Here is a 70371-nt window from a genome sequence, read left to right as displayed (position 1 = left end):
TATAGGATTTTCCAGGGTGTAGAGCCGAGTCTCCAATTCAGAAAGCCTGGCCTCCAGAGCTACAAACAGACTAAATTTATTACAAGTACCGTTACTGCTAAAGGAGGCCGAGGAGTAACTAAACATGTGACACCCAGAGCAGGAAAGTGCAGGCAGGATAGGAGAAAAAGCCATTAATGTGAATACAGGTGATTCAGTGAAGAGTGTGCTCTAGATAAAGTAGGTGAAGATTACACTAAAATATGTTGTTATCCAGATAGATCGAGCTATACAGATTTAACAGCTAACAGACAGCAAAACACGACTATGCTCCGAAACAGGAACAGGAAGTGATACAATACTGCAGTGAGAGCCAACACCAAGGGACAGCGCCATACTTACAAAGGTTTCTAAAAGCTGTGTTAGAATTCAGGAAAAACTAGAAGATTGCACCAAAAAATAAAACTATGTAAATTATGACAAAAGACATCATGTCTTAACACAACAAGTCAGTTTAACTTCTGTGATATTGATCTGGTCAGTTAAGTAGCAGAGGGATAGTTATCTCCGCCGTGAATCGCCACCTTATCGTGGTGGAGAGGTTTGTGTGTGCCAGTGATCCCAGGAGCTATGTTGCTCGGGGGCTTGTCCTCCTGGTAGGGTCTCCCTTGGCAAACTGGTTCTGGGTGAGGGTCCAGACAAAGAGTGGTTCAGAAGACCCCTATGATTGTAACAGCAAGGGAACAGTTTACCCTGCCTGGGATAGGGTTACCGGGGCCCCACCCTGGAGCCAGGCCTCGGGAGGGAGCTCGAGGGAGAGCGTCTGGTGGCCGGGCATTAGCCCATGGTGCTCGGCCGGGCGCAGCCCGAAGAGGTTACATGGGCCCGCCCTCCTGTAGGCCCACCACCCGCAGGCGTTGCAGGGGTCGGGTGCAATGTTTGTCAGGCGGTGACCAAGGGCGGAGGCCCTGGCGGACCGATCCCCGGCTATCGAGACTGGCTATTGGGACATGGAATGTCACCACTCTGGTGGGGATGGAGCCTGAGCTAGTGCGCGAGGTTGAGAGATACCAGCTAGATATAGTTGGGCTCACCTCAACGCATGGCCTGGGCTCTGGAACCAGTCTCCTGGAGAAGGGCTGGACTCTGTTCCAGTCTGGAGTTGCCCTTGGTGAGAGGCAGCGAGCTGGGGTGGGTATTCTTGTATCCCCCCGGCTTGCTGCCTGTACGTCGGAGTTTCCACCGGTGGACAAGAGGGTAGTTTCCCTGCGCCTTCGGGCTGGGGAACGGGTCCTGACTGTTGTTTGCGCTTATGCGCCGAATGACAGTTCAGAGTACCCACCCTTTTTGGAGTCGCTGGGCGGGGTGCTGGAGAGTGCTCCATCTGGTGACTCCATAGTCTTGCTGGGAGACTTCAATGCTCATGTGGGTAATGACAGTGAGACCTGGAGGGGCGTGATTGGGAGGAACGGCCTGCCCGATCTGAACCTGAATGGTGTTTTGTTGTTGGACTTCTGTGCAAACCACAGTTTGTCCATAACGAACACCATGTTCGAACATAAGGATGTCCATAAGTGCACATGGCACCAGGACACCCTAGGTCACAGGTCGATGATCGATTTTGTAATCGTATCATCAGATCTGCAGCCGTGTGTTCTGGACACTCTGGTGAAGAGAGAAGCTGAGCTGTCAACTGATCACCACCTGGTGGTGAGTTGGATCAGGGGGCGGGGGAAGATGCTGGACAGACCTGGCGCACCTAAACGTATTGTGAGGGTGCGCTGGGAACGTCTGACAGAAGCCCCAGTCCGGGAGATCTTCAACTTCAACTTCGACAATATTCCGAGGGAGGCTGAGGACATTGAGTCCGAATGGACCATGTTCCGCACCTCCATTGTTGAGGCTGCTGCTCAGAGCTGTGGCTGCAAGGTGGTTGGTGCCTGTCGTGGCGGTAACCCCCGAACCAGATGGTGGTCACCGGAGGTGAAGGGAGCCATCAAGCTGAAGAAAGAGTCCTATCGGGCTTGGTTAGCCTGTGGGACTCTGGAGGCAGCTGACAGGTATCGGCAGGCCAAGCGGAATGCAGCTCGGGCAGTGGCCGAAGCAAAAACTCGGGTGTGGGAGGAGTTCGGTGAGGCTATGGAAAAAGACTTTCAGAAGGCATCGAAGCAATTCTGGCAAACTGTCAGGCGACTCAGGAGGGGAAAGCAGTGCTCCACTCACACAGTTTATAGTGCGGGAGGGGTGCTGCTGACTTCAACTGAGGCTATAGTCGGATGGTGGAAGGAATACTTTGAGGACCTCCTGAATCCCACTGACACGCCTTCTGTAGTGGAAGCAGAGTCTGGGGACGAGGGAGATGACTTGAACATCACTGGGGGTGAGGTCACTGAGGTAGTTAAACAACTCCTTGGTGGCAGGGCTCCTGGGGTGGACGAGATTCACCCTGAGTTCCTGAAGGCTCTGGATGTTGTAGGGCTGTCTTTGTTGACACGCCTCTGCAACTTCGCGTGGAGATCTGGGGCAGTGCCATTGGATTTGCAGACCGGGGTGGTGGTCCCCATCTTTAAGAAGGGAGACCGGAGGGTGTGCTCCAACTTTTGGGGGATCACACTCCTCAGCCTCCCTGATAAGGTCTATGCCAGGGTGCTGGAAAGGAGGGTCCGTCTGTTAGTCGAACCTCAGATTCAGGAGGAACAATGCGGTTTTCGTCCTGGTCGTGGAACGCTGGACCAGCTCTTTATCCTCTCAAGGATATTCGAGTGTGCGTGGGAGTTTGCCCAACCAGTCTACATGTGCTTTGTGGACTTGGAGAAGGCATTCGACCATGTCCCTCGGGGTATCCTGCAGGAGGTCCTGCGGGAGTATGGGGTGTCTGGCCTGTTGTTGCGGACCATTCGAGCTCTGTACAACCGCAGTGAAAGCTTGGTCCGTATAGCCGGTAATAAGTCGGATTCGTTTCCTGTGGGTGTTGGACTCCGTCAGGGCTGCCCTTTGTCACAGATTCTGATCATAATTTTTATGGACAGAATTTCTAGGCGTAGCCAGGTGGCGGAAGGCTTCTTCCTTGGTGGCCTCAGATTCTCATCTCTGCTCTTTGCAGATGATGCGGTCCTGCTGCCTTCATCAGGGGGTGGCCTCCAGCTCACAGTGGAACGGTTCGCACCCGAGTGTGAAGCGGCCGGCATGAGAATCAGCACCTCTAAGTCTGAGGCCATGGTCCTCAGCCGGAAAAGGGTGGAGTGCCCTCTCCGGCTCAGTAACGAGTTCTTGCCCCAAGTGGAGGAGTTCAAGTATCTCGGGGTCTTGTTCACGAGTGATGGGAGAAGGGAACGGGAGATCGACAGACGGATCGGGGCTGCTTCTGCAGTGATGCGGACGCAGCACCGGTCTGTCATGGTGAAGAGGGAGCTTAGTGTAAAAACAAAGCTCTCGATTTACCGGTCGATCTACGTTCCTACCCTCACCTATGGTCACGAGCTTTGGGTAAGATCGCAAATACAAGCGGCAGAAATGAGTTTCCTTTGAAGGGTGGCTGGCCTCTCCCTTAGAGATAAGGTGAGGAGTGCGGCCATCTGGGAGGGGCTCAGAGTAGAGCCGCTGCTCCTCCACATCGAAAGGAGCCAGTTGAGGTGGCTCGGGCATCTGATTAGGATGCCTCCCGGCCGCCTCTTGGGTGAGGTGTTTCGGGCATGTCCCACCGGGAGGAGGCCCAGTGGTAGACCCAGGACATGCTGGAGAGATTATATCTCTTGGCTGGCCTGGGAACGCCTTGGGGTCCCCCCGGATGAGCTGGAGGAGGTGGCTGGGGAGAGGGAAGCCTGGGCTTCTCTGCTTAGGCTCCTGCCCCCGCGACCCGGCCCCGGATAAGCGGAAGAGAATGGATGGATGGATGGGATAGTTAATCAGTTTCAGCTGCTTTGGTATTAATGAAAGTAACAACAGCTGCTCTAGAGGGTCAACAATGAGACAGCCCCCAAAACAGGAATGGTTTTACAGGTGGAGGCCACTGACATTTTTCCCTCCTCATCTTTTTCTGTTTATTTACTAATTTTGCATTTGGCTGGGGTCAGTGACACTGCCAGTAGCACGAGGCGATACCTGGACCCTACAGAGGTTGTACAGGTAGTCCAATCCGTCTCCCAGCACAGTCTCAAGAGCATGAAGGAGATTCCAGGAGACAGGCAGTTACTCGTGGAGAGCTGGACAGGGCCGTAGAAGGTCCTTAACCCATGAGCAGGACCTCAAGAGACTTCATGAGGGTGGCCTGAGGGCCCGACATCCTCTACTGGGCTCTTTGCTCACTGCCCAGCACCGTGGAGAGTGAATGGCATTTGCCGTAGCATATCAGAATTGGCAGGTGCACCACTGGTGCCCTGTGCTTGTTACAGATGAAAACATGTTCCCCCTGAGCACATGTGACAGATGTGAAAGGGTCTGGAAAAGCTGTGGAAAACGTCATGCTGCCTGTAACAGTGTTCAGCATGACTGATTTGGTGGTGGATCAGTGATGGTTGGGGGAGGAATATCCATGGAGGGATGGACAGACCTCTATACATTTGTAGGGATACTTTTCCAAGATGGCGCTGGTGAGGTCAGCAGCCGTCGTACCTGCTCCTACGCTTTGTTTGTATATATTAGGTTTAGCTCTAATTTTTGACTTTATAATTCCGCCTGCTCTGTGTCATATCACGTATGACAGACAGACTCTTTTTAATATCAGAATACAGCACTCTGGCTGTATTCTGACACCTTTTTCTCCCGACCCGACTTGGCCTCAGGACATACTGCGTTTCCAGTGGGCCAGCTCAAACAAAGGACCCAGGTCACGGACAAGGCCCCGAGGGAAAAGAGCCGGCGTAAGAGAGAGGCTGAGGCACAGAGCGCACCAAACGCCACTGCCGAGCATCCTGTTGGCTAATGTCCAGTCACTGGATAACAAGCTGGACGAACTCAGGGCCAGGATACAGTTTCAGAGGGACATAAGGGACTGCAACATCATCTGTCTCACGGAGACATGGCTGACTCCCCTCATACCGGACCACGCCGTACAGCCGTCGGAGTTCTTCAGTGTTCATCGCACGGACAGAACGAGTGAGTCTGGAAAATCAAGAGGAGGAGGTGTGTGCCTAATGATCAGGGTTATAATAGTTTTGGATTTTACATTATAGTTTAGTTTTAGTTAGTTTTTACTTTTTTTTCTCTAATTCAGTTAGTTTTAATTAGTTTTCAGAGTGGTTTTGCTCGTTTTTATTAGTTTTTATTTTTGGTTTTATGCTTAGTTTTAGTTAGTTTCAGTATTAGTTTTAGTATTTTCATACTTAATCAGGTACCCTTTAAAGATACCCTTTAAAGAAATATATTCAGCAACCAACTGTTCACAGACAGCAGAACTACATGCTAAATGTGTGTAATATTAAGGACACACATGAACATCAACAGGGAGAAACTGCTAACAATATGAACTCCAAAACTCGATAAATAAAAAAACTACAATAAACTCCCAATAAAGTTCAGCCTCAGTGCAGCAGATTAACAACAGCTACATGTGGTGTTTGACAAAAACAAACTCCTTGAAGGAGTCAAAGCTCAAATCCAGCTGCATCCTGATGTTCTCTCCACCTGATGCTGCTTCTGTTTTGGAGCTAGCTTGGTTAGATGCTCGCTGATTAGACTTGCAGGGTCTTTGCGGCCTATGTAGCCTACGGAAGTGTCCGACCTCATGTCCGCATTTATGCATGTATAGCTGGATTGCGTGTGTTAATTACCTTGTGGTTGTGTGCTGGGGGTTTTTTGGTCCTCGCTCTTTGTGCTGTTTTTAGGGTGCAAACATATTTGTTCCTGTTTTTTCACTTTCTTCGTTCCTTCCATTCCCATAGTTTCAGCAGCTCCCTCCAGGAATTTGCTGACATTTGTGAGTCCTTATATCGATGCTTTGATTATTAGTCCTGATTGTTATTATCTGACTGATAAAGTAGCCGGAAACGCACAAGGACTAAACACAACATTGTGGCTGCGTTGACCCGACGAGTAGTCACGTTTCTCTGGAGGTGCAGGCCGGGTTGCCTTGTAGGATGAGAGCGGTTTCCGTAGCTGCCTTGTGTGCGCTTCTCAGGTCTACTTTGATGTTGGTGTTTTTTTTCCTGACTAAGAAGTGTTCCGTACATCATCCACAACATCATCCACAACATCATCCACAACAAGACACTCGCTGCTATCTGTGCTATCATAGTAAAAAAAAAAAAAAAAAAACACCACATGGGACTCTCTGAGGAGCAGCGCGGTGTGCGCACACACACACATGCGCACACATTTGCCCGACGGCGTTCCGAGCTTAAACTCGGAGAGAGGAAAAAAATGATTTCATATCAATCCACAAGACTTTTGAAAAAATAACAATATCTATAATTTCAGTTAGTTTTAGTTAGTTTTGTAAACTCACAATTCAGTTTTAGTTAGTTGTCGTTTCTTCCTTTTAATTTTAGTTTTTATTTATTTCAGTTAACGACAATGTTTTTTCAATTTCAGTTTTCGTTATTTCGTTCGTTTTCGTTAACTATAATAACCCTGCTAATGATTAATAACAACTGGTGTGACAGTAGGAATGTTGTCCTTCTGAAACAATCATGTTCACCTAACCTGGAGCTCCTAACCCTGAAATGCCGTCCCCACTACCTGCCCCGCGAGTTTACGTCGGTCATCTTCAGCGCCGTCTATATTCCACCTCAGGCGGACACAAACACTGCACTATCCGAGCTACATGAGGCTATTTCCACCTATCAGGCTAACCAGCGTGATGCGGCTCTCATCGTAGCCGGGGACTTTAACAGTGCAAACTTGAAAAAGCTGATACCGGAATTGATTCAACACATCGACTGCCCCACCAGAGGAGAGAGGACCCTAGACCACTGCTATTCTCCATTCAAAGATGGCTACAAAGCAAAGCCTCTTCCGCCTTTTGGGAAGTCTGACCACACCTCTGTACTTCTCATGCCGAAATACAAACAACGGCTCAGGCAGGAACCCCCTGCTGTGAGAGAAGTGACACGGTGGTCTGATCAAACAGAGGCCGCTCTGCAGGGTGCGTTGGATTCAACCGACTGGGACATGTTTCGCAGCAGCGCGGGCGGAGACATCGAGGAGTTTACGGAAACTGTTGTGGGATTTATTGGGAAAGTTGTTGAAGACACTTCACTTAGGAGGACCATCAGGACTTTTCCCAACCAGAAGCCGTGGGTGGATAAATCTGTCCGCGACGCCCTGAGGTCCCGCACCGTTGCCTACAACTCCGGCCTCGCCTCTGGGAACATGGAGGACTACAAGGTTGCATCATACAACGTCCGCAGAGCGGTGAAAGAGGCAAAACATCGCTACGGCCGCAGACTGGAACAGCAACTACAACAGTCTGACTCCAGGGGACTGTGGCAGGGACTACGCACCATCACGGACTACAAAGCACCACACACACACCCGGTGAGTGCCGACGCTTCTCTGGCTGATGAACTCAACATCTTCTTTGCGCGCTTTGAGTCGGGAAGCCGACAGCCCGCTGCGCTCCCGGCCGGAGGGGCGGAGACACTCACTGTGACGGAGCGCGACGTGAGGAGGGCGTTTAGACGTGTAAACACCAGGAAAGCGGCTGGACCAGACGGTATTAGTGGACGTGTCCTTAAGACCTGCGCTGACCAGCTGGCACCTGTGTTTACAGTGATATTCAACCTCTCACTGAAACTGTGTGTGATTCCCACCTGCTTTAAAAAGTCCATCATAGTCCCTGTCCCAAAGAAACCACACCCCAGCAGCCCCAATGACTTCAGGCCCATAGCACTCACCTCTGTGGTGATGAAGTGTTTTGAGAGACTCATTAAGACATTCATCACCTCCTCACTGCCCACCACCCTCGACCCACTACAGTTTGCATACCGGCCAGACAGATCCACAGATGACGCCATATCCTTCCTCCTCCACAAGACCCTTTCACACATAGACACTGGTAAGGGGAACTATGTGAGAGTGCTGTTTGTAGATTACAGCTCAGCATTCAACACCATAGTTCCCTCCAGGCTGGTCTCTAAGCTGCTGGACCTGGGCCTGGGCCCATCCCTGTGCAGGTGGGTTCACAGCTTCCTGACCAGCAGACCACAGGTGGTACGAGTGGGTCACCTCACCTCATCCTCCCTCACCCTCAACACTGGATCCCCCCAAGGCTGTGTGCTCAGCCCTCTGCTGTACTCACTGTACACCCATGACTGCGAGGCCACGTCAGAGGCCAACGTCATCATCAAGTTTGCTGACGACACTGCTGTTGTGGGACTAATCTCTCACAATGAGGAGACAGCCTACAGGAGAGAGGTCTCCCGCCTGGAGAACTGGTGCCAGGAGAACTACCTCCTGCTCAACGTCAGCAAAACAAAGGAACTGATCGTGGACTTCAGCAGGAAGCAGCAGAGGGACTACCATCCACTTGTCATCAGTGGTGCTGAGGTGGAAAGAGTGGACACCTTCAAATACCTGGGAGTGACCATCTCACAGGACCTGTCCTGGACTCATCACATAAACATCACTGTGAAGAAGGCCAGACAGCGTCTCTACCTCCTCAGGCGGCTGAGAGACTTCAAGCTCCCACTCAAGGTGCTCAGGAACTTTTACACCTGCACCATCGAGAGCATCATGCGTGGGAGCATCACCACCTGGATGGGAAACTGCACCAAGCAGGACTTCATGGCCCTAAAAAGGGTGGTTCGTTCAGCTGAACGGACCATCAGAACCACCCTCCCCAACCTGCAGGACATTTACACCAAGCAGTGCAGGCTGAGGGCCATGAAGATCCTAAAACAGCCCAGCCACCCTGGACACTCTCTCTTCTCCCTGCTCCCATCAGGCCGGCGTTACCGCTGCCTGAGGGCTAAGACTGAAAGGTTGAAGAAGAGTTTTTACCCACAAGCCATCCGTCTGCTCAACTCTGAGCCCTAACTGGACCATTATTGCACAGTGTAAATATTATAATTTAAAAAGTGTGTATAGTGTATAGTATATAGAGTATAGTGTATAGTGTGAATTACTTTTTTTTATTTTTATTCTTCTTATTTATATGTGTGTGTTTATTAGGTTGCAGGTACAAAATACATTTCACTGTGCATTGTACTGTGTATAACTGTGCATGTGACAAATAAACACTATCTTATCTTATCTTACAGGCTAGCCAATGTCACTCTGACTGCCATTTGGTATTCGGATGAAATCCTTAGATCTATCATGAGACCCTTAGCTGGTGGAGTGGGTCCTGGGTTCCTCCTGGTGAACAACAATGCCTGGCCTCATGTGGTGAGAGCATGCAGGCATTTCCTGGAGGATGAAAGAACTGATACCCTGACCTAACTTTGGACATTATGCTTTTGGCCATCTGATGCCGCCAAGTTGCACCTCAGACTGTCAGGAACTCAGTGATGCCCTGGTCCAGATCTGGGAGGAGATCCCAGAGGACACCATCCATCATCTCATTAGGAGCATGACCCACATTGTCAGGCATGCATACAAGCACGTGGGAGCCATACAAACTACAGAGTACCATTTTAAGTTGCTGCAATTAAATTTTGACAAAACTGACGAGCTTGCCAAATTATTTTTTTCACTTTGATTTTCAGGATGTCTTTGAATTCAGCCCTCTGTTGTTAATGTTCATTTCCACCAAATATGTGCCGTCCTTTTGTTCCTAATATATTACCCAGTCCATGTTCTTTTTTCCAATTGAGAGCTGATGTGGTTTCAAAGTGTTCCTTTCATTTTTTTAAAGCAATATATATGAAGACATCTGTAGGAAAAAGGAGCATTCATATAAATACATCAGTTTTGAGTCACTTAGTTATCACTGCCTTATGGCACAGTGCTCCATCATGCTGGAAAAGGTATCGTTCTTCACCAAACCTTGGATTGGTTGGGAGAAGTTGCTCTCAGAGGATGTTTTGGTGCCTTTCCTTATTCATGACTGTGTTCCTTGGCAAAATTGTGAGTGACCCCACTTCCCTTGGATGAGAAGTATCCCCACATATTAATGGTCTCCAAGTGCTTTACTGTTGGCATGACACAGGACTGATGGCAGCACTCACTTTTTCATCTCTGGGCAATAATTTTTCCAGATGCCCCAGACAATTGGAAAGCAAGTTTTTTAGGATTAAGTTCATTTTCATTGCAAAAATTAATTACAACTCATCTGATCACTCTTCACAACATCCTGGAGTATATGCAAAATGCCATAATAAAAACTGAAGCAGCAAACTTCGTGAAAACCAACACTTGTGTCATTCTCAAAAGATTTGGCCACGACTGTAGATTATTGTAAAAAATTTTCCTGCAAAAGACAATTATAGTAATGTTAACATAGAGCTCATTAACCTGCAACAGGAAAAAAAAATCATATGATGCAGACTAGAAATGACAAATGCTAAGACCCTATGCAGGAAGAGTGCAAAATGTAACAATAGGCAAAAAGTGTCTTCCATTACAAAGTTGTTAGCTAGTTAGCACAGGTTACCACAGCCAATTAGGGACAGGCCTCAAAGAATTTTTCGAGTAAATAATAAACATCTTTACTTTTATGACCCTGGCCTCACTCTGGCACCAACATTCGGTTTTCATACTACACCACTAGGTGGGGCTCTCTGCTATATTTTGTTGGCACTGTGTGGCTTCAACCCAGTTCACAGTAATACTGGTAAAACTAGGAAATTAATAATAATAATTTAAAAAAATAAGTGGGTGAATGACGAATGCTATAATTTTGATCCCCACTGATTTGTTATAGCATTAACAAGAACTGCTGTGGTGCACATTTAGAACACTTTGTTAAAAATGGCTCATATAACAGCATCTACCTTAATGTCAGTCATATGGAAGAATGACGTGGTACAAAAGGAAATAATACTTGAGTTTAATACTTGACTCGAGGTTCATGCCCTCATAACTCAGTGTGTCTGAAAACATCACATCTCAAGTGTTACTTTGTTACTTAAAAGATACATTTGGCAGCAATTTTCTCCTCCGTTGTAGTGGACATCGGGTCTTTCTTGGTAACTGTATGATGTAATGTAATAATGTTGTTTTTCTTTTCATGTAGATTTCTGCTAAAAGATTTATTTTTATTTCATGAACATCTAAACAGAAGAAGGAAACACATCCGAACACTAAAGCATTGTTTTAACTTCTCTTTATCGTTTTTAACTAACATCTCATAGTTGAGCTTTTTAATTATAAAAGGAAGGTGAAAACTCTGAGGAGGACATCTGACGTTTTGAGTAGCCTGAGCTGGGGATAAATGACAACACCTGAAGTCTGTTATGGATAATAAGTAAGCTAGGGCTCTGAAGCCATGGGAAGGGAAGCATCTGCTCATCTACACAAGCCCAGTCACGGCAAATCGATGCAGCTTTGTTGAGGTCTCTCCTTTCAGAGGACATTATTCATGTTCCACTTATCAAAGGCATCAGTCTCGTTTTTTACAAATCTTGTAGAATCTGTCTCGACTTATTGAACAACCAGGACCCAGTATATCAGGATTCTTGGGTATCCACGTCATGCCACGTACACAGATATGCTGAATGATGTTTTCAGTTTTAAGAGTGCCTTCGGAGATGCGCGCCTCCCTGTAGTTTGTGTGCTTTGATAATTTCATAAACCTGGTTGCCAAACTACTGTTTGATGTAATCAGAGGGCTTCCACTCTTTGTGGTTGTGGCCAGTGTTGTTCTGCTTTCTTGTGAGAAACTCTTTCAAACCAATTTCAACAAAAGAATGGAGAGGGGTGCAGTTTATTAATCATATTAATCAAAATAGTTTAAGAAATCAAACTTTTAGCTGATTCTGTACTCTACGTTTGTGTGTTTGTGATAGTTATACGTCTGACTCTCCTTCTACAATTCTGAGTAAAATCCTTTCTGTCTCATTCACAAATGGGAGTTAGCAAGTCCTGCTGTCCATTACAAAGGACACTGAATTAAACTGTCATCGTTCTGGGACTTTGACCCAGTGTATGTGTTTGAACTTTTATTGTCGTATGTTTAGTAGTGGTGGGTGGATCAATCCAAATATCGATACCAACATCGGTATTGTTACGGGCCCCGAGGGGTGGGGTCACTGCACCAGTAGTGCAATCTGAAGAATGATAAAACAGGAGAGAGCAATGACGATTGGAGCGTTGCCTTTAACATCCAGATTGCGTCTGGGGTAACCAGGAAGTCCACCCCCAAACAAACCTGGAAGCGACGCCCCCCAAACAAAAGTTCCGCTTCGCCACTACTTCTCTCCCACAACCATCAGGACAGAACTAAATACAGGCAAATTAATGTGCCAAAATGCAAACAATGTATAATTTGTTCACTAGTTTTCCCTTGAAATAGCATACATTGCATATGGAAAATATTTCACAATTACAGAACAACCAAAACAATGTGGTGACATTGACATTTCGCTTTCCCCTCCAATTAAGAGGAGTTAGCGAAATGTCAAAAAAGTAAGCAATTCTATCCTGGGTTTTAACTAATTAATGATCCAAAGGAAAAAAAAAATCACAAAACACATGAAAATTCTTCATAATTATCAAAAAGTCTCGGTATCAGTATTGGTGATATTGGCCCTGTATTTACTTGGTATCGGATCGATACAAATCTTGCAGTATTGCACACCACTAATGTTTTGGCATCCGAGCTGCTGTTTTCAGTTTTCGAGTATTGTTTCAGTTTTGTTGTTTTTCCTTGGTCTCCAGTTTTCCGCTTCCTTATTTAGGTCAAGATGCTTCGGTGTTTATGTTCTCAGGCCTGCTTAGCTTTACTGGTCCGGGTTCTGCTGCTAGCTTGAGCTACAGAAGAGGAGCGTATGGTGATGCCATCTCAACAAAACAACAAAACAAAAAAACAAACAAAACTCACAAAACACAGTGGAAATGTTTTTGGGGAGACGATAACATAATGGAACAGTTGGGGAAGTGAAAAAAGTGCTAACAGTGCTAAGAGCAAACATGTAACATGGGATTAAAACACACATCACCTCCAATTTTTTTTCTTCCCCATAAGAGTGAAGAATCCTCTTATTCTGTGCAGTCCGTCCCATGCTTTTGCTTCTGACACTTCCACAGCTGTTCTGTCATGTTGTTGTCTCCCCAAAAACACCTACTTTGTGTTTTATTAAACTTCTGTTATGTTTTGTGAGCTTTTGTAGTGTTTTTCTATTTGCTATTGTTGTAGTGTTTGTCACACAGTGTATCTTCTAGCTAAAGGTACAGCTGGTCATATTTATTAAAGATAAGGACTGCTCAGTGACATTTGATAAACTGGAACTTTAAAGCTTACATGTAATATCTTTTTTTTTAAATCAGATACTGGATCTGTATACAGTATGATGTGAAGTTATGTTTTTTCATATTGTGAAACATCCTGCAAAACTGAGATTAAATGAAAATAGAAGGCAGTTTAGTGCAGGATAATCAGTACATCGTACTTTAGATAATTTACAGTAAACCACTGTGTTATATTGGTGCACAGTGGCTGTGGTGTTCACAGTCAGTGTTAGGTTAAATCCAGGGTAGCAGAGATGAACTTGAATTGAGCTGATGATGCTTAGATTCATTCAATAAATTCAATCTTCATACCAACTGTATAGTATATGGTCTAGTATAAGACAGTCAGTGCAGGGAAAGGAAATCAGCCAAGACAGCTTGTGAAACACTGGGCCACATATTGCTGAATTCAGTTGTGTAAATCTGCAATGAGCAGTAAACCTCAGAGCAGCTGCAGAAGCCGATCACAGCCTGTAACAAAAAGAAAACCTACTGGAGCTCACAATAAAAAAAATTTTGTGAATTTTGCTGGGCCACTGTAACCAATCTTAGGGTTCCCCCACCGGCTAAATCCAACTTTAGCCCTTGATTGACATTTTTCTGTTTGACTGTGGAGGCATGGTGAAAAAATGAAAACGTTAGTATTCCCATGTTAATTATTTTATGATTATATTAATACTGGACACTTAGCTTTGCACAAAAGAAGCTGGTAGAAATGCCATTCATAAACCTCCTTTTTACTTTATTCCTTTGAGTAAATTTCAGATTCTGTACTTTTTTACTTTTACTTGAGTAACGAAGTTGGACCAGTACTTCAACTTTTACCGGAGAATACCTGTACTTTTACCACCGCTTCTATGAATGAGGGACAGCTCATTTAATGTTTTTTTTTGTTTTGTATTGATTTGAGTAAATAATTAGCTAAACTTTATTTTTTTATAAGCCTGGCCTCATTGTGGCACTGACACTCACTGCTGCTCTCTGTTACATTTCATAATCACTGTGTGACTTCAATCCAGTTCCCAGAAATGCTGGTAGTAATACCAGTAACACTGGTAAAACTAGAAAATTAATATTCAATTAAAAAATGATTATCAAAAAGAAAATAAGATTAATCTGAACATTAAATGCTGAATTTTATTTTTATCATCACTGACTATTACAATACAATACAAACAGCTCTTACTGTGGTGCACTTTTAAAGCAGGTGAAAACAGCACACAAATAACAAAGAAATACGTGACAAAAAACTGTTAGTTTTGCTTTGGTTTATTTTGCAACTTTTCTGGTGAGGTTACTGTGTCTACAGCAATTCTCAGTAAATATTACAACATTGTGTTTAATTTTTTTTCTTCTAGTTTTTTGGGGGGAGGGGGGTAACCACAGGTTTGAAGAGATTGGGTAGATGTGTTAATTTTGCTGACTCCTTCAGTTTCATGGTCAGACCACATCGTTTACGCTCGTCACATAAAGCTGTGCCTCTCAGTGGATTTCAGTGTATTCAGCATCTGATCAAAGAGAATTCAGACGAAATGTTCTGCCTGAGGAATTACACTGTTTTCATCTCATGGGTGCTTCTCTTCATCATCCAGCCAGGTCAACACTTTCCTGTCATACTTTAATTTACGCACTGATAATTTTCTCCTTCACCTAAATGAGCAGAATGCAAAGTCACATCATCTGCTGATTTTGTTACGTGACTGGATATTTTCTTTTTGTTTCAGGTCATGGTTCTGAGATTATTGAAGGGAAAGAAGTCAAACCACACTCGCTGCCTTTCATGGCTTATGTGGAAAGTGAAAAATATTCCTGTGGAGGGACTTTAATCCATCGAAAATGGGTCCTGACAGCCGCCCACTGCACTGAGTAGGAACCTTTACTGTACTTTTAAAGCAAAAATGTTGCAGTATTTATTTTTAACATGTGAGCAAATTTTGCATGTCTATACTTATTAATGATTGATACATTTCCTTGTCATGTTAACATAAATAAAATTGGCTTGTTTTCCTCTTGAAAACATGGAAATCATTCAGTATATCATAGAGACACAGCTGCACTCAATTAAAAGATAACACAGAAGTCACAGCTACATATATTTGAAGAATGAAATAACATTTTAATTATTTGAAGTTATTTATTCAGATGGAAGAGAATATGATGCAGATTCATCTAAGGCTCAGTATCTGCCATAACCCAGCCATATGCAATAATAGATATATGACACTGATTATTTTATAATTGTTTTAGACACTCATGACCCATTAATCTTTTATTTAACTGAGCTGTCATCACTAGACTGTTTTTTTTCTTTCACAGCATGATTCTGGTGACCCTGGGAGCGCACTCCATCAGGAAAGAGGAAAAAAGTTCTAAGCAGGTCCGAGAGGTTGAGAAACATTTTCCACATCCCAACTATCAGGATGTATCCCTGGGCAATGACCTCATGTTGCTCAAGGTAAAGTCATAATTCAGTGTCCAACAGCAAGTAAAACAAAAATGCAACAATGTGAATGTTTTTACCTTACACAGTTCACTTTCATGTATATTTAGACATGTTTCATTAAACCGTTGCACATATTTCCCATTTTTTAAAGTAAAATATATAAATAAATGATTGATGGTTCAAGACTTTAGTGCAGTGCTGCATATATACTTTAAGGCCAAATCTGTGAACGTAATGTATGGATAACCATCTTCAATACGCATTTCTTTTTAACTCATTGTCAGCTTAAAGAACCAGTGAAGAAAACCAAGACAGTGAAATGGCTCAAGTTTGGCCAAACTGTCAGAGACCCTGCAGCTGGCAGCGAGTGTCTGGTGGCTGGATGGGGACTAACTGAAAACAACAAAACATCAGATGTCCTCATGTCTGTCAATGTGACTGTGGTCGACAGAAAGAAGTGCAACTCTCGTGATTATTACAACCAGAGACCTGTTATCACCAGTGATATGGTCTGTGCTGGTTCAGATGGTTTAAACAAGGCGGATACCTGTCAGGTATGTATGAATAATTCAATTCAATTCAATTCAATTCAATTCAATTCAATTTTATTTATATAGCGCCAAATCACAACAAACTGTCGCCTCAAGGCGCTTTGTATTGTGGGTAAAGACCCTACAATAATACAGAGAAAACCCAACAGTCAAAACGACCCCCTATGAGCAAGCACTTGGCGACAGTGGAAAGGAAAAACTCCCTTTTAACAGGAAGAAACCTCCAGCAGAACCAGGCTCAGGGAGGGGGGGTCATCTGCCGCGACCGGTTGGGCTGAGGGGAGAGAAAGACATGCTGTGGAAGAGAGCCAGAGATTAATATCAATTAATGATTAAATGCAGAGTGGAGTATAAACAAAGTAAATAAGGTGAATGAGAAACAGTGCATTATGTGAACCCCCCAGCAGACTAGGCCTATAGCAGCATAACTAAGGGATGGTTCAGGGTCACCTGATCCAGCCCTAACTATAAGCTTTATCATAAAGGGAAAGTTTTAAGCCTAATCTTAAAAATAGAGAGGGTGTCTGTCTCCCGAATCCAAGCTGGAAGCTGGTTCCACAGAAGAGGCGCCTGAAAGCTGAAGGCTCTGCCTCCCATTCTACTCTTAAGTATCCTAGGAACCACAAGTAAGCCAGCAGTCTGAGAGCGAAGTGCTCTGTTGGGGTGATATGGTACTATGAGGTCTTTGAGATAAGATGGTGCCTGATTATTCAAGACCTTGTATGTGAGGAGAAGAATTTTAAATTCTATTCTAGATTTAACAGGGAGCCAATGAAGAGAAGCCATTATGGGAGAAATCTGCTCTCTCTTTCTAGTCCCTGTCAGTACTCTAGCTGCAGCATTTTGGATCAGCTGAAGGCTTTTCAGGAAGCTTTTAGGACAGCCTGATAATAATGAATTACAATAGTCCACCCTAGAAGTAATAAATGCATGAATTAGCTTTTCAGCATCACTCTGAGAAAGGATGTTTCTAATTTTAGAAATATTGCGCAAATGCAAAAATGCGGTCCTACATATTTGTTTAATATGTGCATTGAAGGACATATCCTGGTCAAAAATGACTCCAAGATTTCTCACAGTGTTACTGGAGGCCAAAGTAATGCCATCCAGAGTAAGTATCTGGTTAGACACCATGTTTCTAAGATTTGTGGGGCCGAGAACAAGAATTTCAGTTTTATCTGAATTTAGAAGCAGGAAATTAGAGGTCATCCAGGCCTTAATATCTTTAAGACATTCCTGCAGTTTAACTAATTGATGTGTGTCATCTGGCTTCATTGATAGGTAAAGCTGAGTATCATCTGCATAACAATGAAAATTGATGCAGTGCTTTCTAATAATACTGCCTAAGGGAAGCATGTATAATGTAAATAAAATTGGTCCTAGCACAGAACCCTGTGGAACTCCATAATTAACCTTAGTGTGTGAAGAAGACTCCCCATTTACATGAACAAATTGGAGTCTATGAGATAAATATGATTCAAACCACTGCAGTGCAGTACCTTTAATACCTATAGCAAGCTCTAATCTCTGTAATAAAATGTTATGGTCAACAGTATCAAAAGCTGCACTGAGGTCCAACAGGACAAGAACAGAGATGAGTCCACTGTCAGAGGCTGTAAGAAGATCATTGGTAACCTTCACTAATGCTGTTTCTGTACTGTGATGAATTCTGAAACCTGACTGAAACTCTTGAAATAAACCGTTCCTCTGCAGATGATCAGTTGGCTGTTTTACAACTACTCTTTCAAGAATCTTTGAGAGAAAAGGAAGGTTGGAGATTGGCCTATAATTAGCTAAGACAGCTGGGTCAGTGATGGCTTTTTAAGCAGAGGTTTAATTACAGCCACCTTGAAGGTCTGTGGTACATAGCCAACTAATAAAGACTGATTGATCATTTTTAAGATTGAAGCATCAATAATTGGAAAGACTTCTTTGAACAGTCTAGTAGGAATGGGATCTAACAAACATGTTGCTGGTTTGGAGGAAGTAACTATTGAAGTTAACTCTGAAAGATCAACTGGAGCAGAAGAGTCTAAACAAATACCAGCAGTGCTGAAAGCAGCCGAACATGAAGAATAATCTTTGAGATGGTTATGAATAATTTTTTCTCGAATGTCTAAAATTTTATTTGTAAAGAAATCCATGAAGTCACTACTAGTTAACGTGAAAGGAATACTCGGCTCTACAGAGCTCTGACTCTTTGTCAGCCTGGCTACAGTGCTGAAAAGAAACCTGGGGTTGTTCTTATTTTCTTCAATTAATGATGAATAGTAAGATGTCCTAGCTTTACGGAGGGCTTTTTTATAGAGCAACAAACTCTTTTTCCAGGCTAAATGAGCATCTTCTAATTTAGTGAGACGCCATTCCCTCTCCAGCTTTCGGGTTATCTGCTTTAAGCTGTGCGTTTGTGAATTATACCACGGAGTCAGGCACTTCTGATTTGAAGCTTTCCTTTTCAGAGGAGCCACAGTCTCCAAAGTTATACGCAGTGAGGATGTAAAACTATTGACGAGATAATCGACCTCACTGGGAGCAGAGTTTATGTAGCTGCTCTGCACTGTGTTGGCACATGGCACTGAAGAGCATAACAATGAAGGAATTAGATCCTTAAACTTAGTTACAGCCCTTTCAGAAAGACTTCTACTGTAATAAAACTTATTCCCCACTGCTGTGTAATCCATTAAAGTAAATGTAAATGTTACTAAGAAATGATCAGACAGGAGGGGGCTTTCAGGGAATACTGTTAGGTCTTCAGTTTCTATGCCATATGTCAGGACAAGATCCAGAGTATGATTAAAGTGGTGGGTGGGCTCCTTTACATTTTGAGAGAAGCCGATTGAATCTAACAATAGATTAAATGCAGTGTTGAGGCTGTCATTCTCAGCATCTACATGGATGTTAAAATCACCCACTATAATTATTTTATCTGAACTGAGCACTAAATCAGATAAAAAGTCTGAGAAATCAGACAGAAACTCTGAGTAAGGACCAGGTGGACGATAGATAATAACAAATAAAACAGCTTTTTGATTTTCCCAATTAGGGTGCACAAGACTAAGAGTCAGGCTTTCAAAAGAATGAAAACTTTGTCTGGGTCTTTGATTAATTAATAAGCTGGAATTGAAGATTGCAGCTAATCCTCCTCCTCGACCTGTGCTTCGAGCATTCTGACAGTTACTGTGACTCGGAGGTGTTGATTCATTTAAACTAACATATTCATCCTGCTGTAACCAGGTTTCTGTAAGGCAGAATAAATCAATACGTTGATCAATTATTAAATCATTTACTAATAGGGACTTGAAAGAGAGAGACCTAATGTTTAACAATCCACATTTAATTGTTTTATTCTTTGGTGCAGTTGATGAAGCTGTATTATTTATTGTTTTTGAACTTTTATGCTTAAATAACTTTTTGCTGATTTTAGCTTTGGTTTTTGGTGGTCTGGGAGCAGGCACCGACTCTATGGGGATGGGGTTTTGGGGAGATGGCAGGAGGAGAGAAGCTGCAGAGAGGCGTGTAAGACTGCAACTCTGCTTCCTGGTCTCAACCCTGGGTAGTCAGTTTTTAGGAGGGTTAATAATATAGTTATGTATTTTTTCTTTGTTTTATGTAAAAGCTCATTCAGCTCGGGACCCTTTTGTCTCTTTCACACCTGTGAGTCAGTCAAAGAAAGTCTATCATGTATTTGTTCTCGCTGCAGGGGGATTCAGGAGGGCCGCTGTTGTGCAAGGGACGGCTGGTTGGAGTCACTTCTTTTGGACGGGGTTGTGGCATCATTGATAAACCTGGAGTCTATTCATTTGTCTCAAAGAAGCAACTCGAGTGGATCAAAGAAACAATGAAATCATCTGAATGAATCTGCAGGTGTTGCTCCATACTCCATAGTTTTTGTTGCTTTCACATTAAATCTGTCAATGCTGTCGCTGTAGACTGATTACTTGATCAGTATCCATTGTTCATTTCATTGATTCTCTTATATTTTATGATATTTCAGTTTCTGCTAGCTTGCTTTAATTTTTCTAGATTATGCACATATATAACAGCAGCCCGCTCATGGTTAGCCCTTTCCAATGAAGGAAGGTAAAGCAGATAAAGGTGGCACAAACATTAATAGGAATGACCCCTTTAAACAAAGTTTTAGCATTATATTTTATTTTATTATATTATATATATATTTTTTTTTAAAAGGACAGTCACTGTGAAGGTTTGTGGATTTCTGTTTGACATTTTGAGTGTTACTGCAGACCACATATAAACATGGTTACTGCTAATAATTTTTGTAAGTAAGTTAAAGTCCTCCCAAATATGAGTGCTCCTTTTTGCTGCAGATGACTGCCACTGCTGCAATAAAACAATTTTTTTCTTTTTTAATGTGCACACAAAATCTATGAACGTAAAACAGAGATTCTTCAGTGTTTCAGGCAGAAATTCACCACCTCCTGTGTTTTAATCTCATCTCATTCTGAGTATTTGTGCTTGAACCCCCACAAAAACCATTGACCACTCTCCATTTTATATTTTCATTTTCTTGTGTGCTTGTGTTTTGTGACATCCTTTCACAGGTAGTCCATTCAGCTCCAGGGACTGACCCTTCAAACACAGCTTTTAACCTTTTTGCATTAAAAGAAATGGACGCAGTGATTGTGATAGTTTATGAATTACTGTTTGGCATCGTGGCTGTCGTCACTGCAGACTGAACAAAAACACATTTATCCCTGAAAGAGTTTCTACAAGAGCAGCTCCTAAAACAACCTTCCCGTTCCTGCTGTGGAAAATGACCTTTTCCCCTTTAGTTGCTCTTGTTTTTTAGTATTTTTGAAAAGAGGTTATTTTTAATCAAATCTTAGTTTATCTTTTTCTAAATAACAGAACGTATCCACAAGTATATGAGTGCTCATGTTTTTTTTTTGTTTTTTTTTTTGCTTTTTTTAAAGCCTGTCATGTCTGGCAATGTTTGCAAGATAATTAAAAAAAAAAACGACAGAATTAATGTCACTGAACATTTCATGGATGCGGTCACTATAAACATTTTACACCTTTACATGTCTATACTTAACAATTGATATATTTAATTCATCATGTTAATAGAAAGCATCCCCTTCAATATCTATTGATTATGGAAATTATTTGGATTTGTCTGCAGTTTTATAGGAAAAGCCTCAGCTCTCAGGAAAAAGCTCTTAAGATCCAATCTTTTAATTAATCACTCAACTCTCCAGCATGAGTGAATTTGACTGATTTGTATATTACTGAAAAGAAAGGTTAATCCAGCCCTCATCACATTCATATCCAGGCAGAAAATGTGCCTTTTAAACAGGAAACAAACAACTGATTCACTTTAAAGGCATTTTGTTTTACACCTGCTCCAGAACTAGAACAGGAAAGTTTGCACATTTTCTTGAATGCTGCTGTTCCTTCAATCCTGTCAGGTTACTACAGCCAGTTAGCCTCTGTGCAACATTTGCTCTCCAATGTCAAATACTTTTAGCATTTGTTGTTCCACAGAGTAGTCAACTTTGTCCTCAAATTACATCTCAGTATCACCCCAAGGTTCAGATTTCACATTAGACCACTAGGTGGGGCTCTCTGCTATATTTTGTTGGCACCGTGTGGCTTCAACCCAGTTCACAGTAAAACTGGTAAAACTAGGCAATAAGAAGAAGAAGAAGAATTGGATCAATGATGAAAGTTATTATTTTTGTTGATCACCACTGATTTGTTCTAGCATTAATGTCATGGTCCTCTAGTCCTCCTGGTCACCATTCTTCTCCTTCTCTCACTCTTGTGCTCTCTCTCTCTCTCTCTCTCTCTCTATTTGTTGTCTTCATTAACCACACCCTGTGTTTTATACATACGCAAATGAGGCTTGACTTTAAATGCATGAGTTTAATCTCAACTCAAGACTCATGTACACCTAACTCAGTGCGTCTCCACACATCACATCTCAAGTGTATAATCTCCCCCTCCACCAAACTTTACACTTGGCACAATGCAGTCAGACAGGTACCATTCTCCTGTCAGCTTCCAAACCCAGACTTTTCTATTGGCTTGCCAGACAGAGAAATGTGAGTCCAATGACGGTGTTCTTACCGCCACTGCATCTGATGCTTTGCATTGTGCTTGGTGATGTAAGGCTTGGATTGGGTTGCTCGCCTATGGAAACCCATTTTATGAAGCTCTCACTGTTCTTGAGATAATCTGAACGAAACATGAAGTTTGGAGGTCTGTAGCAACTGACTGCAGAAAGCTGAGGATTTCAGAATCTGCTGACCCCATTCTGTCATTTTACGTGGCCTACCGCTTCATGGCAATCACTTCCACTTTGTTATAATGCCACTAACAGTTGACTGTGGAATATTTAGTAGCAAAGAAATGTTCGTGACTGGACTTGTTACATCCTATCACGGTACCACGCTGGAATTCACTGAGCTCCTGACAACGGCTAATTTATTCACAAATGTGTGTAGAAGCAGTCTGCATGCCTAGGTGTTCGTTTTATGCACCTGTGGCCGTGAAAGTGATTTGAACACCTGAGTTCACTAATTTGTACGGGTAAGTGGACACTTTTTGCAATATAGACAGAGTACAGTTGGTACACTTTTTTGCTAAACTGGACCCCAAGAACACATTCAAACCACAGAGAAATGGTTGAACAGATTTATTTATGAAGTATTTTATGGTAGTATTAGTATTTTTAGGCAGAACATTTCTTCTTAAAGCCACACATGAGGTTTTTTATGTTGAGCTGAAATGATGTGGTCTAACTATGAGTCAGCAAAATCGAGACACAGTAACTGATACATGCAGATATCGTTTCAAAGCCTGTGGTCAGATTTATCATAAATAACCATTTCCCGCTCAGTGGGTGCAAACATGTAGGCTAGACCGACACTTCCAGCCTCACGTATAAGTGTTTCTAAAAGGTCACTTGATAATTTACAAAAAAAAAAAAAAGAAAAAAGAATGAAACAAGATTTGTGGACCTAAATGATGACAAAAGATACAATGTTGATGGAGATACCGAAATCACGAAGGTGATGCTGTGGACGTTCAGGCATGTCACAGATCTTCTGATAGAGAGGCCACAGTCACTGACTATCACTGACCTCTGAAGGATGCATGTGCAACAAAATGTTAGAGATTTTATATCAGCTAGTTGTGTGAAGTGTAGCATACTTAGGTCTGCTCTCAGTGAGAGTGCAATTTATTTTTTCACAACTGAATATTCTCTGCTGACAATACTGTAATTGTCATTTGAAGGAAAGCTTTTTATAAAAAGAAAAATCTACATTTGACCAAAAGAGCAGGAGAAAAAAAAGGTGAAAAAATATGTTTCTTAGGCATCAAAGTCATGCTGTGATTACACTGTTATTTATATTTATATCCATGTATACCCATATATATTATTGTCAAAAGTGATAAAAATTTAACTATTAAATATTGTTTTTGTTGTAGCTCAGGAACTTCTCGACAAAAATTAAATGGTGCTGGTTTGTTTCCAGCAAATACAATAAAAACAATGTTTCTTAAGTTTAAGTTAGTTAATTTGAATAATATGGCATAAATGGCATCAATTTTTTTTTTTTTTGATGGCAACAAATGTGAAAGATTTTGGAGTTCCTCCAAAAATATGGGAATTTTTGAAGAACTGCAGTACAAACAATGAAAGAAAGAGAGAAGGAAATGTGCCTTTTTAATTCATGCCTTCAGCTTTATTAGAAAGTAGAAAAAGTAGAAAGGATGTTAAAAAAAAACATTTTTTCGTGGGAGTTCAAGCACAAATACTCAGAATGAAATAAGATTATAACACAGCAGGTGGTGAATCTCTGCCTGACAGACTGAATAATCTCACTTTGCTGTTTTACTTCTATAAATTTTTATGAATTTTATGTGAATGTTTACTACAACAGTGGCAAACAGAAGCACTCATATTTGTGAGTTATTACCAATAACCATGTTATCACCAGTCAGTCTGTCTGTCTGCAGTCAGTCTGCAGTGACAAAAGCCAAAAATATTAATCCACAAACCTTCACAGTGACTGGGCCTTTTTATATATATATATATATATATATATATATATATATATATATATATATATATATATATATATATATATATATATATATATATATATATATATATATATATATATATATATATATATATATATATAGAATGTTAACAATGTGTTTAGGGGGGCTCATTCCTATTAATGTTTGTGCCACCTTTATCTGCCTTGAATAGAAAAGGGCTAACCATGAACGGGCTGCTATCATATATGTGCAGAATCTGTAAAAATTAAAGCAAGCTAACAGAAACTATATCATAAAATATAAGAGAAAAAAATGAATGATAAAATGGACAATGGCCAAGTAAGTGGTCTACAGTACTCAGCTCATATGGATTGACCTTTGTGGATTCATTCAGATGACCTCATTGTTTTTTTGATCCACTTGAGTTGCTCCTCTGTGATAAATGAATAGACTCCAGGTTTTTTAATCATACCACAACCCTGTCCAAAAGAAGTGACTCCAACAAGCTGTCCTTTGCACAACAGCGGCCCTCCTGAATCCCCCTGCAGCGAGAACAATTATTGAGCTGAATGGCCATTTACTACAAGTGAGAAAAGAAAACAATCATTATTCATACTTACCTGACAGGTATCCGCATTGTTTAAACCATTTGAACCAGCACAGACCATGTCACTGGTGATAACAGGTCTGTGGTTGTAGTAACCACGTGAGTTGCACTTCTCTCTGTCGACCACAGTCACACTGACGGACTTGAGGACATCTGACGAGTGTGAATTTTCAGTCTTTCCCCATCCAGCCACCAGACACTTGGTGCCAGCTACAGGGTCTTTGACAGTTTGGCCAAGCTTGAGCCATTTTACAGTCTTGGTTCTCTTCACTGGTTTCTTAAGCTGAAAAAAGTTTTTAATAAATTACATATTGATAATGACCATCTATACATTTAACCCTTTACAGGGTTGGCCATAAAAAAAGTACATGGAAGTACACTATATAAAGTAAAAACAAACATATTCACATTAATGCACATTTGCTTCACTCCCTATTGGCACTGAATTATCACCTCACCTTGAGCAACATGAGGTCGTTGCCCTGGGATGCATCATGATAGTAGGGATGAGGGAAACGTTTCTCAACCCTTCGGACCTGCTTAGAACATTTTTCCTTTTCCTTGATGGAGTGCGCTCCCACAGTCACCTTAATTATACTGCAACAGAAAACACAGTGTAGTGATGATGGTTCACTTATAGAAAAGGTTAGTAGGTCAGCAGTGCTAAAGCAATTACAAAGTAATCATTGTTGTCATTACATGTGTATTTGGCTGGGTTATCGGGTTAAGTAACCTTAGATGATCAAGAAATGTATTGTTGTTTGCATGTTTGTAGCTGCGACTTCTGTGTTTTTTTTTGTTTTTTTTAATTGAGTGTAATCTTGTCTCTGACTAGTGAACACTTCTTTGATTGTTATTCTGCTATAAATGGTTCTCGGCCGTGAGCCCAACATTTTGTGTTTAGTTCATTTATGTTCTTTTTTCATTGGGTTTCTCTATTTTGTTCCTATTCTATTCTATTTCCTGGTTCCCATTGTTCTCCCCTGCGTCTGTGTTCTAGTGTCTGTTTTGTCCTCATATGTTTTGGGATTGAGTTTTATTCCCACTGTTATGGCTAGTGTGCGTCTCTGTCCCGTGTCTGTGTGTTTCCTGTTTTACTTTGGTAGTCAGTCTTGTGTTTCATTTACTTCCTGGTCTGGTCCTGGTTGATTATTCCCAGCCGTGTCTCCACCAGTTCCCAATCCTCTTGTTATCCTGTGTATGTATTTAAGTCCCAAGTCTGCATCAGTTCTTCGTTGTGTTGTCATAGATGATCCCCCTGCTGTGTGTTTTCCCATCTGTATTTTCCTTCGTTTTAGTTCTGGCACCTCTCCAGCCCCATTTTTATTATTTTCTTGTCTCATTCTCTCAATAAAATCACGCTACGTTTCAGTTTTGTCTAATGAGTCCTGCATTCTGGGTCCAACCTCACTGGCCACACAGCACACCGTGACATAAATAAAATTCTCTAAAACATCACTGTGAGGATATTATGCTTACAAAATAGTGGAAAATCTATAAACAAGAATTCAACAGGGTTGTAAATATTGTGTTTTTATCCTCGACATTAAATTGAATCAGCTTAACATCTGTTACAGTAATGTGTGTTAATGTGTGTTTGACCTTTGAAAGGATTCTGGATACCTTAAACATTTTACTACCTACATTCATGCTCCAGTTTATTAAAGTGCAAGGCTGTCAAATATGACCAGTTTCAATATTTTGTGATTTGATTTCTATCATCATGATAAGGAAATATATCAATTATTGATAAGCACAGACATGTAAGGTTTAAAAAATGTTCACACCGACCATATCAGTGAAATGCTCACTGACATAATATTTTGCTTTGCCAATTTTTGTAAATTGGAAAACAATCCAGCAATATAATTTTCACTCTAAATCAATTTATTATCAGAACAAAATGTGAGGACGTGTGATATCATGTCAGTTATCTTTTTAAGTATTATCTTTCATACAGTCTGTTAAAATAAATACTAAGAACAGTAAAGGTTCCTACTCAGTGCAGTGGGCGGCCGTCAGGACCCACTGTGGATGGATTAAAGTCCCTCCACAGGAATATTCTTCACTTTCCACATAAGCCATGAAAGGCAGCGAGTGTGGCCAGACTTCTTTCCCATCAATGATCTCAGAACCACGACCTGAAACAAAGTGAAAATATCCAGTCATGTAACAAAATCAGCAGATGATCAAGTCATGAACAGAGGAGTGACACAAACACCCTGCACCAGCTGCTCTGTAATACTGAAAGATATCAGTAAAGTGACTTTGCATTCTCTTTGCTTACAAGGAGGAGAAAATTATCAATAAGTAAATTAAAGTACAGTAGAAAATATTACTTACCTGGCTGGATTATGAAGAGGAGCAGGCATGGGAGGAAAACACTGAAATCCTTCAGGCAGAACATTTCTTCTTACCACTCTTTGATCAGATGCTGAATGCACTGAAATCCACTGTGAGGCACAGCTTTATATGCTGGGCTGAAAGGATGTGGTCTGACCAGGAACTGCATGAGTCAGCAAAATTAACATCAACATAAACCATTAAAAGCCTCTGGTCAAATGTCTATGATTATTTGGCCACAATGACAAGAGGTATGTTTGGAGGAGTAAAGATGAGGCTTTCAAACCTAAGAACACTGTACCAGCTGCATGGTGGTGGTAGCATCATTCTCCTGGGCTGCTTTGTTGCCAGTGATACTGGTACACTGCACAAAGTGGATGGAGTACCGAAGAACTACCAAGTTCACCTCAAATCAATAACTAGACCGTTGACACTTGGGCACAATTGAGTGTTTCAGCACGACAATTATCCCAAAAACACATCAAAACTGGTTTGGGAATCGATAAAACATTGGAGGTAAACCCATGTGTCTCTTTTCCCCGCCTGTGATGTGCGGTGAAATGAGGAGATTGGTGGGACAGATATGGGAGAAGATGCAGAGGGAGACCTGCACAGGTGACCTGACAGTGCATCACTGCATTACACACCAAGAAGCGTTACGCAGACAGAACATACAACACAGGACGCGTCATAAGCACCGTAACACAGACAATAAACTTTATAAGTCGCAAAGGTTTAAATCACAGGCAGTTTCTGTGTTTTCTGGAGGAAATACTTTCTGAATTTCGGTGACATTCCTGATCACACAGGCGCGATTAGTACCTGAGGAAATCTGGCAGTTCATGGAAAGTAAAGGAAAAACCTCAGCAGGGCTCTGGGGCTGTGTGAGTCGGCCTTTCTCTGCAACACAATGAAGCATCTTAATGTGTTAAACCTGCAGCTTCAGAGATGGGACAGCGTGATTTATGCACATGTATAACGCAGTGAAAGCTTTTCAAGTCCAGCTGCACCTGCAAGAGGCGCTGATGCCAAAATAGAATTTACGCCACTTTCCATGTTACCAAAAAAATCAGACCAGGTCTCCACTGCTGTGGCTGCAGCTTTTTGCTGAAAAACTGGACACACAGTTTAGGGAGCAATTTTCTGACTTTGAAGTGCAGAAATTCACATCACAGTTTTTATCTGAAAAAAAAAATAAATGGAAATTTTAATCAGCTTGAAATATTCTCATTTTCCCTGATGTTATTTTTAAAAAAATATACAATTTTTTGATTTTATTTAGTGTGTTGAGGAAAAAGTTGCCGTTTTCTGACTGTTCAAATCAGATTACGTTTGACACCCGAGTTGTAGAGATTATAGCTGTTGTCATTACCAATCACTAGCTGACTTTAAGTTAGATGCTTAATGTTATATGTGTGCCATTTTCACCAAAGTGCTCTAAATTTGCACCACATGAAGCTTTATTAATGTTGTAAAAATCATCAGTATTGGTCAAAATAAAAAAAATCACCATTTGCAATTTTTTTTTCCTGTGTATGTTCACTTTTAACCCTGTGTAGTTTAGAGGAAATCCAAAATAAATTTAAACGTGTGAACCCAGTTCTTGTTTGTTTTTTTAAGTAACTATAGATGTATCTGTACAATCATTCCACACTGAAAAAAGAGCAGGTCAAAGAAATCATTACAACACTACATTTTTCAGACAGAACATTTCTTATCTGTCTTTGAGCTGTAAATGTAGTTATCTAACATAAGTCAGCAAAATATTTACATGGCAGATGATGCATGCTGATATTGTTTCAAAGCCTGTGGTCAAATGTAACTTAAATATTAACATTTTATTTAGTCGCTGTGTGAAGGAGGTTCTTTACATGATACAGCACATATTATCACTGGGTGCGGACATGTAGTTATGTCAGTGAAACTTTCAGCTGTACTTATAAGTGTTTCTAAAAGCTGGGTTAGAATTCATAAAAACTAGAAGATTGTGTGAAAAAACATAAAGCTGTATGTGTGGAGGTAAACACGCTGCTACATTTTAATCAGAGTACAGCACCAAGTCAGTTTAACTTTAGTGATATTGATCTGTCAGTTAAGTAGCAGAGAGGGTTGTTAATCACTCTTCACAACATCCTGGAGCGTATGCAAAATAAAAACATTTGCAGAATATCGATCTGTCTTTAATGATTTTCTTGGCTCGAAGTGGCTTCTTTGTTGCCCTTCTTGACCATCCTCCAAAAGTCTTCACTTCACTGCGCATGCAGATGCACTCAAACCCGTCTGCTGCCATTGCTGATTGAGCTCTGCACTGGTGGTGCCCTGATGCCAGTGCTGAATCACTGTTAGGAGATGGTGCTGGTGTTTGATGGACTTTCTTTGGCAGCCTGAAGTCTTCCTCACAACAACTGAACTTCTCTCCTTGAAGTTCTTCATTATCTGATAAATGATTGATTTAGATGGAATCTTACCAGCAGCAATATTCTCGCACATGAAACCCGTCTTTTTTTTTTTTTGCAAAGCAGTGATGACTGCATGTGTTTCCTTGCATGTAACCATGGTTAACAGAGGAAGATCAACACTTTCAAGCATCACCCTTATTTTAAAGCATCCACTCTGCTATTCTAATTCAATCAGCATGACTGAGTGATCTCCAGCCTTTTCTTCATCAACACTCTCAACTGTGTAAATGAGTCCTAATGAGAGGATCACTGACGTTAGCAGGTCCTTTTGTGACAGGGCTGAAATACAGCAGAAAAAAGTTTTTTGGGATTAAGTTCATGCTCATGGCAAAGTGGGATTTTGCAATGAATTGCAATTCATCTGATCACTCTTCACAACATCCTGGAGTCTATGCAAAATGCCATAATAAAAACTGAAGCAGCAAACTTTGTGAAATCCAACACTTGCATCATTCTCAAAACCTCTGGCTATGACTGCAGACCAGAAAAGACAAATGCTAAGACGCTACACAGGAAGAGCGCAAAATGTCACAACAGACCAGAAGTGTCGTCCATTACAAGGTTGTCAGCTAGTTAGCACAGACGTTTTCTTAAATGCTGCTGTTTCTTTACTCCTGTCAGGTCACCACAGCCAGGTAGAGACAGCTCTCAAAGATTTTTTTCAAGTAAATATTAAACATCTCAACTTTTATGACCTTGGCCTCACTGTGGCACCACTAGGTGGGGCTCTCTGCTATGTTTGGTTGGCACTGTGTGGACTGGTAAAACTAGGAAATGAATGATAATAATAAAAATCCTTAATAAGAGGATGAATGAAGGCTATTATTCTGAGCACTACTGATTCGTTATAGTATTAATGAGAACTGCTGTGGTGCAAACCTTGTTAAAAATGGCACACATACCAGCATCTAACTTAATGTCAGTCATATGAAAGAATAATTTGGTACATAAGCAAATAAGATTTGACTTTAAATGCATGAGTTTAATGTAGTCCTAAGTCAGTGTGTCTCAAAACATCACATCTCAGGTGTTACTCTGCTTCCTGACCTCTGTAACTTCATCACATGCCCTGAGACCACAGCAGTTTATAATAAAACGAACACCTTTACTTTTCATATGTAGGATCGACAGAGTACAGTTGGTACACTTTTTGTTTTTTTCCAGAAATGCAGCTCCTGAATAAAAAGTTATATTTTATATAATGTTTCCTTGTGTGTATCCATGAGTAGTTCTTTTTCCCACTGTTAGTTTATAAACACAAAGTCCATTTAGTAGCACTGTACAGATGAAACACTCATTTATAATATAAAGTGTTGTGTTTTTGCATGAACTGGACCCCAAAAACAGACTCAAACCACTGAGAAGTGGATCAAAAGATTAACTTATTAATAATCAAAGGATTGTTTATTGGTTCAGGAGGGAATAACCCCAGCTGCTGTGGAGCAGGGAGCTCTGCAGGAGAAAAAAGAGGTTAACAACAAGTTTTTTGTGTGAGTTTTGATTTGATTCTGAAGTTCTTTCTGTATAAACTACTGAGGTTACAAAGATTCATGTTTTTTCTTTTTTCTTTTTTTTTAATTTGTCTGTTTTTGGTAAATTGAGTGAATCACCTTGAAACTCATTATTATTACCTCCCCCACCGCCAACAATGGGTTAAAGGAGGTTGTGTTTTCACCCGTATTTGTCTGTTAGCAATATAACTCAAAAGGTTTTGAGCCAGTTGATGAAACTTCTTCTTAGTGGTCCAAGAACATATGATTCATTATCAAGGTCCAAGTTTTGTTTTTTTCTCTGAGGATGCCATTAGGGTTCATAAACTGCATTAAATATACGCAGACTATATATGTATACTATTATCTGTTCAAGTGGATCTCATTTTAAAATAAATATAAAATAATATTTTACAGTCTTTAAAAGCCAATAAAATAAAATTTCTAGTGTTTGTGATTTTGTAATTTATGGAGTATGACAACACTGGGTGGTATCAGTGTAGTATTGGCACATGGAGTGGAGGAGGTATGCGCTCTGCTGAGTACTGAGTTATTATTGTTTCAGTGGTCCAGACTCTCTTTAACTTCTGTCTGTGCAGAAACTGCAAACGTTTTGAGCTTGTAAATTTTCAGTCTAATCTCATGTGGGCAGCTGACCTTTATATCATATCTTCATTGCATCCTGCTGCACCCTATATAAGATAAACAGGCAGAACGTTCCTTCTTATCGCTCCTTTATCAGATGCTGAATGCACTGAAAGCACCATGATGCACACACGATGCTTTTTATAGTAAAGGATGAACCACAAAAAGTGATAAGTTAGCAAAACAGAGACATGGAAACTGATGCATGCTGATAATATTTCAAAGCCTGTGGTCAAATGTATCATAAATAAAAAACATTTCCTGCTCACTGGGTGCAGACATGTAGGTTAGACGGACACTTTAAAGCCACAATGATGAGCTTTTCTAAAAGGTCACTTTATAATAAAAAATAAAAAATAAAATAGACAACAAATTAAACAATATTTGACTGACTTCCTGTGGATGCAGTCAGCTGTGCAGCAGGTCTGCTCTCAGTGAGAGCTTCATCGTTTTTTTTTCTCCTGAATATTTTCTGTGCTGACATGACTGTAATTGTCTTTAGAAGGAAACCTTTTTACAGAAACTTTCCTGCTATTTATATTTATGTATACTCATATATATTAACGATGACACTTTGAAAACATTCAGTACAAACAACAAACAAAGGAGAAGGAAAAATGTCTTTTTCTAGTCACACCACCAGCTTTATAGGAAAGTAGAATAAGTAGAAATCACATTAAAAATATCTTTGTTTCAGGGTTTTCAAGCACAGATTGTTAGAATGAGAAATAAACTAAACACTTTCTTGGGCATCAAAGTCAGGCTGTAATTAACACTTTCCCATTTATATGTATGTATGACCATATATATTAAAAATGACATTTCAAAGAGTTTCAGCACAAACCATGAAAGAAAGAGAATTTTTCTCTTTTATTTCTGTCTCTGACTTTATTAGACTGTAAAAAGTTCAGTAGAAAGTATTTTTGTTTTGGGGTCTTCAAGCATGAAAAAATGTTTTAGGAGTTCCTGTAAAAGGGTGAACATTTAAAGATTTGCAGTACAAACAAACAAAGAAAAAGAAGGAAATGTGTATTTTGTATTCATGCCTCCAGTTTTATCAGAAAACAGAAAAAGTAGAAAGTGTATTTGAAAAATAATCTCAATGTTGTTTCATGGGTTTTCTGTTTACATAAAAAAAAAAAATCACTTTTTCCTGGTTACGTAGTAGCAGTGGCAGTCATCTGCAGCAAACACGAGCAGTAATATTTGGGAAAATGGTTATTCGGGATACCATGTTTATGTACCGGTTTGTAGTCACAACACACAAAATTCCAAACAGTAATCCACAAACCATCACAGTGACTGTGTCCTTTTTTATTCAGAAGCACTAAATATGTGTTGGAATGGAAAGTGCTAACACTGAATGGACTGCTATCATATATGTGCAGAATCTGTAAAATTAAAGCAAGTTAACAGAAACTAAAATATAAAATATGAGAAACAATGAAATGATAAAATGAATAATGATCGAGTAATCAGTCTACAGTGACAGCATCAGCAGATTAGCATCAAAGCATTACAGATTCTCATCGTGCTCAGCTCGTATGGAGCGACGCCTGCAGATTCATTCATATGAGTTCATTGTTGTTTTGATCCACTTGAGTTGCTTCTTTGAGACAAATGAATAGACTCCAGGTTTTTTAATGATGCCACAACCCCGTCCAAAAGAAGTGACTCCAACCAGCTCTCCATTGCACAACAGCGGCCCTCCTGAATCCCCCTGCAGTGAGAACAAATACATGATAGACTTTCTTTGACTGACTCACACGTGTGAAAGAGCCAAAAGTGTGTTGAGCTGAAAGGCTCTTCAAATAAGAAAAGAAAATTCATACATTACTCATACTTACCTGACAGGTATCCGCCTTGTTTAACCCATTTGAACCAGCACAGACCATGTCACTGGTGATAACAGGTCTGTAGTTGTAATAATCACGAGAGTTGCACGTCTGTCTGTCGACCACAGTCACACTGACATACATGAGGACATCTGATTGTCACTTGTTTTCAGCTTCTCCCCATCCAGCCACCAGACACTTGCTGCCAGCTGCAGGGTCTCTGACAGTTTGGCCAAACTTGAGCCAATTTACAGTCCTGGTTTTCTTCACTGGCTTCTTTAGCTGAAAAAGATTTTTAAAAAAAATACATATCGATGATGACCATCTATATATTATCTTTACAGAGATGGCCCTAAAGTAAATATATGTGCAACATTGTGCTAAAGTCTTGAACCACCACTCATTGACTTAAATATTTTCCTTGGAAAATGGGAAAGAGGTGCAGCGATTCATTACAACAGGTCTATAAATACGGTAAAACAAACTTATTCACATTGTTGCTGCTTTGCTTCACTCACTGTTGGACACTGAATGGTCACCTCACCCTGAGCAACATGATTTTCCCTCTTTCTTGATGGAGTGTGCTCCCAGAGTCACCTTAATTATACTGGGAAAGAGAAAACAGTGTAGTGATGACCATTCAGTTATATATAAGGTTAATAGGTCATGAATGTGTGCAACAATAATAAAATAATCATAGTTGCCTCACTATATGTGTATTATTGCTAATGGCTGGATTATGGCTGTTACTGAGCCGTAGATGAATCTGCATGTTATTTTCCTCCAGCTGAATAAAGAATTTCAAATGTATAAAAAATGTATAAAAATGTTATAGATCAAGAAATTATTACGTTTTTCATGTAGCTGTGACTTCTGTGTTATTTTTTAAATCAGTAAAAAAAATAAAATTCTCTATCACAATGACCAGCACCCATCTTTTTGTTTGTAATTTCATTACAAGTTAAATTCTCTACAACAAATGTGACAATATCATGCTTACAAGAGTGGAACATCTATAAATAGGAAATTAACAATAATTTATTTCCTAGGGTTGTAAATAGTGTGTATTCATCCTCTCTGTTCAGTTTAAACAGCTTAACATGTTTTGTTACAGTAATGTGTGTTATTTGATCTCTGAAAAGATTCTGGATACATTAAACTGTTACATTTTACTGCCTACTTTCTTGTTCCGGTTCTGGAGCAGGTGTGACACAAAATACCTTTAATGAGGATCAGTTGTGTGTTTATTGTTTAAAGGGTACCTTTTAGACATGTTTGTGAATGTGCTGAATGCTGGATCATGAAAGCATTTTATTTTTTGTGAAAGTGTTAATATCGATATTCATGTGCAATGCAGTCAAATCTACTTACAGGTTTTTCCATAATAACACCAGACAAAACTGAATGATTTTCACAAGCTATACATTTTCAATGTGATGCCAATGTGAACATGATAATGAAATCTATCAATTCTTAATAAGTACAGACATGTAAAGTTCCCAAAATGTTTATGCTGACCATATCAGTGAAATGACAGTGACATCATGTTTTTTGCCAAATTTTGTAAATTGACAAAAGATCCAGCATTATCATTTTCACTCTAAAACAAAATATTATCAGAACAAAGTGTGTGGACATGTGATCTCGTTTTAATTATCTGTCATCTTTCATATAGTCTGTTAAAATATAAACGCTGCTAAGAAAAGTAAGCCTCAGGTTCGTACTCAGTGCAGTGGGCGGCCGTCAGGACCCACTGTGGATGGATTAATGTCCCTCCACAGGAAGATCTTTTACTTTCCACATAAGCCATGAAAGGCAGTGAGTGTGGCCTGACTTCATTCCCTTCAATAATCTCAGAACCACGACCTGAAAAAAAAAAAAAATCCAGTCGCGTAACAAAACCAGCAGATGATCAAGAACAGATGAAGCAAACACCCTGCATCAACTGCTTTGTAATATTCAATGATATATTCATATTCAATGATATATTGTAATATTCAGTGTAACTTTGCATTCTGCTTGTTCACATGAAGGAGAAAATTATCAATAAATAAATTAAAGTACAATAGAAAACATTACTTACCTGACTGGAGGATGAAGAGGAGCAGGCATGAGACAAAAAGACTGAAATTCCTCGTGTGGAACATGTTTTCTTACCGTTCTTTGAGCAGATGCTGAACACACTGAAATCCACAATGATGCCCACACGATGCTTTTTATGATGAGCTGAAAGGATGCGGTCTAACCATGAAAATTAACGGGTCAGCAAACAGAGACATGGCAGCTGATACATGCTGATATTGTTTCAAAGCCTGTGGTCAAATGTATCATAAATAACTATTTCCCGCTAATTGGGTGCAGACATGTAGGTTAGACCGACACTTTCAGCCACAATGATGAGCGTTTTTAAAAGGTCACTTTATAATTTATAAAACACTGACCGGTCAGAACAAATGAAACAATATTTGTGGAGGTGAATGATGATAAAAGGCACAATGTTGATGGGGATATTGAAATCATGAAGGTAGTGCTGTGGATGTGCTGGCATTGAAACAGTCCACAGTTACTGTCACTGACTTCCTGTGGATGCAGTCAGCTGTGCAGCAGGTCTGCTCTCAGTGAGAGCTTCATCGTTTTTTTTTCTCCTGAATATTTTCTGTGCTGACATGACTGTAATTGTCTTTAGAAGGAAACCTTTTTACAGAAACTTTCCTGCTATTTATATTAATGTATACTTGTATATATTAACGATGACACTTTGAAAACATTCAGTACAAACAACAAACAAAGGAGAAGGAAAAATGTCTTTTTCTAGTCACACCACCAGCTTTATAGGAAAGTAGAATAAGTAGAAATCACACTAAAAATATCTTTGTTTCAGGGTTTTCAAGCACAGATTGTTAGAATGAGAAATAAACTAAACACTTTCTTGGGCATCAAAGTCAGGCTGTAATTAACACTTTCCTATTTATATGTATGTATGACCATATATATTAAAAATGACATTTCAAAGAGTTTCAGCACAAACCATGAAAGAAAGAGAATTTTTCTCTTTTATTTCTGTCTCTGACTTTATTAGATTGTAAAAAATTCAGTAGAAAGTATTTTTGTTTTGGGGTCTTCAAGCATGAAAAAATGTTTTAGGAGTTCCTGTAAAAGGGTGAACATTTAAAGATTTGCAGTACAAACAAACAAAGAAAAAGAAGGAAATGTGTCTTTTGTGTTCATGCCTCCAGTTTTATTAGAAAACAGAAAAAGTAGAAAGTGTATTTGAAAAATAATCTCACTTTATTGCTTTACTTTCATGGATTTTGTCTTTACATAAAAAAATCATTTTTTCCTGGTTTCTTTGCAGCAGTGGCAGGCATCTGCAGCAAACACGAGCAGTAATATTTGGGGAAACTTTAAGTTATTTGAAAAAATTATATTTAGAGTCTGTAGTGACAACAGACAAAATGCCTAACAGTAATCCACAAACCATCACAGTGACTGTGTCCTTTTTTATTCAGAAACACTAAATATGTGTTTGGGGGGGTCAGTCCTATCTTCCTAACCATGCTGCTGCTGCTATCATATATGTGCAGAATCTGTAAAAATCAAAGCAAGCTAGCAGAAACTAAAATATCATAAAATATGAGAAACAATGAAATGATAATATGAATACTGATCGAGTAATCAGTCTACAGTGACAGCATCAGCAGATTAGCATCAAAGCATTACAGATTCTCATCTTGCTCAGCTCGTATGGAGCGACGCCTGCAGATTCATTCATATGACTTCATTGTTTCTTTGATCCACTTGAGTTGCTTCTCAGAGACAAATGAATAGACTCCAGGTTTTTTAATGATGCCACAACCCCGTCCAAAAGAAGTGACTCCAACCAGCTCTCCATTGCACAACAGCGGCCCTCCTGAATCCCCCTGCAGCGAGAACAAATACATGATAGACTTTCTTTGACTGAGTCACATGTGTGAAAGAGCCAAAAGTGTGTTGAGCTGAAAGGCTCTTCAAATAAGAAAAGAAAATTCATACATTACTCATACTTACCTGACAGGTATCCGCCTTGTTTAACCCATTTGAACCAGCACAGACCATGTCACTGGTGATAACAGGTCTGTGGTTGTAATAATCACGAGAGTTGCACGTCTGTCTGTCGACCACAGTCACAATGACATACATGAGGACATCTGATGTTTCGCCATGTTCAGTTTCTCCCCATCCAGCCACCAGACACTTGCTGCCAGCTGCAGGGTCTCTGACAGTTTGGCCAAACTTGAGCCAATTTACTGTCTTGGTTTTCTTCACTGGATGGTTAAGCTGAAAAAGGATTGTTAAAAAAAAAAGTTACATATTGATAATGACTGTCATTACCTTCACAGAGATGGCCCTAAAGTAAATATATGTGCAACATTGTGCTAAAGTCTTGAACCACCACTCATTGACCTATGTATTTTCCTTGGAAAATGGGAAATAGGTGCAGCGATTCATTACAACAGGTCTATACATACGGTAAAACAAACTTATTCACATTGTTGCTGCTTTGCTTCACTCACTATTGAACACTGAATGGTCACCTCACCTTGAGCAACATGAGGTCATTGTCGTGGTATCTATCGGAATAGTCGGGATGAGGAAAACGTCTCTCAACCTCTCGGACCTGCTTAGAATATTTTTCCGTTCTCTTGATGGAGTGCGCTCCCAGAGTCACCTTAATTATTCTGTGAAAGAAAACACAGTGTAGTGATGACAGCAGACACAACTGAATGATTTCCACAAGCTGTACATTTTCAATGTGATGCCAATGTGAACATGATAATGAAATCTATCAATTCTTAATAAGTACAGACATGTAAAGTTCCCAAAATGTTTATGCTGACCATATCAGTGAAATGACATTGACATCGATTTCTTGCCAATTTTTGTAAATTGACAAAAGATCCAGCATTATCATTTTCACTCTAAAACAAAATATTATCAGAACAAAGTGTGTGGACATGTGATCTCGAATTAATTATCTGTCATCTTTCATATAGTCTGTTAAAATATAAACGCTGCTAAGAAAAGTAAGCCTCAGGTTCGTACTTAGTGCAGTGGGCGGCCGTCAGGACCCACTGTGGATGGATTAATGTCCCTCCACAGGAAGATCTTTTACTTTCCACATAAGCCATGAAAGGCAGTGAGTGTGGCCTGACTTCATTCCCTTCAATAATCTCAGAACCACGACCTGAAAAAAAAAAAAAAATCCAGTCGCGTAACAAAATCAGCAGATGATCAAGAACAGATGAAGCAAACACCCTGCATCAACTGCTTTGTAATATTCAATGATATGTTCATATTCAATGATATATTGTAATATTCAGTGTAACTTTGCATTCTGCTTGTTCACATGAAGGAGAAATTTATCAATAAATAAATTACAGTACAATAGAAAACATTACTTACCTGACTGGAGGATGAAGAGGAGCAGGCATGAGACAAAAAGACTGAAATTCCTCGTGTGGAACATGTTTTCTTACCGTTCTTTGAGCAGATGCTGAACGCACTGAAATCCACGATGATGCCCACACGACGCTTTTTATGATGAGCTGAAAGGATGCGGTCTAACCATGAAAATTAACGGGTCAGCAAACAGAGACATGGCAGCTGATACATGCTGATATTGTTTCAAAGCCTGTGGTCAAATGTATCATAAATAACTATTTCCCGCTCACTGGGTGCAGACATGTAGGTTAGACCGACACTTTCAGCCACAATGATGAGCGTTTTTAAAAGGTCACTTTATAATTTACAAAAGAAAGACCACTTAGAACAAATGAAACAATATTTGTGGAGGTGAATGATGAAAAAATACACAATGTTGATGGAGATATTGAAATCATGAAGGTAGTGCTGTGGATGTGCTGGCATGTAACATGTCCTTTGATAGAGAGCCCACATTTACTCTCACTGACTTCGTAAGGATGCATGTGCAATAAAATGTTAGAGGTTTTGGTAACGCTTTCTTTTAAGGCCAGCCCTTAGGCTGTAACTATCCTGTAAGTAAATTTTAGTTATGTGGAATTCCACTGTAATTATTTTTAATTCAGCTGTAGCTCCAAAGTTATGTTCTCTGATCAAAGTCAATTTTGCATTTCCTTTGGAAATCAAGGTCCCAGAGTCTGGAGGAGGAGGAGAGGCACAGAATCCACGTTGGCTGAGGTCCAGTGTAAAGTTTCCACAATCAGTGATGGTTTGGGGTGCCGTGTCATCTGCTGCTGTTGGTCCACTGTGTTTTCTGAGGTCCAAGGTCAACGTGGCCATCTACCAGGAGGTTTTAGAGCACTTCATGCTTCCTGCTGCTGACCAACTTTATGGAGATGCAGATTTCATTTTCCAGCAGGACTTGGCACCTGCACACACCAAAGCTACCAGTACCTGGTATAATCTAATTTTCTGAGATACTGAGTTTGGGGTTTTCATTGGTTGTCAGAAATAAACATCTGAAATATATCAGTCTGTGTGTAATGAATGAATATAATATACAAGTTTCACTTTTTGAATGGAATTACTGAAATAAATCAACTTTTTCATGATATTCTAATTTTATGACCAGCACCTGTATGTCCTAAAACAACTTCAGCTTATCATGACTGCCATCTTTCACATGGGACATGTTTCTGCTTCATTTCATGGCCTCTGCACACGAGCTGCTCTCAGCCCTGAAGGGCTCTGACCACGTGGTGGATGGACCTTGTATGTCTGCTCTGTGCTGCAGGTTTTTTCACCAACATCATATTTTGCAAAGTTGGGCCTGCAGGTCCAGTCAGTAGATATTTTATCTTTAAAAGGAGGAGAAATTCTCATGAATATATAAAAAAAATAATAAATCATGTAATGACTACATAACATAATTTACCTTAAACCATTACAACACACCCCAAAATCTTGAAAAAGGCCTATCCTAATACATGCTTTTAAATTTATTTAAAAGGCGAAACCCCCCAAAGAAAAAAATTGTTTTTCTTACCATCATTGTTAAACAGTATGGAGCTGATTAAGCAATAATTCATCATAAGCATAATTAAAATGGAAATGTTAGCTTCTATTTTGGGTTCATATATGTGAACATCCGACTCCAGACGAGTCAGTGCCTCAGTGCACGTCACTGTTTGTTGTGATTTGGTGTTCCATAAATAAAATTGAATTGAAAATTAGGCATCAAAATCAGGCTGTTATTACATATTTCCCACCATTTATATTCATATCCGTGTATACAAATGTATATTACTAATGAAAGTGATAAATAACTGTTAACTTCTGTTTTTGTTGTAGATCAGGAACTTATCTTGACAAAAATTACATGGTGCTGGTTTGTTTCCAGCAAATACAATAAAAACTGTGTTTTTTAGTTATAAGTTAGTTAATCTGAATAATAAAAATATGGGAATTTTAAAGAATTGCAGTACAAACAATGAAAGAAAGAGAGAAGGAAATGTGTTTTTTTTATTCATGCTTCCAGCTTTATTAGAAAGTAGAAAAAGTAGAAAGGATGTTAGAAAAAAAAAATTTTGGGGGGGGGGGTGGGGGGGGGGGGGTTCAAGCACACCCAGGAGGTGGTGAATTTCTGCATGACAGACTGAATAATTTCACTTTGCTGTTTTACTTTTATAGATTTTGTGTGCACATTAAAAAAATCGCTTTCCCCTGGTTTTGTTGCAGCATCATCATCTGCAGAAAACAGGAGCACTCATATTTGGGGGTACTATAATTTACTTGAAAAAATTATTAGCAATGTATTTTTAATACATACAATATGTAATAATGCTCTAATATAATGAAAATGTGTTTAGGGGGTCATTCCTATTAATGTTTGTGCCACCTTTATCGGCCTTTACTTCCTTCAGTGGAAAGGGCTAACAATGAGCAGGCTGCTGTTATATATGTGCATAATCTGTCAAAATTAAAGCAAGCTAGCAGAAATTAAAATATAAGAGAACCAATGAAATGAAAAATGGATACTGATCAAGTAATTGGTTTACAATGACAGCATTGACAGATTTAACAACAAAGCATCAAAGATCTTGCTCAGCTCGTATGGAGTGACCCTTATGGATTCATTCATATGACTTCATTGTTTCTTTGATCCACTTGAGTTGCTTCTCTGAGACAAATGAATAGACTCCAGGTTTTTTAATGATGCCACAACCCCGTCCAAAAGAAGTGACTCCAACCAGCTCTCCATTGCACAACAGTGGCCCTCCTGAATCCCCCTGAAGCGAGAACAAATACATGATAGACTTTCTTTGATTGACTCACAGGTGTGAAAGAGACAAAAGTGTGTTGAGCTGAAAGGCCATTTACTACAAGTGAGAGAGAAAAAAAAAAACAATATTCATACTTACCTGACAGCTATCTGCCATGTTTAACCCATTTGAACCAGCACAGACCATGTCACTGGTGATAACAGGTCTGTGGTTGTAATAATCACGAGAGTTGCACTTCTCTCTGTCGACCACAGTCACACTGACAGACAAGAGGACATCTGACGAGTGTGAATTTTCAGTTTCTCCCCATCCAGCCACCAGACACTCGCTGCCACCTGCAGGGTCTTTGACAGTTTGGCCAAACTTGAGCCAATTTACAGTCATGGTTTTCTTCGCTGGTTTCTTAAGCTAAAAAAAGTTTTTAATAAATTACATATTGATAACGACCATCTATACATTACCTTAACATGGTTGGCCATAAAGAAAGTACACTATATAAAGTGAAAACAACCATATTACATCTTTGCTTCACTGACGGTTGGACACTGAATTATCACCTGACCTTGAGCAACATGAGGTCGTTGCCCTGGAATGCATTCTGATAGTCGGGATGAGGAAAACGTTTCTCAACCTCTCGGAACTGCTTAGAATATTTTTCCTCTTTCGTGATGGAGTGCACTCCCAGGGTCACTTTAGTCATACTGCAACAGAAAAAACAGTGTAGTGATGACAGTTCATTTATATAAAAGGTTAGTAGGTCAGCAGTGCTACAGCAATTGCATAGTTGTCATTACATGTGTATTATTGTCTATGGCTCAGTTGTGTAGCCTTAGATGAATCTGCATTTCATTTTTCTTCAGCTGAATCAAGAATTTCAAATACATAAAATGTTATAGATTAATAAATGTATTACACTTTTTAAGCTTTTATAAGACAACGACACAACAACAGGCAGAGAAAACACTGGACTGAAATACACAAGAGGATAACAAGGGGAGTGGACACAGCTGGGAACAGAGGGGAAGCTAATTACTATGACAAGACCAGGGGAAGCAAAACTGAACATAACAGACAGACTGGACGACTATCAAAATAAAACAGGAAGTCAGACGGGGGAACAAAGGCGCAGACTTGACACTGGGAAACACAACAAACTAGAAAGCAAAACATAAACAAACCCGGCAATCAAAACCCAAAACAGAACAGACAAAAACAAGCAAACAAAAACACGGGGTCCACTGGACCCCGGACCATGACGGTGTTATTTTTTTAACTGAGTGCAGTTGTGTTTAGCTCATTTAGGTTCTGTTTTCATTGAGTTTTCCTGTTTTGTTCCCAGTTTGCATTTAGTTTGGATTATTCATCTTAGCTTCCTGTTGGTTTATTAGTTGTTTATATTTTGATTTCCTGGTTGCCGTTGTTCTTATCTCCCGGCATCTGTGTTCTAGTGTCTGCTGTCTGATATTATGGTAACAAGATAGTGGAAAACCTAGAAATAAGAATTCAACAAGGTTGTAAATATTGTATTTTTATCCTCTATATTAAAATAAATCAGCTTGTCATCTTGTTGCAGTAATGCGTGTGTTAGTGTGTGTTTGACCTTTGAAAGGATTCTGGATACATTAAACATTTTACTACCTACATTCATGTTCCAGTTCATTAAGTTTCATTAAAAAGCAAGGCTGTCAAATATGACCAATTTTCATGTTGTGCAATTTGATTTCTATCATCATGATAAAGAAATATATCAATTATTGATAAGTACAGAGATGCAAAGTTTGAAAAATGTTCACACCGACCATATCAGTGAAATGCTCACTGACATAATATTTTGTATTGCCTTTTTTTTGTAAACTGGAAAACAATCCAGCAATATAATTTTCAGTCTGAACCAATTTATTATCAGAACAAAATGTGTGGACATGTGATATCATGTCAGTTATCTTTTTAAGTATCATCTTTCATACAGTCTGTTAAAATTAACACTAAGAACAGTAAAGGTTCCTACTCAGTGCAGTGGGCGGCCGTCAGGACCCACTGTGGATGGATTAAAGTCCCTCCACAGGAATATTCTTCACTTTCCACATAAGCCATGAAAGGCAGCGAGTGTGGCCAGACTTCTTTACCTCCAAAGATCTCAGAACCACGACCTGAAACAAAGTGAAAATATCCAGTCATGTAACAAAATCAGCAGAAGATCAAGTCATGAACAGAGGAGTGACACAAACACCCTGCACCAGCTGCTTTGTAATACTGAAAGATATCAGTAAAGTGACTTTGCATTCTGTTTGTTTACAAGGAGGAGGAAATTATCAATAAGTAAATTAAAGTACAGTAGAAAATATTACTCACCTGGCTGGATTATGAAGAGGAGCAGGCATGGGAGGAAAACACTGAAATTCTTCAGGCAGAACATTTCTTCTTACCACTCTTTGATCAGATGCTGAATGCACTGAAATCCACTGTGAGGCACAGCTTTATATGCTGGGCTGAAAGGATGTGGTCTGACCAGGAACTGCATGAGTCAGCAAAATTAACACATCAATCCTAACCGTTAAAAACCTTTGGTAAAATGTCTATGATTATTTGGCCACAATGAAAAGAGGTATGTTTGGAGGAGTAAAGATGAGGCTTTCAAACCTAAGAACACTGTACCAGCTGTAAAGCATGGTGGTGGTAGCATCATGCTCTGGGGCTGCTTTGCTGCCAGTGATACTGGTACACTGCACAAAGCGGATGGAGTACCATCGGCAGAGAACAACTAGACCATTAACACTTGGGCTCAATTGAGTGTTTCAGCACGACAGTGATCCCAAACACACATCCAAACTGGTTTGGGAATTGATAACACAGACCAATATTAAGCTTCTTGAATGGCCTTCCCAAAGCCCCAACAACAACCCTGTTTCATGCCAGGAAATCAACCATTTTAAATTAACTCTTTCAATTCTGCCAAGAAGAGTGGACAAATATTGAGCCAGAATCATGCCAGAAGCTTGTTGATGGCTACCAAAAGCAACTTGCCATTTAACCCATTTTCGCTGTGGTATGTGTACGTATATACACCATTTATGCTACCATTATGCACTGAAATGGCTGCTGTGCAGGCCTAGCCCTGTGCACTAACCCATTTTCCCAATTTGCCAGTGACACATTTATCAGTGATTAGTGGATAAAAATGTCAGTGAGCACTTTTTACAGCGACATTTAAGCTAGCCTGACCCCAAAAATCATCAAACGAAATGTGGAAAACAGGGATTTTCCAAACAGGTGGGAGGCAGAGGACCTGATCACTGACATCCGTGTGTCTCTCTTCCCTGCCTGCAATGTGCAGGGAAAAGAGCAGATTGGTGGGACAGATATGGGAGAAGATGCAGAGGGAGACCTGCACAGGTGACCTGACAGTGCATCACTGCATTACACACCAAGAAGCGCTACGCAGATAGAACATACAACACAGGACACGTCATAAGCACCGTGACACAGACACTAAACTTTATGAGAGGCAAAGGTTTAAATCACCAACAATTTGTTTTTTTCTGGAGGAAATACCTTCTGCATTTTGGTGACATTCCTGATCACACAGGTGCGATGAGATGCCTGAGGAAATTAGTCAGTTTATAGAAAATAAAGGAAAAGCCTCAGCAGGGCTCTGGGGCTGTGTGAGTCGGTCTTTCTCTGCGACACAATGAAGCATCTTAATGTGTTAAACCTGCAGCTTCAGAGATGGGACAGCATGATTTATGCACATGTATAACGCAGTGAAAGCTTTTCAAGTCAAGTTGCACCTGCGAGAGGCGCAGATGCAAAAAGGGAATTTATGCCAATTTCAATGTTGCCAAAAATAAATAAATAAAAAACCTCCACTGCTGTGGCTGCAGCTTTTTGCTGAGAAACTGGACACGCTGTGCAGTTTACGCAGCGTTTTTCTGACTTTGAAGTGCACAGTTTAGCACCCAGGAAACACTGATGATAAACAATGATGACGCAACAATGAACAGAGGAAAACTGAGGGATTAAATACACACAAGGAAATCAGGGAGAGTGGAAACAACAGGGAACAACAGGTAAAACAAATGAACTGAATGACACAGGGGAAGCAAAACTAAACACAAAACACGAGAACACGAGACTGTCAGAATAAAACAGGAAGTGACTCAAGGAAACAGAAACGCAGACCTAACACGAAACATCGGGAAACACAAGACTAAAACAAAGGGAAACTAGGAAAACATACAAATAGCTAAATAACACGTAACCATAACAAACTTAGGCTCTAACCTAAATGAAACACAACCTGAAAAATACAACAAAACAGAGCTAAACAAAAAGGAACTCAAAAACACTGGGCCACCGGGCCAGGACAGTGACAACACTCTCTATTTAATCATTAATTGTTATTAATCTCTGTCTCTGTCCCACAGCATGTCTGTTGTCCTGTCTCTCTCCCATCAGCCCCAACCGGTCACAGCAGATGACCCCCCCTCCCTGAGCCTGGTTCTGCGGGAGGTTTCTTCCTGTTAAAAGGGAGTTTTTCCTTCCCACTGTCGCCAAGTGCTGCTCATAGGGGGTCGTTTTGACTGTTGGGTTTTCTCTGTATTATTGTAGGGTCTTTACCCACAATACAAAGCGCCTTGAGGTGACTGTCCTGACTGTTGTTTGCGCTTATGCGCCGAATGACAGTTCAGGGTACCCACCCTTTTTGGAGTTGCTGGGTGGGGTGCTGGAGAGTGCTCCATCTGGTGACTCCATAGTCTTGCTGGGAGACTTCAACGCTCACGTGGGCAATGACAGTGAGACCTGGAGGGGCGTGATTGGGAGGAACGGCCTGCCCGATCTGAACCCGAATGGTGTTTTGTTATTGGACTTCTGTGCAAACCACAGTTTGTCCATAACAAACACCGTGTTCGAACACAAGGATGTCCATAAGTGCACATGGCACCAGGACACCCTAGGTCGCAGGTCGATGATCGATTTTGTAATCGTATCATCAGATCTGCGGCCGTATGTTCTGGACACTCGGGTGAAGAGAGGAGCTGCGCTGTCAACTGATCACCACCTGGTGGTGAGTTGGATCAGGTGGCGGGGGAAGATGCTGGACAGACCTGGCACACCTAAACGTATTGTGATGGTGCGCTGGGAACGCCTGGCAGAAGCCCCAGTCCGGGAGATCTTCAACTCCCACCTCCGGCAGAACTTCGACAGCATTCCGAGGGAGGCTGAGGACATTGAGTCCGAATGGACCATGTTCCGCACCTCCATTGTTGAGGCTGCTGCTCAGAGCTGTGGCTGCAAGGTGGTTGGTGCCTGTCGTGGTGGTAACCCCCGAACCAGATGGTGGTCACCGGAGGTGAAGGGAGCCATCAAGCTGAAGAAAGAGTCCTATCGGGCTTGGTTAGCCTGTGGGACTCCGGAGGCAGCTGACAGGTATCGGCAGGCCAAGCGGAATGCAGCTCGGGTAGTGGCCAAAGCAAAAACTCGGGTGCGGGAGGAGTTCGGTGAGGCTATGGAAAAAGACTTTCGGACGGCATCGAAGCAATTCTGGCAAACCGTCAGGCGACTCAGGAGGGGAAAGCAGTGCTTCACTCACACTGTTTATAGTGCGGGGGGGTTGCTGCTGACTTCAACTGAGGCTATAGTCGAACGGTGGAAGGAATACTTCGAGGACCTTCTGAATCCCACTGACACGCCTTCTGTAGTGGAAGCAGAGTCTGGGGATGAGGGGGATGACTTGACCATCACTGGGGGTGAGGTCACTGAGGTAGTTAAACAACTCCTTGGTGGCAGAGCCCCTGGGGTGGACGAGATTCGCCCTGAGTTCCTGAAGGCTCTGGATGTTGTAGGGCTGTCTTGGTTGACACGCCTCTGCAACATCGCGTGGAGATCTGGGGCAGTGCCATTGGATTGGCAGACCGGGGTGGTGGTCCCCATCTTTAAGAAGGGAGACCGGAGGGTGTGCTCCAACTTTCGGGGGATCACACTACTCAGCCTCCCCGGTAAGGTCTATGCCAGGGTGCTGGAAAGGAGGGTGCGTCCGTTAGTCGAACCTCGGATTCAGGAGGAACAATGCGGTTTTCGTCCTGGTCGTGGAACGCTGGACCAGCTCTTTATCCTCTCAAGGATATTCGAGTGTGCGTGGGAGTTTGCCCAACCAGTCTACATGTGGTTTGTGGACTTGGAGAAGGCATTCGACCGTGTTCCTCGAGGTGTTCTTTGGGAGGTTCTGCGGGAGTATGGGGTGTCTGGCCCATTGTTGCGGGCCATTCAGTCCTTGTACAACCACAGTGAGAGCTTGGTCCGTATAGCCGGTAATAAGTCGGATTTGTTTCCTGTGGGTGTTGGACTCCGTCAGGGCTGCCCTTTGTCACCGATTCTGTTCATAATTTTTATGGACAGAATTTCTAGGCGTAGCCAGGTGGCGGAAGGCTTCTTCCTTGGTGGCCTCAGAGTCTCATCTCTGCTTTTTGCAGATGATGCGGTTCTGTTGGCTTCATCGGGGGGGGGGGCCGCCAGCTCGCAGTGGAACGGTTCGCAGCCGAGTGTGAAGCGGCTGGCATGAGAATCAGCACCTCTAAGTCTGAGGCCATGGTCCTCAGCCGGAAAAGGGTGGAGTGCCATCTCCGGCTCAGGAACGAGTTCTTGCCTCAAGTGGAGGAGTTTAAGTATCTCGGGGTCTTGTTCACGAGTGATGGGAGAAGGGAACGGGAGATCGACAGGCGGATCGGGGCTGCTTCTGCAGTGATGCGGACGCTGCACCGGTCCGTCGTGGTGAAGAGGGAGCTTAGCGTAAAAGCGAAGCTCTCGATTTACCGGTCGATCTACGTTCCTACCCTCACCTATGGTCACGAGCTTTGGGTAGTGACCGAAAGAATAAGATCGCGAATACAAGCGGCAGAAATGAGTTTCCTTCGAAGGGTGGCTGGCTTCTCCCTTAGAGATAAGGTGAGGAGTGCGGCCATCCGGGAGGGGCTCAGAGTAGAGCCGCTGCTCCTCCACATCGAAAGGAGCCAGTTGAGGTGGCTCGGGCATCTGATTAGGATGCCTCCTGGCCGCCTCCTGGGTGAGGTGTTCCGGGCATGTCCCACCGGGAAGAGGCCCCGTGGTAGACCCAGGACACGCTGGAGAGATTATGTATCTCGGCTGGCCTGGGAATGCCTTGGGGTCCCTCCGGATGAGCTGGAGGAGGTGGTTGGGGAGAGGGAAGCCTGGGCTTCTCTGCTTAGGCTTCTGCCCCCGCGACCCGGCCCCGGATAAGCGGAAGAAAATGGATGGATGGATGAATGGATGGAAAACATACAAATAGCTAAATAACACCTAACCATAACAAACTTAGGATCTAACCTAAATGAAACACAACCTGAAAAATACAACAAAACAGAGCTAAACAAAAAGGAACTCAAAAACACTGGGCCACCGGGCCAGGACCGTGACAACACTCTGTATTTAATCATTAATTGTTATTAATCTCTGTCTCTGTCCCACAGCATGTCTTTTGTCCTGTCTCTCTCCCATCAGCCCCAACCGGTCACAGCAGATGACTGCCCCTCCCTGAGCCTGGTTCTGCTGCAGGTTTCTTCCTGTTACAAGGGAGTTTTTCCTTCCCACTGTCGCCAAGTGCTGCTCATAGGGGGTCGTTTTGACTGTTGGGTTTTCTCTGTATTATTGTAGGGTCTTTACCCACAATACAAAGCATCTTGAGGTGACTGTTTGTTGTGATTTGGCGCTGTATCAATAAAATTGAATTGAACTGAAGTTAAACTGACTTGGTGTGTTAAGACATGATGTCTTTTGTCATAATTTACCTCCACACATACAGTTTTATTTTTTGATGCAATCTTCTAGTTTTTCTGAATTCTAACACAGCTTTTAGAAACCCTCATTAGTATAGCTGAAAGTTTCACTGATCGATCTACATGTCTGCACCCAGTGACAATGTGTGCAGCATCATGTATAAAGCCTCCTTCACACACCAACTAAATAAAATGATTATTTATGATAAATTTGACCACAGACTTTGAAACAGTATCAGCATGCATCAGTTCCCATGCCTCTATTTTGCTGACTCATGGTTAGATCACATCCTTTCAGCTCAACATAAAAAGCTGTGCACCACATTGGGTTTCAGTGCATTTAGGCTGTGATTAAAAAAAAGATAGATAATAAGAAATGTTCTGCCTGAGAAATCTAACTGTTTTAATCAACTGGGTGCACTAGTTTAAGTTCATTTCCAAGTTTCTATAATCCACACAGGGTCAAAAGTTGCACGACAACCAGATGCTTTTGGTAGCCATCAACAAGCTTCTGGCATGATTGTGGTTCGATATTTGTCCACTCTTCTTGGCAGAATTGAAAGAGTTTTTTAAAAATGGTTATCTATCCATGAAGCCAGATGACACACATCAATTAATTAAACTGCAGGAATGTCTTTAAGACATTAAGGCCTGGATGACCTCTAATTTCCTGCTTCTAACTTCAGATAAAATTGAAGTTCTTGTACTCGGCCCCACAAATCTTAGAAACATGCTGTCTAACCAGATACTTACTCTGGATGGTATTATCTTGGCCATTTTTGACCAGGATGTGTTCTTCAATGGTCATATTAAACAAATATGTAGGACCACTTTTTTGCATTTGTGCAATATTTCTAAAAGTAGAAACATCCTTTCTCAGAGTGATGCTGAAAAGCTAATTTATGCAGGTGACCCTGAACCATCCCCTAGTTATGCTGCAATAGGCCTAGGATGCACTGAGTGTTTCTTTTCATTCACCTCTTTTTACTCTGTTTATACACCGCTCTGCATTTAATCATTAGTTATTATTAATGTCTGTCTCTCTTCCCCAGCATGTCTTTTGTCCTGTCTCTCTCCCCTCACCCCGAACCGGTCACAGCAGATGACTGCCCCTCCCTGAGCCTGGTTCTGCTGGAGGTTTCTTCCTGTTAAAAGGGAGTTTTTCCTTCCCACTGTCACCAAGTGCTGCTCATAGGGTTTTTTTTTTTTAAGCCTGTCATGTCTGGCATTTTTCACAATCGGAATGATGATCCGAATGCACGGATGTACCAAACATATTTGCTTTAACAAGAACAGCTCTATATGTTTTCTATAGGCTATTCTTGTTAATGTTTGTATTTTTATTTATTTATCTTTTTATTTAGTTATTTATGCCAAGACTGACAGGCAACAAGGAAGGGGCAAGAACAAGAGGTGGGGGGGAGAAGGGGGGGGGACAAAAGGAAGAAAAGAAAAAAAAAAGAGAAATCGAAGAAAAGTAAATATACTCACACACACTCACACATCCATACATACATACACCCACATGCACATACATAAACACACACACACATACAATTTTATTGTTTGTAGTAATGTGTGTGTATGCGCCTCTGTCATGCAATGTACTCAATAATGAGGGCAAGAAACTGCAACCATGCCCCCCGCAATCCAGAGGCAAATAGGGAGGGACCCAGGGGACCCAGGCCATCCACAGCCTGGAGCCTCAGAAGACCTGGGGCCACACATTCCGATGGTAACCGTGTGCACTCCCCAGAGGAGGAAGGAGGGAGACCAAAGACGGAGCCCCCACAGTCGAAGGGCTAGAGTCCAGAGAGCCAGAGGCGACAAGCAGCCCCCCCCCCGGCAGGCCGGCACCCCCAGCACGAGCTGAGCATGTAGCCCCCGAGGCCCCCAGCGCCCGAGAGCAGCCAACACCCGGCAGAGCCCCCCCACATGCCAAAGAGGCCCAAGCCACCCCCAGGCCACAGCCGCCAAGGGAGCAGGTCAAAAACCACGCCGAGACGAAATGTGGAAAACAGGGATTTTCCAAACAGGTGGGAGGCAGAGGACCTGATCACTGACATCCGTGTGTCTCTCTTCCCTGCCTGCAATGTGCAGGGAAAAGAGCAGATTTGTGGGACAGATACGGGAGAAGATGCAGAGGGAGACCTGCACAGGTGACCTGACAGTGCATCACTGCATTACACACCAAGAAACGCTACGCAGATAGAACATACAACACAGGACACGTCATAAGCACCGTGACACAGACACTAAACTTTATAAGAGGCAAAGGTTTAAATCACCAGCAATTTGGTTTTTTTCTGGAGGAAATACCTTCTGCATTTTGGTGACATTCCTGATCACACAGGTGCGATGAGATGCCTGAGGAAATTAGTCAGTTTATAGAAAATAAAGGAAAAGCCTCAGCAGGGCTCTGGGGCTGTGTGAGTCGGTCTTTCTCTGCAACACAATGAAGCATCTTAATGTGTTAAACCTGCAGCTTCAGAGATGGGACAGCATGATTTATGCACATGTATAACGCAGTGAAAGCTTTTCAAGTCAAGTTGCACCTGCGAGAGGCGCAGATGCAAAAAGGGAATTTATGCCAATTTCAATGTTGCCAAAAATAAATAAATAAAAAACCTTTCCAAGTCTCCACTGCTGTGGCTGCTGAGAAACTGGACACACTGTGCAGTTTACGCAGCGTTTGTCTGACTTTGAAGTGCACAGTTTAGCACCCAGGAAACACTGATGATAAACAATGACGACGCAACAATGAACAGAGGAAAACTGAGGGATTAAATACACACAAGGAAATCAGGGAGAGTGGAAACAACAGGGAACAACAGGTAAAACAAATGAACTGAATGACACAGGGGAAGCAAAACTAAACACAAAACACGAGAACACGAGACTGTCAGAATAAAACAGGAAGTGACTCAAGGAAACAGAAACGCAGACCTAACACGAAACATCGGGAAACACAAGACTAAAACAAAGGGAAACTAGGAAAACATCGGGCGGTGGCCGAGGGCGGAGGCCCTGGCGGACCAATCCCCGGCTATCGAAACTGGCTATTGGGACATGGAATGTCACCTCTCTGGTGGGGAAGGAGCCTGAGCTAGTGCGTGAGGTTGAGAGATACCAGCTAGATATAGTTGGGCTCACCTCAACGCATGGCCTGGGCTCTGGAACCAGTCTCCTGGAGAAGGGCTGGACTCTGTTCCAGTCTGGAGTTGCCCTCGGTGAGAGGCGGCGAGCTGGGGTGGGTATTCTTGTATCCCCCTGGCTTGCTGCCTGTACGTCGGAATTTTCACCGGTGGACGAGAGGGTAGTTTCCCTGCGCCTTCGGGCTGGGGAACGGGTCCTGACTGTTGTTTGCGCTTATGCGCCGAATGACAGTTCAGGGTACCCACCCTTTTTGGAGTTGCTGGGTGGGGTGCTGGAGAGTGCTCCATCTGGTGACTCCATAGTCTTGCTGGGAGACTTCAACGCTCACGTGGGCAATGACAGTGAGACCTGGAGGGGCGTGATTGGGAGGAACGGCCTGCCCGATCTGAACCCGAATGGTGTTTTGTTATTGGACTTCTGTGCAAACCACAGTTTGTCCATAACAAACACCGTGTTCGAACACAAGGATGTCCATAAGTGCACATGGCACCAGGACACCCTAGGTCGCAGGTCGATGATCGATTTTGTAATCGTATCATCAGATCTGCGGCCGTATGTTCTGGACACTCGGGTGAAGAGAGGAGCTGCGCTGTCAACTGATCACCACCTGGTGGTGAGTTGGATCAGGTGGCGGGGGAAGATGCTGGACAGACCTGGCACACCTAAACGTATTGTGATGGTGCGCTGGGAACGCCTGGCAGAAGCCCCAGTCCGGGAGATCTTCAACTCCCACCTCCGGCAGAACGTCGACAGCATTCCGAGGGAGGCTGAGGACATTGAGTCCGAATGGACCATGTTCCGCACCTCCATTGTTGAGGCTGCTGCTCAGAGCTGTGGCTGCAAGGTGGTTGGTGCCTGTCGTGGTGGTAACCCCCGAACCAGATGGTGGTCACCGGAGGTGAAGGGAGCCATCAAGCTGAAGAAAGAGTCCTATCGGGCTTGGTTAGCCTGTGGGACTCCGGAGGCAGCTGACAGGTATCGGCAGGCCAAGCGGAATGCAGCTCGGGTAGTGGCCAAAGCAAAAACTCGGGTGCGGGAGGAGTTCGGTGAGGCTATGGAAAAAGACTTTCGGACGGCATCGAAGCAATTCTGGCAAACCGTCAGGCGACTCAGGAGGGGAAAGCAGTGCTTCACTCACACTGTTTATAGTGCGGGGGGGTTGCTGCTGACTTCAACTGAGGCTATAGTCGAACGGTGGAAGGAATACTTCGAGGACCTTCTGAATCCCACTGACACGCCTTCTGTAGTGGAAGCAGAGTCTGGGGATGAGGGGGATGACTTGACCATCACTGGGGGTGAGGTCACTGAGGTAGTTAAACAACTCCTTGGTGGCAGAGCCCCTGGGGTGGACGAGATTCGCCCTGAGTTCCTGAAGGCTCTGGATGTTGTAGGGCTGTCTTGGTTGACACGCCTCTGCAACATCGCGTGGAGATCTGGGGCAGTGCCATTGGATTGGCAGACCGGGGTGGTGGTCCCCATCTTTAAGAAGGGAGACCGGAGGGTGTGCTCCAACTTTCGGGGGATCACACTACTCAGCCTCCCCGGTAAGGTCTATGCCAGGGTGCTGGAAAGGAGGGTGCGTCCGTTAGTCGAACCTCGGATTCAGGAGGAACAATGCGGTTTTCGTCCTGGTCGTGGAACGCTGGACCAGCTCTTTATCCTCTCAAGGATATTCGAGTGTGCGTGGGAGTTTGCCCAACCAGTCTACATGTGCTTTGTGGACTTGGAGAAGGCATTCGACCGTGTTCCTCGAGGTGTTCTTTGGGAGGTTCTGCGGGAGTATGGGGTGTCTGGCCCATTGTTGCGGGCCATTCAGTCCTTGTACAACCACAGTGAGAGCTTGGTCCGTATAGCCGGTAATAAGTCGGATTTGTTTCCTGTGGGTGTTGGACTCCGGCAGGGCTGCCCTTTGTCACCGATTCTGTTCATAATTTTTATGGACAGAATTTCTAGGCGTAGCCAGGTGGCGGAAGGCTTCTTCCTTGGTGGCCTCAGAGTCTCATCTCTGCTTTTTGCAGATGATGCGGTTCTGTTGGCTTCATCGGGGGGGGGGGCCTCCAGCTCGCAGTGGAACGGTTCGCAGCCGAGTGTGAAGCGGCTGGCATGAGAATCAGCACCTCTAAGTCTGAGGCCATGGTCATCAGCCGGAAAAGGGTGGAGTGCCATCTCCGGCTCAGGAACGAGTTCTTGCCTCAAGTGGAGGAGTTTAAGTATCTCGGGGTCTTGTTCACGAGTGATGGGAGAAGGGAACGGGAGATCGACAGGCGGATCGGGGCTGCTTCTGCAGTGATGCGGACGCTGCACCGGTCCGTCGTGGTGAAGAGGGAGCTTAGCGTAAAAGCGAAGCTCTCGATTTACCGGTCGATCTACGTTCCTACCCTCACCTATGGTCACGAGCTTTGGGTAGTGACCGAAAGAATAAGATCGCGAATACAAGCGGCAGAAATGAGTTTCCTTCGAAGGGTGGCTGGCTTCTCCCTTAGAGATAAGGTGAGGAGTGCGGCCATCCGGGAGGGGCTCAGAGTAGAGCCGCTGCTCCTCCACATCGAAAGGAGCCAGTTGAGGTGGCTCGGGCATCTGATTAGGATGCCTCCTGGCCGCCTCCTGGGTGAGGTGTTCCGGGCATGTCCCACCGGGAAGAGGCCCCGTGGTAGACCCAGGACACGCTGGAGAGATTATGTATCTCGGCTGGCCTGGGAATGCCTTGGGGTCCCTCCGGATGAGCTGGAGGAGGTGGTTGGGGAGAGGGAAGCCTGGGCTTCTCTGCTTAGGCTTCTGCCCCCGCGACCCGGCCCCGGATAAGCGGAAGAAAATGGATGGATGGATGAATGGATGGAAAACATACAAATAGCTAAATAACACCTAACCATAACAAACTTAGGATCTAACCTAAATGAAACACAACCTGAAAAATACAACAAAACAGAGCTAAACAAAAAGGAACTCAAAAACACTGGGCCACCGGGCCAGGACCGTGACAACACTCTGTATTTAATCATTAATTGTTATTAATCTCTGTCTCTGTCCCACAGCATGTCTTTTGTCCTGTCTCTCTCCCATCAGCCCCAACCGGTCACAGCAGATGACTGCCCCTCCCTGAGCCTGGTTCTGCTGCAGGTTTCTTCCTGTTACAAGGGAGTTTTTCCTTCCCACTGTCGCCAAGTGCTGCTCATAGGGGGTCGTTTTGACTGTTGGGTTTTCTCTGTATTATTGTAGGGTCTTTACCCACAATACAAAGCATCTTGAGGTGACTGTTTGTTGTGATTTGGCGCTGTATCAATAAAATTGAATTGAACTGAAGTTAAACTGACTTGGTGTGTTAAGACATGATGTCTTTTGTCATAATTTACCTCCACACATACAGTTTTATTTTTTGATGCAATCTTCTAGTTTTCTGAATTCTAACACAGCTTTTAGAAACCCTCATTAGTATAGCTGAAAGTTTCACTGATCGATCTACATGTCTGCACCCAGTGACAATGTGTGCAGCATCATGTATAAAGCCTCCTTCACACACCAACTAAATAAAATGATTATTTATGATAAATTTGACCACAGACTTTGAAACAGTATCAGCATGCATCAGTTCCCATGCCTCTATTTTGCTGACTCATGGTTAGATCACATCCTTTCAGCTCAACATAAAAAGCTGTGCACCACATTGGGTTTCAGTGCATTTAGGCTGTGATTAAAAAAAAGATAGATAATAAGAAATGTTCTGCCTGAGAAATCTAACTGTTTTAATCAACTGGGTGCACTAGTTTAAGTTCATTTCCAAGTTTCTATAATCCACACAGGGTCAAAAGTTGCACGACAACCAGATGCTTTTGGTAGCCATCAACAAGCTTCTGGCATGATTGTGGTTCGATATTTGTCCACTCTTCTTGGCAGAATTGAAAGAGTTTTTTAAAAATGGTTATCTATCCATGAAGCCAGATGACACACATCAATTAGTTAAACTGCAGGAATGTCTTTAAGACATTAAGGCCTGGATGACCTCTAATTTCCTGCTTCTAACTTCAGATAAAATTGAAGTTCTTGTACTCGGCCCCACAAATCTTAGAAACATGCTGTCTAACCAGATACTTACTCTGGATGGTATTATCTTGGCCATTTTTGACCAGGATGTGTTCTTCAATGGTCATATTAAACAAATATGTAGGACCACTTTTTTGCATTTGTGCAATATTTCTAAAAGTAGAAACATCCTTTCTCAGAGTGATGCTGAAAAGCTAATTTATGCAGGTGACCCTGAACCATCCCCTAGTTATGCTGCAATAGGCCTAGGATGCACTGAGTGTTTCTTTTCATTCACCTCTTTTTACTCTGTTTATACACCGCTCTGCATTTAATCATTAGTTATTATTAATGTCTGTCTCTCTTCCCCAGCATGTCTTTTGTCCTGTCTCTCTCCCCTCACCCCGAACCGGTCACAGCAGATGACTGCCCCTCCCTGAGCCTGGTTCTGCTGGAGGTTTCTTCCTGTTAAAAGGGAGTTTTTCCTTCCCACTGTCACCAAGTGCTGCTCATAGGGTTTTTTTTTTTTAAGCCTGTCATGTCTGGCATTTTTCACAATCGGAATGATGATCCGAATGCACGGATGTACCAAACATATTTGCTTTAACAAGAACAGCTCTATATGTTTTCTATAGGCTATTCTTGTTAATGTTTGTATTTTTATTTATTTATCTTTTTATTTAGTTATTTATGCCAAGACTGACAGGCAACAAGGAAGGGGCAAGAACAAGAGGTGGGGGGGAGAAGGGGTGGGACAAAAGGAAGAAAAGAAAAAAAAAAGAGAAATCGAAGAAAAGTAAATATACTCACACACACTCACACATCCATACATACATACACCCACATGCACATACATAAACACACACACACATACAATTTTATTGTTTGTAGTAATGTGTGTGTATGCGCCTCTGTCATGCAATGTACTCAATAATGAGGGCAAGAAACTGCAACCATGCCCCCCGCAATCCAGAGGCAAATAGGGAGGGACCCAGGGGACCCCGGCCATCCACAGCCTGGAGCCTCAGAAGACCTGGGGCCACACATTCCGATGGTAACCGTGTGCACTCCCCAGAGGAGGAAGGAGGGAGACCAAAGACGGAGCCCCCACAGTCGAAGGGCTAGAGTCCAGAGAGCCAGAGGCGACAAGCAGCCCCCCCCCCGGCAGGCCGGCACCCCCAGCACGAGCTGAGCATGTAGCCCCCGAGGCCCCAAGCGCCCGAGAGCAGCCAACACCCGGCAGAGCCCCCCCACATGCCAAAGAGGCCCAAGCCACCCCCAGGCCACAGCCGCCAAGGGAGCAGGTCAAAAACCACGCCGAGACGAAATGTGGAAAACAGGGATTTTCCAAACAGGTGGGAGGCAGAGGACCTGATCACTGACATCCGTGTGTCTCTCTTCCCTGCCTGCAATGTGCAGGGAAAAGAGCAGATTTGTGGGACAGATACGGGAGAAGATGCAGAGGGAGACCTGCACAGGTGACCTGACAGTGCATCACTGCATTACACACCAAGAAACGCTACGCAGATAGAACATACAACACAGGACACGTCATAAGCACCGTGACACAGACACTAAACTTTATAAGAGGCAAAGGTTTAAATCACCAGCAATTTGGTTTTTTTCTGGAGGAAATACCTTCTGCATTTTGGTGACATTCCTGATCACACAGGTGCGATGAGATGCCTGAGGAAATTAGTCAGTTTATAGAAAATAAAGGAAAAGCCTCAGCAGGGCTCTGGGGCTGTGTGAGTCGGTCTTTCTCTGCAACACAATGAAGCATCTTAATGTGTTAAACCTGCAGCTTCAGAGATGGGACAGCATGATTTATGCACATGTATAACGCAGTGAAAGCTTTTCAAGTCAAGTTGCACCTGCGAGAGGCGCAGATGCAAAAAGGGAATTTATGCCAATTTCAATGTTGCCAAAAATAAATAAATAAAAAACCTTTCCAAGTCTCCACTGCTGTGGCTGCTGAGAAACTGGACACACTGTGCAGTTTACGCAGCGTTTGTCTGACTTTGAAGTGCACAGTTTAGCACCCAGGAAACACTGATGATAAACAATGACGACGCAACAATGAACAGAGGAAAACTGAGGGATTAAATACACACAAGGAAATCAGGGAGAGTGGAAACAACAGGGAACAACAGGTAAAACAAATGAACTGAATGACACAGGGGAAGCAAAACTAAACACAAAACACGAGAACACGAGACTGTCAGAATAAAACAGGAAGTGACTCAAGGAAACAGAAACGCAGACCTAACACGAAACATCGGGAAACACAAGACTAAAACAAAGGGAAACTAGGAAAACATCGGGCGGTGGCCGAGGGCGGAGGCCCTGGCGGACCAATCCCCGGCTATCGAAACTGGCTATTGGGACATGGAATGTCACCTCTCTGGTGGGGAAGGAGCCTGAGCTAGTGCGTGAGGTTGAGAGATACCAGCTAGATATAGTTGGGCTCACCTCAACGCATGGCCTGGGCTCTGGAACCAGTCTCCTGGAGAAGGGCTGGACTCTGTTCCAGTCTGGAGTTGCCCTCGGTGAGAGGCGGCGAGCTGGGGTGGGTATTCTTGTATCCCCCTGGCTTGCTGCCTGTACGTCGGAATTTTCACCGGTGGACGAGAGGGTAGTTTCCCTGCGCCTTCGGGCTGGGGAACGGGTCCTGACTGTTGTTTGCGCTTATGCGCCGAATGACAGTTCAGGGTACCCACCCTTTTTGGAGTTGCTGGGTGGGGTGCTGGAGAGTGCTCCATCTGGTGACTCCATAGTCTTGCTGGGAGACTTCAACGCTCACGTGGGCAATGACAGTGAGACCTGGAGGGGCGTGATTGGGAGGAACGGCCTGCCCGATCTGAACCCGAATGGTGTTTTGTTATTGGACTTCTGTGCAAACCACAGTTTGTCCATAACAAACACCGTGTTCGAACACAAGGATGTCCATAAGTGCACATGGCACCAGGACACCCTAGGTCGCAGGTCGATGATCGATTTTGTAATCGTATCATCAGATCTGCGGCCGTATGTTCTGGACACTCGGGGGAAGAGAGGAGCTGCGCTGTCAACTGATCACCACCTGGTGGTGAGTTGGATCAGGTGGCGGGGGAAGATGCTGGACAGACCTGGCACACCTAAACGTATTGTGATGGTGCGCTGGGAACGCCTGGCAGAAGCCCCAGTCCGGGAGATCTTCAACTCCCACCTCCGGCAGAACTTCGACAGCATTCCGAGGGAGGCTGAGGACATTGAGTCCGAATGGACCATGTTCCGCACCTCCATTGTTGAGGCTGCTGCTCAGAGCTGTGGCTGCAAGGTGGTTGGTGCCTGTCGTGGTGGTAACCCCCGAACCAGATGGTGGTCACCGGAGGTGAAGGGAGCCATCAAGCTGAAGAAAGAGTCCTATCGGGCTTGGTTAGCCTGTGGGACTCCGGAGGCAGCTGACAGGTATCGGCAGGCCAAGCGGAATGCAGCTCGGGTAGTGGCCAAAGCAAAAACTCGGGTGCGGGAGGAGTTCGGTGAGGCTATGGAAAAAGACTTTCGGACGGCATCGAAGCAATTCTGGCAAACCGTCAGGCGACTCAGGAGGGGAAAGCAGTGCTTCACTCACACTGTTTATAGTGCGGGGGGGTTGCTGCTGCCTTCAACTGAGGCTATAGTCGAACGGTGGAAGGAATACTTCGAGGACCTTCTGAATCCCACTGACACGCCTTCTGTAGTGGAAGCAGAGTCTGGGGATGAGGGGGATGACTTGACCATCACTGGGGGTGAGGTCACTGAGGTAGTTAAACAACTCCTTGGTGGCAGAGCCCCTGGGGTGGACGAGATTCGCCCTGAGTTCCTGAAGGCTCTGGATGTTGTAGGGCTGTCTTGGTTGACACGCCTCTGCAACATCGCGTGGAGATCTGGGGCAGTGCCATTGGATTGGCAGACCGGGGTGGTGGTCCCCATCTTTAAGAAGGGAGACCGGAGGGTGTGCTCCAACTTTCGGGGGATCACACTACTCAGCCTCCCCGGTAAGGTCTATGCCAGGGTGCTGGAAAGGAGGGTGCGTCCGTTAGTCGAACCTCGGATTCAGGAGGAACAATGCGGTTTTCGTCCTGGTCGTGGAACGCTGGACCAGCTCTTTATCCTCTCAAGGATATTCGAGTGTGCGTGGGAGTTTGCCCAACCAGTCTACATGTGCTTTGTGGACTTGGAGAAGGCATTCGACCGTGTTCCTCGAGGTGTTCTTTGGGAGGTTCTGCGGGAGTATGGGGTGTCTGGCCCATTGTTGCGGGCCATTCAGTCCTTGTACAACCACAGTGAGAGCTTGGTCCGTATAGCCGGTAATAAGTCGGATTTGTTTCCTGTGGGTGTTGGACTCCGTCAGGGCTGCCCTTTGTCACCGATTCTGTTCATAATTTTTATGGACAGAATTTCTAGGCGTAGCCAGGTGGCGGAAGGCTTCTTCCTTGGTGGCCTCAGAGTCTCATCTCTGCTTTTTGCAGATGATGCGGTTCTGTTGGCTTCATCGGGGGGGGGGGGCCTCCAGCTCGCAGTGGAACGGTTCGCAGCCGAGTGTGAAGCGGCTGGCATGAGAATCAGCACCTCTAAGTCTGAGGCCATGGTCCTCAGCCGGAAAAGGGTGGAGTGCCATCTCCGGCTCAGGAACGAGTTCTTGCCTCAAGTGGAGGAGTTTAAGTATCTCGGGGTCTTGTTCACGAGTGATGGGAGAAGGGAACGGGAGATCGACAGGCGGATCGGGGCTGCTTCTGCAGTGATGCGGACGCTGCACCGGTCCGTCGTGGTGAAGAGGGAGCTTAGCGTAAAAGCGAAGCTCTCGATTTACCGGTCGATCTACGTTCCTACCCTCACCTATGGTCACGAGCTTTGGGTAGTGACCGAAAGAATAAGATCGCGAATACAAGCGGCAGAAATGAGTTTCCTTCGAAGGGTGGCTGGCTTCTCCCTTAGCGATAAGGTGAGGAGTGCGGCCATCCGGGAGGGGCTCAGAGTAGAGCCGCTGCTCCTCCACATCGAAAGGAGCCAGTTGAGGTGGCTCGGGCATCTGATTAGGATGCCTCCTGGCCGCCTCCTGGGTGAGGTGTTCCGGGCATGTCCCACCGGGAAGAGGCCCCGTGGTAGACCCAGGACACGCTGGAGAGATTATGTATCTCGGCTGGCCTGGGAATGCCTTGGGGTCCCTCCGGATGAGCTGGAGGAGGTGGTTGGGGAGAGGGAAGCCTGGGCTTCTCTGCTTAGGCTTCTGCCCCCGCGACCCGGCCCCGGATAAGCGGAAGAAAATGGATGGATGGATGAATGGATGGAAAACATACAAATAGCTAAATAACACCTAACCATAACAAACTTAGGATCTAACCTAAATGAAACACAACCTGAAAAATACAACAAAACAGAGCTAAACAAAAGGAACTCAAAAACACTGGGCCACCGGGCCAGGACCGTGACAACACTCTGTATTTAATCATTAATTGTTATTAATCTCTGTCTCTGTCCCACAGCATGTCTTTTGTCCTGTCTCTCTCCCATCAGCCCCAACCGGTCACAGCAGATGACTGCCCCTCCCTGAGCCTGGTTCTGCTGCAGGTTTCTTCCTGTTACAAGGGAGTTTTTCCTTCCCACTGTCGCCAAGTGCTGCTCATAGGGGGTCGTTTTGACTGTTGGGTTTTCTCTGTATTATTGTAGGGTCTTTACCCACAATACAAAGCATCTTGAGGTGACTGTTTGTTGTGATTTGGCGCTGTATCAATAAAATTGAATTGAACTGAAGTTAAACTGACTTGGTGTGTTAAGACATGATGTCTTTTGTCATAATTTACCTCCACACATACAGTTTTATTTTTTGATGCAATCTTCTAGTTTTTCTGAATTCTAACACAGCTTTTAGAAACCCTCATTAGTATAGCTGAAAGTTTCACTGATCGATCTACATGTCTGCACCCAGTGACAATGTGTGCAGCATCATGTATAAAGCCTCCTTCACACACCAACTAAATAAAATGATTATTTATGATAAATTTGACCACAGACTTTGAAACAGTATCAGCATGCATCAGTTCCCATGCCTCCATTTTGCTGACTCATGGTTAGATCACATCCTTTCAGCTCAACATAAAAAGCTGTGCACCACATTGGGTTTCAGTGCATTTAGCCTGACATCCGGCCACACACCCCAGGCCCCACGGGCACCCACACCCCAGGGGCGGCAGTGACGACCAGTGGGGAGCAGCATGGAGCGGTAGGGAGGGGTATCTCCCGCGCTCCGCGTCCCACAGGTGCCAAGGCTCGGCAAGCCACCAACCCAGGCCCAGCTGTCCACACACACACACACACTCACACGCACGCACACATACGTGTGTGTGCATGAGTGAACGACTTGCGCGTGCAAGTCGTTCACTCATGCACGTGTGTGTATGTGTGTGTGTGTGTATGTGCACACACACGCACATACACACACACATGCACATCCACATGCACCAGTCACGCACTCATGCACACACACACACACACACACACACACACAAGCACGCACACACACACACGCGCACCAGTCGTTCACTCATGCACACACACGCACACACATCCACATGCACCAGTCACACACTCATGTACACACACGTAATGTGCATGGACACCTAGTGTGGGAGAGCGGGTACCATCACAGAGCCAGCAGAAACCCAGGGAAGCAGCCAACCCAGCCCCGAACAACGAGCCAGTCCCCATCCCAGGCGGGGTGCATGAAACTGGGGTGTGAGAAGACCGGCCCACCCCCTCCTCCCACTCAGCGTGTGGGGGGTGATGTGAGTGTATGTACTGAGAAGAATATGTATGGCTGTATGAAAACTGCAGCGCTATTAAAATTGGAGGGACAGATGTAATATGAGCACTGAATAACAGCGCCCATCCACACTGCCCCCCCAAGGCCCTCAATGTCTAAAATGTAAATAAAATTGAGGAGCAGGCAGCAGTGAACAGATAAGTGGGGCCACCTCAGCAGTGCCACCCCACTAACTACTGTGTGACACACCTGCCCCCCAAGGCCCTATATGTACTATGATGTGTTGTGAACTGTATAATGCAATTAACATAGGGGTTTTTTGACTATTGGGCTTTCTCTGTATTATTGAAGGGTCTTCACCTTACAATATACAGCGCCTTGAGGTGACTGTTTGTTGTGATTTGGAGCTATATAAGTAAAATTGAATTGAATTGAATTGAATTGAATTGAATTTAACTGAATTTAACTGAATTGAATTGAATTGAATTGCATTGAATTGAATTGAATTGAATTGAAGTGTATAGATAGAGTTAGAAGAAGAGCTAGAAATATAGAAGGTGTTGGAATAACACTGCACAGAAGACAGAAATAAGACAGCATAGCAGAGAAATAGGAAAATTACATGCTGATGAGTTATTGGAAAAGAATTTGTGCTTTGGTCTGATGTCTTGTGCCTACAGGACCCAGATGAGGCCGTTAACCGCCAACAACAAAGGGCACAGAAGAAAGAACTGATAAGCATGCTACACGTCCCCCACCGTACAATAACTGTGTAACGGGGTTGTCTAACCCTGAGGATAAAAAGTGCACTAAGATAGAGAGCAGTGTCAGACTTGTGTGAAGCTGCGCCGACTGATTGTATTAGGTAGCATCGACAATTCTGAACCAGAATACTCTGTAACACTTTCCGTGACACGTGTGTGTATTAAACATCTCCTTGATTGTGATTCAGCATCTGACTAGTGATTTTTTAGCAATTATCGAGCACACAGGGACTCAGGGTGATTTAGTATGTTTTGTGCCTTTGCTTGAAATATTTAATTTTCCCCTGATGTTATTTTTGAAGAAAAATATCATTAAAAAATAAATTAATTAATGTGTTGAGGAAAAAGTTGCTGTTTTCCGACTTAGACTGTGTTTTCAATTTTGGCCCGTTATGTGATTGAGTGTGACACCCATGATGTAGAGATTATAGCTAATGTCATTACCAATCACCAGCTGACTTTAAGTTAGATGCTTGATGTCATAGCTGTTCCATTTTCATCAAAGTGCTCTAATTTTGCACCATGTGAAGATTTACTTATGTTGTAACAATAATCAGTAGTGATCAAAATAAACATTTTGCCAATTTTTTTCCTGTGTATGTTCACTTTTAACCCTGTGTAATTTAGAGGAAATCTAAAATAAATTTAAACATGTGAACCAGGTTCTTGTTTGTTTTTTTAAGTAACTATAGATGTACTGTATCTGTACAATCATTCCACACTGAAAAAAGAGCAGGTCAAAGAAATCATTACAACACTACATTTTTCAGACAGAACATTTCTTATCAGTCTTTGAGCTGTAAATGTTATCTAACATAAGTCAGCAAAATATTTACATGGCAGATGATGCATGCTGATATTGTTTGTGCTGATATTGTGTGTGGGTGTTGAAGAAATGTAAATAAATATGTGTTGCTGCTTAAGCCTTTTAGGTTTCTGCATGTTCATTTATCGAACAGGAATGACACAAACAATGGAATAAGGAGTCCAATTAATAAATTTAATGAAGCCATTTCAAACAGTTTTACAGATTAATCCGGGTCAGAACTGCATGCCATGCCTGTGGGTATGATATGAAGTGCTGGCACATTCCTTTTCAGCTTACAGTTTCATATAGTCACAGCTTATCAATCTTGGTTACATCATTATACTAAACAAAATGTGGAAAACAGAGAATTTCAATAGCAGGGTGACCTCGAAGTCTCCATTTCTTTCATGGTGTAGTCGCCATCAGTGTGGTCTGTTGCCCAGTGAGTTCCTGATGACACTAAACATTATAAGCTTCTGCATTTTTAATCAGTTATGTTTATCTTCCAGTCTAAGACAGATTTCTCAGGCAAGTAAATGTACATTTGGTAAGCACAAACATATACCATGAACTTCATGAAAACTCATTTCCTTCAGTGTGTGTGTGTGTGTGTGTGTGTGTGTTGGGGTGGGGGGGTGGGGGGGTTGTGTTTGTCTGTTGTGTGGGTGGTAGGTGCCACACCTTGGGCAGGGCGGTGCCCTGGGGGTGTGGCCGCTTCAGGCCTTGGACCTGCCTTCCCTGCCCTGCAGTTGGGTGTAGGGAACCTGGGTGTTTATTGAGCCAGTAGTCAGCTGGCGCTCTCCCTCCAGGGGTAGTCCTCTACCTCCCAGGGGGAGGCTGCGAGGGAGGGAGGGTGAGGGAGGGGGGCTGCTCATTGCCTCTGGCTCTCTGGGCTCTTGGGGGCTCCGTCTGTGATCTCCCTCCTTCATCCCTGTTTGTCTGTTAGCAATATAACTCAAAAGGTTTTGATCCAAAGTTGATGGAACTTTTTCTTAGTGGTCCAAGAACATATAATTTCATTTTAAAGGTTAAGGGTTTTTTTCTGAGGATGCCATTAGGGTTCATAAACTGCATTAAATATACGCAGACGATATATGTATGCTATTATCTGTTCAAGTGAATCTGATTTTAAAGTAAATATAAAATCAGATTTTACAGTCTTTAAAAGCCAATAAAATAAAACTCTAGTAATTTATGGAGTATGACATCATTGGGTGGTATCAGTGTAGTATTGGCACATAGAAATTTGGAGGCGGGGGAGGTATGCGCTCTGCTGAGTACTGAGTTATTATTGTTTCAGTGGTCCAGACTCTCTTTAACTTCTGTCTGTGCAGAAACGGCAAACTTTTTGAGTTGGTAAATTTTCACTCTAATCTCATGTGGGCAGCTGCATATCACTGATCTTTATATATATATCTTCATTGCATCCTGCTGCACCCCCTGTGAGATAAATTTTTCAGACATAAAATTCCTTCTTATCGCTCCTTTATCAGTAGCTGAATGCACTGAAAGCCACCGTGATGCACACAAGATGTTTTTTTTATGATGAACAGGCACAATGTTGATGGAGATATTGAAATCATGAAGGTAGTGCTGTGGATGTGCTGGCATTGAAACAGTCCACAGTTACTGTCACTGACTTCCTAAGGATGCAGTCAGCTGCGCAGCAGGTCTGCTCTCAGTGAGAGCTTCATCATTTTTTTCACCTGAATATTTTCTGTGCTGACATGACTGTAATTGTCTTTAGAAGGAAACCTTTTTACAGAAACTTTCCTGCTATTTATATTAATGTATACTTGTATATATTAATAATTGCACTTGAAAACATTCAGTATAACAATGAAAGAAGGAGAAGGAAAGATGTCTTTTTTAGTCACAGCACCAGCTTTATAGGAAAGTAGAATAAGTAGAAATCACATTAAAAATATCTTTGTTTCAGGGCTTTCAAGCACAGACTGTTAGAATGAGAAATAAACTAAAGACTTCTTGGGCATCAAAGTCAGGCTGTAATTAACACTTTCCTGTTTATATGTATGTATGACCATATATATTAAAGATGATAATTTCAAAGGGGGGTCAGTCCTATCTTCCTAACCATGCTGCTGCTGCTATCATATATGTGCAGAATCTGTAAAAATCAAAGCAAGCTAGCAGAAACTAAAATATCATAAAATATGAGAAACAATGAAATGATAAAATGAATAATGATCGAGTAATCAGTCTACAGTGACAGCATCAGCAGATTAGCATCAAAGCATTACAGATTCTCATCGTGCTCAGCTCGTATGGAGCGATGCCTGCAGATTCATTCATATGAGTTCATTGTTTTTTTGATCCACTTGAGTTGCTTCTCAGAGACAAATGAATAGACTCCAGGTTTATCAATGATGCCACAACCCCGTCCAAAGAAGTGACTCCAACCACTCTCCATTGCACAACAGCGGCCCTCCTGAATCCCCTGCAGCGAGAACAATACATGATAGACTGCACGGTGGTGCAGTGGTTAGCACTGCTGCCTCACAGTTAAAATACCATCTGGAAGGCCTGGTTCGATTCCACCTTGGCCCAGCCTCTCCCTCTCTCTGTGTGGAGTTTGCATGTTCTCCCCGTGCTTGTGTGGGTTTCCTCCGGGTACTCCGGTTTCCTCCCCATTCCAAAGACATGCATTTACTGGGGTTAGGTTAATTGGCTACTCTAAATTGCCAATAGGTGTGGATGAGAGTGTGAAAGGTTGTTCGTCTTTCTGTGTTGGCCCTGTGACAGGCTGGCGACCTGTTCAGGGTGTACCCTGCCTCCTATGACAGCTGGGATAGGCTCCAGCCCCCCCGCGACCCTTAACAGGATGTGCGGAAGCGAATGGATGGATGGACTCATACTTACCTGACAGGTATCCGCCTTGTTTAACCCATTTGAACCAGCACAGACCATGTCACTGGTGATAACCGGTCTGTAGTTGTAATAATCACGAGAGTTGCACGTCTGTCTGTCGACCACAGTCACACTGACATACATGAGGACATCTGATTGTCACTTGTTTTCAGTTTCTCCCCATCCAGCCACCAGACACTTGCTGCCAGCTGCAGGGTCTCTGACAGTTTGGCCAAACTTGAGCCAATTCACTGTCCTGGTTTTCTTCACTGGATGGTTAAGCTGAAAAAAAAAATACATATTGATAATGACTGTCTATATATTACCTTTATAGCAGTGGCCCTAAAGTAAATATATGTGCAACATTGTGCTAAAGTCTTGAACCACCACTCATTGACTTAATATTTTCCTTGGAAAATGGGAAATAGGTGCAGCGATTCTTACAACAGGTCTATAAATACGGTAAAACAACTTATTCACATTGTTGCTGCTTTGCTTCACTCACTGTTGGACACTGAATGATCACCTCACCCTGAGCACATGATTTCCCTCTTTCTTGATGGAGTGTGCTCCCAGAGTCACCTTAATTATACTGGGAAAGAGAAAACAGTGTAGTGATGACCATTCAGTTATATATAAGGTTAATAGGTCATGAATGTGTGCAACAAATAATAAATAATCATAGTTTGCCTCATTATATGTGTATATTGCTAATGGCTGGATTATGGCTGTTACTGAGCCGTAGATGAATCTGCATGTTATTTTCCTCCAGCTGAATAAAGAATTTCAAATGTATAAAAAATGTATAAAAATGTTATAGATCAAGAAATTATTACGTTTTTCATGTAGCTGTGACTTCTGTGTTATTTTTAAATCAGTAAAAAAAAATAAAATTCTCTATCACAATGACCAGCACCCATCTTTTTGTTTGTAATTTCATTATAAATAAATACTGACCATATCAGTGAAATGTACAGTGAAACCATTTTTTGCCAATTTTTGTAACTGGCAAAAGTTAAAAAATAAATGCTGCTAAGAAAGTAAGCCTCAGGTTACTACTCAGTGCAGTGGGCAGCCGTCAGGACCACTGTGGATGGATTTATGTCCCTCCACAGGAGGATTTTTCACTTCTCAAATAGCCATGAAGGGCAGCGAGTGTGGACTGACTTCTTTCCTCCAATAATCTCAGAACCATGACCTGAAACAGAAAGAAAATATCCAGTCACGTAACAAAATCAGCAGATGACCAAGTCAAGAGCACCCTGTGTCAGTAAAGTAATGTAACTTTGCATTCTGCTTATTTACATTAAGGAGAAATTTATCATAATAAATTAAAGTACAATAGAAACATTACTTACCTGACTGGAGGATGAAGAGGAGCAGGCATGAGACAAAAGACTGAAATTCCTCATGTGGAACATGTTTTCTTACCGTTCTTTGAGCAGATGCTGAATGCACTGAAATCCACGGTGATGCACACACGATGCTTTTTATGTTGAGCTGAAAGGATGCGGTCTAACCATGAAAATTAACGGGTCAGCAAACAGAGACATGGCAACTGATACATGCTGATATTGGTTTTTTCCCACACACTTGTTGCAGACATGTAGGTTAGACTGTAAGAGAGTCCACAGTTACTGTCACTGACTTCCTAAGGATGCATGTGCAACAAAATGTTAGAGATTTTGTATCAGTCAGTTGTGTCAAGTGCAGCATACTTAGGTCTGCTCTCAGTGAGAGCTTCATTTTTCATGACTGTAATTAGAGGGGCCTGAAAGCTGAAGGCTCTGCCTCCCTTCTACTCTAAGTATCCTAGGAACCACAAGTAAGCCAGCAGTTTGAGATAGATGGGGCCTGATTATTCAAGACCTTGTATGTGAGGAGAAGGATTTTAAATTCTATTCTAGATTTAATAGGGAGCCAATGAAGAGAAGCCAATATGGGAGAAATCTGCTCTCTCTTTCTAGTCCCTGTCAGTACTCTAGCTGCAGCATTTTGGATCAGCTGAAGGCTTTCAGGGAGCTTTTAGGACAGCCTGATAATAATGAATTCCAGCCGAGAAGTAATAAATGCATGAATTAGGCTTTGTACAGCATCAGTCTGAGAAGAATGTTTCTAATATTAGAAATATTTCACAAATGTAAAAAAAGCAGTCCTACATATTTGTTTAATGTGTGCATTGAAGGACATAAGATTTGTGGGGCCGAGCACAGAACTTCAGTTTATCTG

At 42.8% G+C, this 70371-nt stretch overlaps 4 protein-coding genes and 1 pseudogene across 4 annotated transcripts; 1 reads left to right on the top strand and 4 right to left on the bottom strand.

Annotated features, from left to right (window-relative positions):
• The first annotated feature begins 14803 nt into the window (after positions 1-14803).
• LOC115785964 (granzyme K-like) lies at positions 14804-20215 on the top strand. Its single transcript, XM_030737927.1, has 5 exons — positions 14804-14901; positions 15030-15171; positions 15622-15760; positions 16033-16302; positions 20000-20215. The coding sequence occupies exons 1-5, from the start codon at positions 14838-14840 to the stop codon at positions 20153-20155; spliced, it is 771 nt and encodes a 256-aa protein (XP_030593787.1). The 5' UTR covers positions 14804-14837; the 3' UTR covers positions 20156-20215.
• A 4299-nt stretch (positions 20216-24514) lies between these two features.
• On the bottom strand, positions 24515-27379 carry LOC115785903 (granzyme K-like). The gene is made up of 5 exons (XM_030737823.1): positions 27284-27379; positions 26940-27081; positions 25399-25537; positions 24954-25223; positions 24515-24875 (listed from the first exon to the last, which is right to left on the bottom strand). Exons 1-5 carry the CDS (start codon positions 27345-27347, stop codon positions 24720-24722), a joined length of 771 nt encoding a protein of 256 aa, XP_030593683.1. The 5' UTR covers positions 27348-27379; the 3' UTR covers positions 24515-24719.
• Positions 27380-33441: 6062 nt separating this feature from the next.
• LOC115786132 (granzyme K-like) lies at positions 33442-35885 on the bottom strand (annotated as a pseudogene).
• A 1591-nt stretch (positions 35886-37476) lies between these two features.
• On the bottom strand, positions 37477-39244 carry LOC115785950 (granzyme K-like). The gene is made up of 5 exons (XM_030737901.1): positions 39155-39244; positions 38795-38936; positions 38292-38430; positions 37760-38029; positions 37477-37632 (listed from the first exon to the last, which is right to left on the bottom strand). Exons 1-5 carry the CDS (start codon positions 39216-39218, stop codon positions 37477-37479), a joined length of 771 nt encoding a protein of 256 aa, XP_030593761.1. The 5' UTR covers positions 39219-39244.
• Positions 39245-41805: 2561 nt separating this feature from the next.
• Positions 41806-44396, bottom strand: LOC115785967 (granzyme K-like). Its single transcript, XM_030737932.1, has 5 exons — positions 44308-44396; positions 43964-44105; positions 42518-42656; positions 42094-42363; positions 41806-41961 (listed from the first exon to the last, which is right to left on the bottom strand). Exons 1-5 carry the CDS (start codon positions 44369-44371, stop codon positions 41806-41808), a joined length of 771 nt encoding a protein of 256 aa, XP_030593792.1. The 5' UTR covers positions 44372-44396.
• Positions 44397-70371: the final 25975 nt, after the last annotated feature.

This window comes from Archocentrus centrarchus, chromosome 9 (genome assembly GCF_007364275.1).
Source record: "Archocentrus centrarchus isolate MPI-CPG fArcCen1 chromosome 9, fArcCen1, whole genome shotgun sequence".
In the NCBI taxonomy this organism is placed as follows: Eukaryota; Metazoa; Chordata; class Actinopteri; order Cichliformes; family Cichlidae; genus Archocentrus; species Archocentrus centrarchus.
This window is presented reverse-complemented; position numbering and strand designations above follow the sequence as displayed.

Excerpts from the sequence above, each read along its gene's own strand:
- LOC115785964 (XM_030737927.1), top strand. The coding sequence starts at position 14,838 with ATGTTCTGCCTGAGGAATTACACTGTTTTCATCTCATGGGTGCTTCTC. Across the intron at positions 14,902-15,029 it reads TCTCTTCATCATCCAGCCAG|GTCATGGTTCTGAGATTATT; the intron begins GTCAACACTTTC and ends TTTTTGTTTCAG. Across the intron at positions 15,761-16,032 it reads ATGACCTCATGTTGCTCAAG|CTTAAAGAACCAGTGAAGAA; the intron begins GTAAAGTCATAA and ends ACTCATTGTCAG.
- LOC115785903 (XM_030737823.1), bottom strand. The coding sequence starts at position 27,347 with ATGTTCTGCCTGAAGGATTTCAGTGTTTTCCTCCCATGCCTGCTCCTC. Across the intron at positions 27,082-27,283 it reads CCTCTTCATAATCCAGCCAG|GTCGTGGTTCTGAGATCATT; the intron begins GTAAGTAATATT and ends ACTTTGTTTCAG. Across the intron at positions 25,224-25,398 it reads ACGACCTCATGTTGCTCAAG|CTTAAGAAACCAGTGAAGAG; the intron begins GTGAGGTGATAA and ends AACTTTTTTCAG.
- LOC115785950 (XM_030737901.1), bottom strand. The coding sequence starts at position 39,218 with ATGTTCCACACGAGGAATTTCAGTCTTTTTGTCTCATGCCTGCTCCTC. Across the intron at positions 38,937-39,154 it reads CCTCTTCATCCTCCAGTCAG|GTCGTGGTTCTGAGATTATT; the intron begins GTAAGTAATGTT and ends TTTTTTTTTCAG. Across the intron at positions 38,030-38,291 it reads ATGACCTCATGTTGCTCAAG|CTTAACCATCCAGTGAAGAA; the intron begins GTGAGGTGACCA and ends ATCCTTTTTCAG.
- LOC115785967 (XM_030737932.1), bottom strand. The coding sequence starts at position 44,371 with ATGTTCTGCCTGAAGAATTTCAGTGTTTTCCTCCCATGCCTGCTCCTC. Across the intron at positions 42,657-43,963 it reads ACGGCCGCCCACTGCACTGA|TATGACTAAAGTGACCCTGG; the intron begins GTAGGAACCTTT and ends TTTCTGTTGCAG. Across the intron at positions 42,364-42,517 it reads ACGACCTCATGTTGCTCAAG|CTTAAGAAACCAGCGAAGAA; the intron begins GTCAGGTGATAA and ends AACTTTTTTTAG.